The following is a 72,089-nucleotide window of genomic DNA, read 5'->3' as shown; positions in this document are numbered from 1 at the left end:
AACGACAACAGGTACAGGGGTAACGGACGAAAGCCCGTCGACATCAGCATCAACATGGTCCATGGTAAGGTCAGAGGAAGAAAGAGACCGATGACCGAGCCATGCGCATGGAAGGAAGCAGAAGTGCGCTTCCCGCGAGTGCCGGGAGGCCCAAACAAAGAAGGCCCCATTGTCATTAAAAGCCAGCTGGGGCACTACATCACCTCCCGCACACTCGTTGACAATGGCGCATCGTCGACAGTGATGTACAGGCAGTTCTTCGACAAGCTCGACGATGAAGACAAGGAACGCCTGGAGACGGTCTACGCTTCAATGGAGGGGTTTGACGGCAGCATGAACACTCCCTTGGGCATCCTATCTTTCCCCGTCACTCTCACCGATGGGAATTATTCACGCACGGAGGATGTGGATTTTGTTGTAATGAAAAAACCACATCATACGTATGACATCCTATTCGGGAGAGACGGGATGGCAAGATTCAACGCCGTGGTATCCTCAGTCCACGGCATGATGGGATGGCCAACAACTGACGGCGTAGCGATGATCACGGGCATTCCCCAGGTATGCATCGCATCTGTCTCTTCTAAACCCAAACCGAAGATGGCCAAACAAACCATCACTGAACCTGAACAGTGGGCATTCAATGGGAAATATCCTGATCAGGCCGTTACCATTGGCCCGACAATTGTTGATCCAACACGCACCTTACTCAAGCGCTTACTGCAGCGAAACGCAGACATCTTCGCGTGGACACCAGCCGACATGACTGGTGTACCCCGGAGTAAGGCAGAGCATAAGCTCAAATGCGATCCGGCCGTTACGCCGATCGTACAAAAGCGCAGAGTAATGGGGCCCGAGCAAACCAACGCGTGCAGAACCCAAGTCAAGGAACTCCTTGATGCGGGCATCGTGCGCGTTAGCAAATATCAAACGTGGGTTGCAAATCCCGTAATGGTACCGAAGAATAACAAACAATGGCGCATGTGCATAGATTTCAAAGATTTGAACAAAGCATGCCCCAAAGATTGTTATCCGTTACCAGAAATTGATCTCAAGGTGGATTCGGTGGCACCATTTCGCCTTAAATGCTTCTTGGATGCGTATAAGGGGTACCATCAAATCCACATGGCTGTAGATGACCAGGACAAAACCGCCTTTCGGACGCCCGATGGCACATTTTGTTATAAAATGATGCCATTCGGACTTAAGAACGCCGGGTCCACGTACCAACGACTAATGGACAAAGAGTTTCACGCCCAAATTGGGAGAAACTTGGAAGTCTATATGGATGATTTGGTCATCAAAAGCCCCGAGCCAGAGGCGATGTTGAAAGACATTGAGGAAACTTTCAACACGCTCAGAAAGATAAACATGAAGCTCAACCCGAGCAAGTGTTCATTTGGGGTGGAAGAAGGGAAGTTCTTGGGAGTCATTATTACTAAAGATGGCTTCAGAGCGAACCCTGAAAAAGTCGAAGCCATTGTCAAAATGGAATCACCTACCACCATAAAACAGGCTCAAACACTGAACGGACGACTAGTCGCGCTTAACCGCTTTTTGGCAAACCATGCGGATAGGTCGTTCCCATTTGTGTCAACACTAAGAAATTGTTTAAAGAAAACGCACTTCCGCTGGACACCAGAAGCGGAAGCAGCTTTCCAGGAGATTCGATCACGCCTGATCGAACTCCCAACACTCACAGCACCACAAGCGGGAGAGGAGTTAATCCTATACCTCTCCGCAACAGATAGAGCAACCGGGGCAGTCCTGCTTGTAGAACGAAAAGGCATCCAGATGCCAATCTATTATGTTAGCCGCGTGCTGGCAGACGCGGAAACCCGGTACTCTACCCTGGAAAAACTGGTCTTGGCACTTATACACGCTTCACGCAGGTTGAGACGATATTTCCAGGGTCACCCAATCACTATTCTCACCAACTTCAAACTCTCAAATGTTCTAGGCAAACCCGAGTTATCGGGACGCCTAGCCAAATGGGCAATTGAATTGGGAGAATATGCGATTCAATACAAGCCGAGACCAGCCATTAAAGGCCAGGTCCTGGCTGATTTTATTGCAGAAGTCCCCGCTGCGCGGGAGAAAGAGTGCCAGGAGGAGGTTCAACCCTCCCCAGCACACGAAATCGATGAGGTCTGGCGACTCTACACTGATGGAGCAGCTAGTAACGAGGGTTCAGGCGCAGGGTTAAAATTAACAAACCCAGCAGGCCAGGAATATACTTATGCTATTCGGCTGGATTTCCCAAGTACGAATAACGAAGCTGAATATGAAGCATTCCTGGCCGGATTGAGGATTGCGCGTAAAATGGGTGTAAAAAATTTGGAAGCCCATGTAGATTCCATGCTAGTGGCAAACCAAATAAACGGGACGTACACGGCTGTAAATGACACAATGGCCCTGTACCTCGCCCAGGCCAAAGCCATCATGCGCGATTTTAATGATTGTAAAGTGATACATGTCAAGCGCAGCGAAAACAAATCTGCGGATGCGTTAAGTAAGCTTGCATCACTGGCCTTCACCCACTTGGGAAAGGACATCCGCGTGGAACTCCTCGAAACACCATCAGTCCCGCACAAGGAAATTTGTGTCATCCAAACCGGTACAGAAACATGGATGACCCCAATAATAAAATACCTTGAAGCAGGAACGTTACCAGAGTCGAAGTCACAGGCAAGAAAACTACGCTGTAAAGCACTGAATTATCAGCTGGTCAATGACACCCTTTACAGACGTAACTTTCTTGGCCCATTGTTAAGATGCGTAGACAACCAAGATGCTGACTACCTCCTAAGGGAGGTTCACGAAGGCATCTGTGGAGTACACGCAGGCCCCCGCGCTGTGGTAGCCAAGCTAAACAACGCGGGATACTTCTGGCCGGGTATGCATATGGACGCGTTGGCATACATCAGAAAATGCAGATCTTGTCAGCTTTACGCACCCAACACGCATCGCCCGAAAAATGAACTTGTTCCTGTCACTTCCTCGTGGCCATTTCAGAAGTGGGCCATTGACGTGACAGGCCCATTTCCAACAGCAGCTGGGAATGTTCAGTTCCTAGTGGTAGCCATTGACTACTTCACCAAATGGATAGAAGCGAAACCTTTAGCCCAAACAACTGCAAAGCATATCAAAAAATTTATTTGGGAATTTATTATTTGTCGTTTTGGACTTCCACAGAATTTGGTAAGCGACAATGGCACCAACTTTGCTGACAAGAAGCTACAGCAGTGGCTGAAAGAACTTCAAATCACCCACACCTTTACCTCAGTGGCACACCCGCAAGGTAACGGTGAGGTAGAAAGAGCAAACAAGAGCATCGTCGAAGGCATCAAGAAAAGACTCTTGGAACACAGATCCGGCTGGGTGGACGAGCTTCCGCACGTCCTTTGGGCAAACAGAACGCTGAAGAAGACCAGTACGGGAGAAACCCCGTTCAGTCTCACTTATGGCACTGAAGCCATGATCCCAGTCGAAATCGGTTTACCCTCACCAAGGGTCTTAATCCAACCAGAAGACAATGATGCGGAAAGACGGTTAGACCTTATGCTAACCGAAGAGCGCAGAGACTTAGCCGCCGTGCGTGAAGAAAACTACAAACGACAAATGCAAAAGTACTACAACACGCGGGTAAAACTCTGCAACTTCAAGGAAGGAGACTACATACTGCGTAACAACGAGGCTTCGAACCAACAACGCCCAGGAAAGTTGGCCCCGATTTGGGAAGGGCCATACATTATCAAAGAAGTTCTGGGAAAGGGCGCGTACCGGCTCGAAAGGCTCGATGGCACTCCCATCCCTAGAACATGGAATGGAGCTCAATTACGCAAATGTTATATGTAGATCAATTCCAACTTGTAAAGAAAAGGCCTAGAGCCACTTCTAATGGAAATGATTCTCCTTTCATGATGTATTGATAGCTTGTAACCTATGAACTTCCCTTACGAGAAGAAGTAGTTGCGTGTGGAAGGCGGCAATACCCGCATAAACACAACGCCAAAATGTTAAAAAGTTCTAAGGAAAACCTACACGCAGGTCAGATGAAGGTAAAGTTTAGCCATCCTTGTAAGTGCAAGTGACGGTCTTACCCGCACAATCACGAACAAGGAAGCCAAACTTAACTTACCATCTACCACGTTAAAAGGTTAACTTATGAACACTTAAAAAAGGAGAAGAAAAACCTACACGCAGGTCAGATATAGGTCTAAAGTTAAAGCCATCCTACTAAGTGCAAGTGACGGTTACACCCGCACAATCACGAAAGAGGAAGCGAAAACTTTAGTCCATTATCAACCACGTTCAAAGGTTTAACTTAATGCCTTAGAAATTTCGAAAAGGAAACCTACACGCAGGTCAGATAGAGGGTAAAGATTAGCCATCCTACCAAGTGCAAGTGACGGTTTTACCCGCACAATCACGAAGGAGGAGGCGAAACTTTAACCCATCATCAACCACGTTCAAAGGTTCTTATTCTAAACACTTGGAAAATTGCTAAATCAAACTAAGTATGCAAGTCATAAGTTTATAAAGCAAGGAACCCAAGGAAGGAAATAACAATCTTATACGCAAAGAGATTAATATTTCACAATCAATTACAAGAATGGCTGGGTAACTACCCGCCTAAAAGAAATCTATACAAAGCTAAGTCTATCCTAGCAGCGGGAAGGGATCTTCAGGATCAGGCTTCAGGGCCACCTCCGCTTGGGCCAGCACCATCAGAGCGCGGCTGCCCAAGGAAAGCCTTAAGGATGTTTAGCCCATCATCAGCAGCAGCAGCTTCATTCACCTTCTCCACCACTGGATGCGGGAAGGCAGCGTACTGGTTCACAGCTTGGTCATAAGCAGCTTCAGTGTTAACATTGAATAAAGGGAAGTTGGAGGGCGGAAAGCCTCTCTCAGCAAACCCTAGACCAAGCAGGAAGCCAGTCTTCTGCCCATCCTCATGAGAAGCGTTGAGGGCTGCGCTCATCGCATCGTCATAAGAGGTCTCTGAAAGGACCTGACGCACAACCTACAAAAGAATTAAAGTTAGAACATTTTCTAATTACGAGCAGAAAGCGTAAAGAAAAAGAGGATACCTGAGGCAACGCTTCTCGAAGCAGCCATTGGAGGGTAGCTTGACTTTCTTTGTAAGCACGTTCGGCTCCGCTTTTATCAAGGTTGGCAAGTTGAATTTCCTTGGCGGCAGCTTCTTCGACGCTTTGAAGTTTCCTCTCAGTGCGGTCAAGCACCCCCCTCTGGTCAAGGATCTCTTGCAGCTTCTTGGCATCTTCCATTGCCAAGGCGTCATGAGCATGTTGAAGAGCTTTTAATTTGCATTTAAGCTGCTCATTCTCTTCGCGAAGCGGCTCAGCAACAGCTTCAGCCTTGGCAGCCCTCTCAGTTGAGTTTCGCGCAGTCTCCTTAGCCAGCCGAAGCTGTTCATTCACAGCTTGGGCAGCCTTGGAGCGGGCCTCGAGTCGCGCCTGGACTTCAACCTCGAGGGCCTTGAATGCCTTCTCCTTCTCGGCTGCGGCAGCGGCCAACTGCCGGTTCTCCTCCCGAAGAGCCCGCGCTTCAGATACATCTTTGGCGCGAGCTGCTTTTAACTTGTCGTTTTCACGACAAAGCAGCTCGACGCGGGGCTGCGTTCGGGCCTGGAGAACCCGAAGCTCATTGGTTAGCCTACCCTCTTGGTAGCTAGCCATGGCTTCCCCCAACGCACCATGAGGAGCAGCGTGGCGAGCCCAGTCCACGCACTCCACAGGGGTGCGAAGGGTTGTTCCTCGGCGTATGTTCCATCTTGGAACATACACTTCATTGGAATCCGACACTGCAAAAGAAACAAAGGCAGTTAGGAAAAGATGACAAAAATATACAAAGAAAAAAGAACCCTACGTACCTGTAGGGTCAATAACAGGCCGATAGCCGCCAAACCCATCACCTGAACCTAAAGGAAATCCATCCAACAGGTCAGGCAGACGGGAAGGTGGCATAGATCGGCGGGAAGCCCGGCGCGTACCTGATGGTCCGGCCGTCGGTGCCGTTGGCGCAGGTATAGTGGCAGCCGCCGTGGTAGCCATTGTTGGCGCCGACTGCTCAGCAACAGTGACCGCCGGCTCCGTGAAAGATGCTGTAAAAACTGCACTCACGGCCGGCGGAGACACCTTCGCAGCTGGAACAGCCTCAGGAAGGCTGGAACCAGCGGAAGCAAGCGTAGACGCTTGGGTCGACGCCTCGGGAAGGCTGACCGAGCCTACCGTCATTGGCGGGGGAATACTTACTCCAACTCCACCCTGGAATGCGTCAACATCCGCACCTGCACGAGCAAAAGTGTTAGAAAAATTATTCGAAACAAATCTAGACAAGAATTATGGGGGTACTTACGGGGTCTCTTGAGCTTGAACGCACGGACGAGCGGGGGCGAACCCGATGGAGCCGGCCTCTTAACACCGGTAACCGTCGTCGTCGCTGCCTCCCCGGAGGTAACACCTGCAGCCTCCGGAACGGTGGTCTCTTCACCACCGGGCTTCCCCGCCACCTCTGCATTATCTGACTCCGAGTCAGATAGGACTACCGGGTCGGCCGTAGAGGCCACCTTCTCCTTGCCTTTCCCGACGGCAGCCTTTTTCTTCCGCACCAGCGGAGGACCTTCTGCGGATTCCTCAGAAGAAGAAATGTCATGAACTCCAGCAGCAGGCACAGCATTGAGAGGATCAGGGTAGAAGATAGGCTTACCTGGCCGTCGGTGGCTCAGGATCTCTTGGCCTGGCGGGTAAACCTCCACGAACCGACCCGCAGTCTGCTCTAAGATGGGCAACTCGTTCTCGTCCAGAGCACGAGTACCCATCCGCGCAGGACCATCTTCCTCCCGCGGATTCAGGAGCGATTGAAGATCGTTACCCTCTGAAATCAACAAGAAAGTTAGAAAAAATCGTAGTCAGCAAAAAGAAACAAGACATACCATAAGGGGTAGAGTTCGAACCATATTCAAGGACGATCGGAACCTTATCCGCATTCGCCGCCTTCCACACCCGGCTCATCCCCAGCATCACCATCGCCGACTCTGGAAAACGGAAAACCGGGGACTGGACCCGGGATATCTTCGCGAACCATTCCGCCTCCTCGTAGTTGATGGCGGGAAGGTTCGGAAGCGGCTGGCCATTCTTGAACTTCATGGCAATGGGGATGGCTCGAGCGGATATGAAGAAGAACTCTCTCCTCCATGAGCGAAGACTCCGCTCGGTGGCACAAATCTTTAAACCCTTGATACGGGTTGTAAGAGTGTACCACCCTTGGATGCACCTCCAAGTATAGAAGGTCATCAGGCGGTCAACGAGGGGCTCAAGGCCCAGTATCCGGCACACCCACTCAAAGTGCCGGACCTTGGCAATAGCCATGGGGTGCACCTCTGTCAAGTGCACACCGTGCCTCTCTAGGACACGGTACACAAACTTTGTCAACGGAAACCTAAGGTTCCCATAGACAAAGAATGCAGCATAAACCCCGATCTTGCCACTTGGGGCATCGTACACAGTATGGTGGGGCTCAGGAAACTCAGGCTCGAGAGACTCGAGCATGAACTTCCTGACGATATACTGGTACAGCTCGGCAGGAAGAGAACACTGGCATTCACCAGCAGTCTTCTGGTCATCAGCATCGTGAGAAGACATGGTGGAAGAAAGAAGAGATTTCGGAATAATGCTTTACTGAAAAAGAAATTCGCCGGAAATTACTTGAGAAGAAGAGATGAAAGTGGAAAGTGTGAATTGCAAATAACCTTCTCCCCCTTTATATAGTAATCGCAATTAATGCGATGCATTTAATACGGAAGAAAGAGAAAGCAAAGGTGCAATGACACTATGACGCGTGGCAAAAACAAACTGGCAACAGCTGTCAAAAGGACGTGTGCCAGAGATTTCGCGGCCACGCGCCCGAAATCCCGTGCCCACGCGCCTGAAAAAGCAACTGGAATGACCACATAATGTCATGTCGCCATAACTTCTGGCACGTCCTGACACAGTCAGAAGAAACCGTCGCACGACGTTTGAGGTATTGGGTTGTTATCCATCCACCAACCCTTCAAATTTCAAAATTTAAAAATTTGAAGACTTAAGGTTCAAAAAATAAGCGGGAAAATACCCCTTACCTTGGCAAACAAGTAACCATAAGCCGGGTGTGGGTACAGTGTAAAGGCAAAACCCTTCACATACCTAACACCCGCAGGGAATTGAAGCCAAAATATTTGGCAACCAAGTAACCATAAGACGGGTGCGGGTACAGTGTAAAGGCAAAACCCTTCACATACCTAGCACCCGCAGGGAATGGACGCCAGGAATACCTTGGAAGTAAAGTAACCGTAAGACGGGTGCGGGTACAGTGTAAAGGCAAAACCCTTCACATACCTAGCACCCGCTGAGAATTGAAACCAAGAAGGATCTTCTGGGCAATGCTTGCGGAAGCGGAAATAACATCCCCGCATAGCGGGAACATCGAGTACTACGTTGTTTGAGGCTCCAAGATGGAATTGGTGGTTTAAACATAATTGATCACTATGTTCAAAACCTACCAGAACCACAGGGAGAATCCGCACAACTAAGACTCAGTGCTCCTGACTTGCGAGGAGGTTACAGACCTACCCGCATCATACCCAAAGACCAAGCAGGAAACTCGGGAATTTCTGCAAGTGACAAGGACTTCCGCGGGAAGAACCCCCATGGAAAACCTTACAAAAACCCCTTTTCAAAACCCTTTGCTTAAGTCCAAAAGTTCACCTCACTTTATTAGACATTCATGAGAAGAACATTGGACTGGGGGGACTTGAAGAGGTAGGTCCCAGCAGGGCTCAGTTGGTCCCGCATGACTCACCTTGAACAGGGATGTCTGCGCAAAGACCATCTACTCCCGCAGGACCCACCATGCTCAGAGAAGCCTACGCGCAGTATGCAAGCTGCATACGCAGGGAAAAGCCTCCCAATGGTAAAGTAACCCGCCTGTTCCCGCAGTTGCGGATACAAGCCATCAGGGAAGGCTACCCGCACAGCATAGCTACACGCATAAGGCTTAACACTTACAAATATTCAGTGTCACCTGAAAGAATGAGCAAAGGCGGGAGGGGGAAAACTCCCGCCAAAATGGGCCAGTCCGTATGATGGAGGATCTTTTGCGTGATACCTGGCGAGGTAAAGACAAAAGATCTGACCAAGAATGCGACAGCTCACTGACAGCAGCGTGGCAGACAGCACGCCACTGCACTGTGACCAATAGCCGCCGCCTGCTCACCAACTCCTGCCAGAGCACGTGCCTAGCCTGCAGTTGGTAGAAGACGAAGAGTGCACGGCACGCCTGCTCTATGTCAGACGCTACCTGTCCACCACTCACAGGCAAGGCACGTGCATAGGTTACAGTTGGTAGCGTGTTGGGCCGGCTAAACCCCTTGGATACCCACCTTCGGCTATAAAAGACAGCAAATGGTATTATCATTTCATCATCTACTATCTCGTATAACTTACTTGATAACTGCTCTAATAGTATTCATATACTTTTATATTCAAAGAGCAATATAGACTGATTCTCACGCCGGAGGGTGGTCACAAGGAGGAACCCCCCCCTTCTCAGTGACGAGCTTACGGTGTCTGTTTTGCAGGTTCCCTGAAGTACAACTTACTCTGCTGGACCTAACCTTCGTGGGAAACATTACTTAGCCCCCAGATTACCTATAATCTGCCCGGGGTCACTTAGTGTTTCTTCAGCTACCAAGATTGAAGCGGTTAAGAATAAGTTCCACCGAAGCAAAAGAACATTCCCCACAACCTTCTATTTTTCCTTGAGAAGGAGGCTGTTGGAATTTCAGGTTGTTCGGTGTTGAAGATCCATTGCCGAAACTTTAATATTAATTAAGGTTGGCTGGCGATGATGGTGGCTGGAAAGAGATTAACTGTAAAGAATATCTAAAATGACAAATGTGCCCTCACACAGAATGCAAGTGCGGTTACTTAACTATAAAAACTGGCGGCAGTATCGTTGAAGGCTAAACGCGCAACCCACTCATAAACGTTTGGACTAAATTTGCAATTTTTCATTCACGGGGGCGATTACATGTAATATGATCCAACCACATGGGCCATTAGTTAATTAACTTTAGTCTTTGGACTAAATTTGCAAATTTTCTTTTCTATGGGCCAAACATGAAACATGATCGAACCTTAGGGGTCATCTGTGCATTCAACTCCTTTTTAATTTACATCAATTCAACACGTATGTTGTGTATGTGGTCCAAAAGTAAACCTTTTCTTTATTTTTTTAATTATTTTCTTTTATAACGGAGGGGGGAAAGGAGTTGAGTTTGGTACGAGGTAAGCTATGGTAAAAGTGAGTAACGGGTTGTGTCACATCTCGATTTAGAGCCGACATTTGATACTGGTTTTGTAAATATATAAGACTTAAGTGTTTATTAACGAAAGTCTTTGATTAAAATATTTATATAAAATATTTATTTATATAAATATCAGGATTTAAACACCCATTTAATATTGCAAAAGTTTTGTTTGGGTTTTACAAAATACAAGGATTTATGTATATTAAAATCTGAACCATTTGAGTAAACTTGTCTTTTATCACCAATCGTCATGACTTCTATCGCTGCAATTACCTTCTAATCTTGATTACCTGAAAACACTTTCGTAAACATGTCAATTATGTGTTGGTGAAATGTTGACCGACTCAAAACTATTTTAGAAATTCGTTAAAACACATATTTAGTTTTCTGATAGCTTAGCAGGATGTTTTCGCAATCCCTCGGGTGTATCCACTAACATACACCCACAAGTACTTATTCCAGGACCCTTTCATCATAAGAAATATATTGAGAATGTGCTATTTTGTTATATATTCATGGATCCATACACATGTGCATTTAGTCTAAATGTTTTATTTTATATTATGTGTTATAACGTTTTAGGAATTTCATTATCATATGTAAACGTTTTCTAACTATTTTAAGACAGATAATCTATCCGTCTTGTAAGAGAAAATCTTGATAAAAGAAGTTTTAAGGTTCAAGGTATTCAACTTTTTGTTTCTGTTGGTAAGCTTGGTCTAGTAACCTTCGATTTTTTTTTTATGCTTGACCTATAACAATAGGTTTACATAAATGTCTAGACTTTCGTAGAATCTAGTTGTATACCTTATTGACATGGTATTATTGTTTCAAACCTTGTTACGGATTAAAGTTCAATTGTAGGTTTCAAAGCTGTTAAAATAATAAAAATTTTCTTTAGACGAACAGTCACATGTTTAGACGGTCTACCAAACACCTTGTTTGACTTTATGACCAAAATAGCTTTAGACGGGCCGTATGTGTTAGACGATCAACGATCTAGTTAGACGGGCCATCTAACCATTTGTGTGAAATCTCTTCCAAAGAAATCATTAGACGAGATGACAATTAGACGGTCCGTTTGACTATTTAAGAAACTGTTATTTGAAGAAACCTTTAGACGGGCCGTCAGATTGGTTAGACGGTTTGTCAAACCATTTGAATAAATATGTTATAGTTAAAGGAACGCTCTTAGCACCAATGAAACCTTAGTTTGTTCATTTTGAACTTACAAAAACGTTGACAAACCATCCTGAAGTATTTTAACTTGTTCTAATGAGGTTTGAATCACTTAACCAACGTGACATCCGTCAATTTTTAGTTCATTATTTGTACTTGTTTACCCAACCCGGGCTTGTATTCGGATCTCTATCATTAATAAAACAAGTGTTTGTTATTATTTTATCTTGTTTGATTCATTTTATGTTGTTATGACACCTAAACATGTTAAACAATCCTTAAAATCACTTATTTTAGGCTAAACATGAAGCCTAATTCCGAGTTCTATGTAAACAAAAGTTTATTATTATTCTTCCCTGCTACTCAACTCATCAATTTCACTTTCTCTTACGAATTCAAGCTTATTCAAGGTGTTCTTTAAGGTTTGACTTCAAAAAGTCAAATGGGTCTTCTAATCCTAAATCATCTAGCTCCTCATTCAATTCTCAAGTAAGTTTTGGTTTTTATTGTTAGTTATCAACCCTTGAACAAAAGCCCCCGTCTAATTTCAATAGATTGGGGGATTTCATGTTCAATTGGATCAAATTCAAATTAGGGTTTGTATTATGAACTAACTTGGGGCATTTCAGCTAGACCATGAATTTACCCGAATTACCTTATGTTCCTTCAATGTTTTATGTTTGTATTTGTGTTTTGGCCATGTTGGACCCAAAATTGACCTCAATTCAGCATTCAGGTCGGACATAAACCAAACACTCGCTTAAAACGAACCTTTTGTTTTTCGCTTAAAGGTTCCACATCTATTTTATTTGGTACTTGTTATATATCATTATTGTTGTAATTGTTCATAATCATATACGACTTGTTTAGTTTTACAATATAACTATATACCTAAACTTTTGTATTGCTCACTCAACATTATGCTAACCAAACTCTATTTTTACACATGTTATAGGTTTGCTAGTTGAAAAATTGGATGTTGAGAAGAAATTTAGTTTGACTTTAGGTTATCAAATAAACAACTAGTTTGTATGATGGATTGTTTTGTTTGTATTGTGATGTACTTCGATTTATGAAAAAATTAATTAGTTAATAGTGTCTTATGAGATACTGTTCAATCAGTCGTGCCCCGACATATTACGTCGTAGGTTGGGGTGTGACAACCAAAAATTAAGCTTAGTTCTTTAATAAATTTACTAATATTAATATTAAAAACCTAACCTCAAAGGTAAGCTTAATAGTTAATACTAGCTTATAATCTTTATTAATAACTTCAAACACCTTAGATGAGTGTGGACAGAACCTCCACTTGCTTGTTGATTAGATTGGAAGAAAGAGCACCTTCAAAGTCTTACTTAATGGTCAATAAACACTAAAAACAAGACATAATACTTGGATTTTGGGTATGAAATGGTGTAGGGATGTGTTTGAGTTTGAGGATGATAATAACACTTCTGACAAATTAATAAACATCTAACAACACCACCTTTTGGTGCTACATCATTTGGATGTGAAGAATTAAGCTTCAATGTGTTGATTCGACAAGTGCCACGATTTAGATGAGCAGCCCACTAAAACATATGGGGTATGTTTGGGTAGGGAGTTTTTAGAAGCTTCTAGCTTCAAGTTTTTAATAAACAGTTCCCACTCAATAAAAAAAATCTTGTTTGGTTGAAAGAGTTTGAAGCTTTTAGGTTAGGAGAAAAAGCTTCGTATGGGAAAACTCCTACCATTAGCGTTTAAAAAAAGTTACAAGCTTTTAGTATTTAAAATTACTTAAATAACATTCCAAAATATATATTCAGTATTATGTTTTTTTAGTTATGCTTATTTTAGTCATTTTATATGTTTTATTAAAAGTTTTAGCTACTTTGTCAAACACTTAAATATATATAAAAAGCTATAGCTACCAGCTTCCAGCCAACACCTAGTTTTGCCAAACATACCCATAGACTTTGTTAAACTAGTTATCTTGCCCGACCCGAGGACCGGATTTTATGAAAATCCGAGACCGAAGACTGGATCTGTATGGGATGCTCGGGTATCGGTCATTCCGGGCGTCGGTCCCTCGATGCTTCACAATATACCAAACCCAAAGAATTAGAAGTTCAATCTTCAATCGATTATGGTTTCAATCAAGCAAATCGATTCAATTGCATATTGTAATGGATTAATGGATGACTCCTCAAGCATCTCGTTCTTCATCAGGTGATTTTTGTTCAGTTTTTCTTCATGCTAGATTACATATTTTTTTTTTATTTTGAAATTCGTGCAACTATTTAATTGATTAATACAGTATGATGCTTCAATTTGATGTGTTATGCCTTCCAACTGTTTGATGAATTGTGCCAATGAACATGTGATGGCAGGGCTGAATGGTTAATCGAAGCTAACAATTGATTGAATACGTAATGAATGAATGGTATCATAATTTCATGAAGTTCATATTTGTATTTGTGAAATTAGTTGTTTTTGAGTTGATTTTAGTTATGAACTTATGATTATTATAAGTATGTGATTTAGGTTTAATTGGAAGTAGATTAGGAATTTTAAACATATACTGTGATCTTGACATGAATGCCCTTATATTCATGAATGCTTATTGACGTATGGTTTCATTTCGGAATGTATTTATTTATTTATTTATTTATTTATTATTATTATTATTATTATTATTATTATTATTTTGTGAAATTAGATGTTCCTGACTTGATTCTAGATATGATTCTTGTTATTAAGTATGCAATTTATGTTTAACTGAAAGTAGATTGGGAATTTCACACATATACTATGAGTTTACTTGTAAGTGATAGAAAATCACACATTACCATTAAGATCATTATTTCACCAGTTTATTGCTTATTCAGATATGAGAATTAGATGAATAACTAAGATGTTTTTGATAGTACTCATAAGTTCATGACCTGTAAACAAGTAAAAGTGAAATGTGAATGGCACTATTCTGTTAGCTTATGTGATCCCACACCCACCAAATCTATTCTTCGTGGTTGGGCACTTTTCGCTTTCTTCCTCACTTAGGATTTGCAGATGCTATGTGATAGAAACTAGGGGTGCAAACGAGCCGAGCCCGAGCTTGACTAGGCTCGAGCTCGGCTCGTTTAACTTATGCAGAGCTCGAGCTCGTTTCAAGCTCCATTTTCAAAGCTCGAGCTCGGCTCGGGGTCGGCTCGTTTACTATTTATTAGTTATTGTTTATATAATTATAATTTTATGTATAAAATAATATATATTATTTAGTTATTTTATTTATTTTTTATAACATTATATATATTAATTAATAATTATTAAATACATGACAGGCTCGTTTAGGCTCACGAGCCGGCTCAAGCTCGTTAGGTGAAGCTCGGGCTCGGTCTCGTTTATTAAACGAGCTTGCTTTTAGGCTCGAGCTCGGGATCGGGCTCGATTAAGCTTGGCTCGATCGAGCTTTTTAACGAGCTGGTCTCGAGTAGCTCGGGAGTAGCTCGGCTCGTTTGCACCCCTAAATTAGAAACATGAAAAAGAAAATTTGTGTGTCCATATACATAATTACCATACTGCTGGTGCCTTGCATAAATAAGATGCTTTATCAAGGTTAAAGATGTAATTCAAGTTTATCTATTTTTTCCATTCCTTAGCTTTATGTCAATTACTGTTTTCTTTTTGGTACCGGTAACGAAATGTTTAGTTTGGTACGGTACCGGTACTGAGAACTCAAAACGTTGGTAACGATTCGATACCGATTTCAGTACCGGTACCGGTTCGGTAAAGGTAACAATCGGTACTAATACCGAATTTGCTCATCCCTGGTGCTACAAACACGAGAATGATTGCCGGCTTCTTTTAATATGACAATAGTTTTTATTTAACGGACTAGATAAGTTTTTTATTCTTTTATTAACATGGTTTTACAAAAAATATTTGAATATGGTAATTTCTTTTTAGTTATGTGTGTTTTATTGTTGTAAAAAAACTTTTTGGAAAAGTTAGTATGCCATATATATATATATATATATAGTTAATAAAGAGAAATATATAGAAAGTATAATTATATAGAAAAAAATGTTTTAAACGTTTTGTAAGAACTAATGTATCTGGTTAAATAATAAACAAATAGTTAAAATTGTTTTTAACTTAAGTTTATTTAACACTTTAATTAATTATATATCAGGTTGTGAGTTAGACTTATTGGACTTCGGTTAAATTAAAAGCCCACCAAACTTCAATACTAGGTTATCTTACAAGTTCTACATATAACTCCTCGCCTCCTCCTAGCAGAGCCTCTTCAGCTGCTGCATCACCATCCAAAGAAGTTGAAAGCTGGTCTCATGTTCACTCATCTCTTTTCATCTCAAAGATTCTCCAACTAGAAAAAAGAGACAGTTTTATATGTGTATCAAAGGAAAATTTAACCCTTTTTTCCTTATGCAAATCGGTCTTCGGGATTTTCTTCACATTTTCACGGGCTTATACCCGAACCCGACCCAAAACTGAATTTCCCAGGAACTAAGGACCGAAACTAACTTGTATAATATAGGGTCGGTCTGGGTTCGGGTAAATTCGGGTCGGTTTTTCGGTTATTTTCGGGCCGACCCTAAATCTGTGCACCCCTACATAGGATCATCATGTATATTCCATCACTTCCCTATGTACCTCCTTTTGGTCCATACAAAATTAGTCAGTCCTAGACTCGATCGCCCATGGGGTCTGATTATAGGATCTTTTGGGTTGGAACATTAAAAATGATCATAATACTTAGCAACAAATGAGGTAATCAATTAATAATATTTTGGGAAAATTCTCAAAATAAGTATTTATGAAAACAAATTTCTAGTTTTAGGTATCATTTGTAAAAAATTCCAGAAATAGGTACTATAAACTAGTCGTGACGAGTAGTTTGTAGAACCATTTAAAACTTGTCGCATGTCCTTAAACTAACCGTAACGAGCACGTTCACTAATCATTTACTCGTCACGACTAAATAAGTTTTATATACTTCGTAATCAATACCTACGAGTAATTCATAAGTCCTTTAGTCGTGACGACTAGTTTACCCGGTTTACATTCCCTACATGAGTAGTTTATTAGTAGTTAACTCGTCGCGACTAGTTTAACCTTATAATTTACTCGTCACGACTAAATGACTTATGAATTACTCATGGCGTTGATTATGAGACATGAAACTTATTTAGTCGTGACGAGTAAATGATTAGTGAACTTGCTCGTTATGGTTAGTTTAAGGACACGTGGCAATTTTAAATTGGTTTCTACAAACTACTCGTCACGAGTAGTTTATAATACCTATTTCTAGAATTTTTTACAAATAATACCTAAAACTAGAAATTTATTTTCATAAATGCTTATTTCTAGAATTTTCCCTAATTTTAGCACAAGTTGTTAACATATGGGATTAATAATTGAATATATATTCCTAGTACAACCTAGGAATTTGAGAAGGTGCATGAACGATAAGTGCAGTGGGCCATCTTATTTCAATCTATAGCCAAAATGGTGGGGTAGATCAATATTATATACTAAGCTTGTACGATAAGTTTGACAACATTCTAATATTTAATTTGGTCATATATGGATTGTGATACATGCAATGCATATAATCATCTTTATTCTACTGCAATTAGACATAAAATCTTGGCCAGTCTTAATCAGAATTTCTCGCTTATGGCTTTGTGGTGACCCCAACAATATTTTTTATTTTGAAAAATTATGTGATATGATGTTACTGATTAATTAATTAATGAAACTCATCTAGAATTTGATACGAGTGTTGTTAAATACGTACACCTAGATGATTTCTCTAAAAGAATTTTGGCACATGTGTGTGCTTGGAGAGTGTTGATTAATAGACTTAATTCCTACTAGCACAAACTTGAATTGTATATGCATGTATTGATATTTAAAGTACTCTGTTCTATTAATTGTAAGGATAGCCCAGTGTCGAATTGTCATCTCTTCGAAAGTTATAGGGTGGCCGATAGTTTATGGTCCTTAATTAATTGTGTCTTAGATGGGGTTTCCCATGCCTTGGGAAAGCGATACATACGCTCTATGATTAACTAAGTGGAAGATTCGAAGATTAACTAAGTATGAGGAAAAATAACATGCGAGAGCGATAATTTTTGTGATCATCTAGAGACATGAAAACGAAATGGTCTTCTTAAGAAATTGTGAGAAAAATCGACTCTTGTTTATGATGAGCATGACAAGTCATTAAAAAGAGTGTATGCATGCTATTTGTCAACTTGCATACGACCGTGGCGTGTGTGTTTTGGCTCCAGACACCATGTAGATGGTGCTTGGCGTGTGTTTTTGGTCAAATATGTGTAATGATTGCATGGGGCCCATGGGGGTTAAACCACCACAGAATTTTTTATTTTTTTTTTGAGAAAATTCTAAAAGTAGTCCTTTTTAAAGAAAGAAGGCCCAAAATAGCATCTTTTTCCTAAGAATTTTTTAGAATTTAAACTTGAGGGACGCATTGAGAAAAGATAATTATTATTAGGGAGCAGGCCAAATTTTTAAAGAAAGGTAGGGAGCCGACCAAATTTGGGAAAATATTTAAGGTAAAGTCCAAATTATTTTGAAATATTGAAGGAAAAGTTTAAATTTTTTCTAAACTTTTTTTCTCAAAATACAGTCTCCCAAGATTGTTTTTTTATGTTTCCTACCTGTCCCATTCATATTTTCTGTGACATTTGTCAATTTCGGATTATTTTATACTTGTATTCTTAATGTAAACCCGACCAGTTTTGTATCTCGAACCTTTCGATATTATCAAAATGATGAATTTTATGTTACATATTTTTTTTATAGTTGTTGGATCTAAAAAAACACCCTTTTCGGTTCTTAAAATGCCCCGAAAACGCTCAAAACGAACTCCAGGGACTAAAACTACCAAAATGGAGACTTAAAGGACCCATTTGTAGTTTGTGCTTTCTTGGGTCTATAACCAACCCATTTTCATGCAACACCCTTTATGAAAGACCCATTCAACTTACCCTATATATACACACCCATCTTCTTCATTTGTGTTTGCTCATTTCCTCATTTCTCTCTCAAATTCTTGAATTCTAAGGTTGTTCTTCATAAGCTAATCTTTCATTTTAACTAACTTCTCAATACTTAAAGCTTGATGGTACAACATATATATAATATACACTCCTTGTTTACCTTCGGTCTTTCATTTCTCCAGTCTCGGCCAGTTGAAATGTCGGGCTAGTAAGGCAAGGTTACATGGAGGACTTTGTAGTCCTTGTTTATATATTTAACAAATCTAACCATATAACTTGTTATACTTGCTTAACTTCTGCATATTTTAGTTTATTGTTCATATTTGTCAAGTTCCATGCTATTGGGTATGTGATGACTAGCCTCGGTTTCATCCCGAGTTGAGAACCGAACAAAAAACCGAACTTTTGTTTAAAAGCTTTATTGTTAACTTTTTGAATGTAAAACTTGAGTATTATTATTTATAAGTTATTTTACAAGTTCCATGGTAATTGGGTATGTGGCAACCATCCTCAGTCTTATTCCGAGTCAAGGACCGAACCAAAAAAACCGAACTAAACCGAGTTCACTCGCTTAAGACACACAAGTGTGTTTTTAGCCACAAAAACTCATATTTTTCTTCAAGATTATATTTTAAATCAATTTTAGTTAATTTCTAAACATACTTGGCATGTCGGTAACCAACTTGATCTTATAACAAGTTCGGACCGATAAAGTCGTATACTCGCTTAACGAACGTTAAGGTTCTTCACAATAGAACTACATACTTGGTTAAGTCTATTTTGATTTTATTGAGTTATCTCATAACATTTATTATTTTGGGATGTTAACTTTGAGCTTGGTCAATTATCAAGTCTCGAACCGACAAACCCAAACACTCGTTTAAACCTCGTTTTGGTATTCTTATAACCAAGGGTTTTGCAATATTGCTTTTTAACCCACATTATTAGTCAACATTGGTTGAGTAAAAAAAAAGAAAAAAAACTAATGAATAGAATACCGAGACCCGGTTTCGAGTAAACGTATTTTACAAAACTCGTTTCTTTAATTTCTCAAGTATTTACATTTTAAATCATAAACTTTATTTATTTACTTTATTTGTCATGTATTTTATTTTAAACCCTTCCAAGACTACCTACTAACACAAGACCCGTTTAATATAGGTCTTGCTCGTTAAACCAATCTCTCCGATTATTCACGACACTATCTTTCAAGTTACTTGTTAATGTGAGTACTTTTTCATCCCCCGTTTTCCATCTTTCGTTTTGGGGGTGGCATTGCATACTTACTCAAATTCAAATGATTTATACTTGAGTCTTAAACCCCAGCACTTATTGTATATGTTTACTTAAATAAATGCTCGATTTGGTATTATATACTTTACATGATTATGTGCAAATTCTTGAATGCTAAGGCGGGTAGCCTCTTGAATGCTAAGGCGGGTAGCCTCATCAAAGTATGGTCATACGTTAATTCCGAGTATATATGGTATCCCTATAAAGAAATGTGTCGTCAATGTATTCTTATTGACGATTTCATTATTGTCGTCAATGTATTCTTATTGACGGTTCGTCAATGTATTCTTATTGACGGTTTTATTATCTAAATTGTTGCTATTATTTATTGTTTTCATATACTAGTTGTGGATTTCATACTATATACTTATTATCCAAAACTATGAAAATTGCTCACCAACCTTTGTGTTGACAAACTCTATTTTATCCAATGTTACAGGTTTGATGTTAGCTTAATTGGATTCCTTAAATAAACTTATCATCTTGGCTTTAGTTTATTAGAAAATAAAAGAACAAGTTATTTGTTTATCTATCCATTTGGCATTTTGTATGAACAATTATTGTGTTATTTATGATGATATGGATTTAAATGAGTTGTTTAAATATTGTAACTTTATAGTGTCTTTGTGCAATGAGCAATCATGTCGCGCCTCGACGTTTCCGTCTTCATTGGTCGGGGTGTGACATTTTCAAATTCTAGGAAAAAGAGATTTTTAAAACTCGTCTTGAGAGACGCATTTCGGATGCATTTGTTCTTAAAAAACGAGATTCCTGAGTGTCCTTCCTTGTGTGTCCAGATTATATAATTTAATAGGGTATTTTGTTCTTCATCAATTATTAAATAGTGCTTCATTATACACACACACACACATATATATATACACATGCATGCATATGTATGTATATACATATATGTATATATGTATGCATATATATATATATAGGGAGAGGATCAAGAGAGAACTCCTTTTTAAAGAGAGAACTAGAGAACTAATAAAAAATATTTTTAATTTAATTAAAAAAATATTTTTAAATTTCGTTTTTGCCATTATTCTTATATTATGTTACAATTTACTCAAAAAATATAAAAAAAAATAAAAAAAAACTCAGTGTAGTGTACATATGCAATACATCGACTTTTTTTATTGCATATGTGCACTAGTGTGTATTTTGATATGTGCAATAATGTTGAATAGCATATATGCAATTTTTTGTATTGTATTAGTGCAATAGTGTTATATTATATACAAAAATACCAAAAAAACAATATAGTGCATATGTGCATTAGTGTTGTATTACGTATATGCGATAGTTTGTTTCGAGTACAATCATTAGTGTTTGTATTTACATATATTTAATAGTGTGTATTGTATAATGCAATTGTGTTGTATTATATGCAATAAAACACTATCGTATATATGCAATACACATTAGTGCACATATGCACTACATCGCGGGGTTTTTTTTTAGGAACAATATCATCTTATTCAAAGAAGGAAAGAAAAAAAAATCACAAAATATTTTTTAAAAAAAAGTTAAAAATAGTTTTTATTAGTTCTCTAGTTCTCTTTTTAAAAGGAGTTCTTTCTAGATCTCACCCCTATATATATATATATGTATGTATGTATGTATATACATTTGTATGCATATATGTATGTATATATACATATATATATTTATGTGTGTGTGTGTGTATAATGAAGCACTATTTAATAATTGATGAAGAACAAAATACCCTATTAAATTATATAATCTGGACATACAAGGAATGAAACTCTGGAATCTCGTTTTTTAATAACAAATGCATATATGTATATAATCTGCATAGGGTTAGGTTAGAATAAAAACTCACTTGAGTTGTGAAAACTCTAGAAACTCATTCTCAACCACATGTTTTAATTAAAGATTAAATCTTGTGGTTCACAATTAAAGTTAATAAAAAATGTTAAAGTTTTCTTACACTTTCTCTCTCCTGAAAACATATATATAAATTACTAAAAAAATGTAAAAAAAAAATAGCAAAATATTTTTTTTTATGTTTTCGATATTTTGTATTAAATGTTACCACATATATTACATGTTACAAAAAAAAAAACGATGTTACATAGGGTTTTCACGGGTTTTCTCAACTCAAGAGGGTTTTCAAACTATACTTCTCCTGTATGCATATATATATGTATATATATATAGACACACACACATATGTGTATGTATATACATACATGCATATATACATATATATTATATATATACACATATGTGTGTGTATATATATATATATGTATGTATGGAAAATGGTTCAAATAATAATAAAGAGTTTCCTAGGAATGGTAATAATTAATAGATTTTTGACATTTGGCATTAAAATCTATGGTAAAAGAATAATTTTAGGAAACTATGTTGGTTATAATGGTGAAAGAGTAATTATAGGAAACTATGTCTGTTTTTGGTAATTTTAAATCTCAATCATTGATTAACATGATCCAATGGCTATAATTTATCTTTAGTCTTCCTAGGAAACTACTTCTTTTTACTATAACCCTCCCCTACATGTATGTATATACATATATATATGCGGAATATATATACAGGGTTAGGTTAGAATAAAAACCCATTTGGGTTGTGAAAACTCTAGAAACTCATTCTAACCACATGTTTTTAATTAAAGATTAAATCTTGTGGTCCACAATTAAAGTTAATAAAAAAATATAAAAGTTAATTTACACTTTCTCTCTTCTGAAAACATATATAAAAATTAATAAAAAAATGTAAAAAAATAGCAAAACATTTTTTTTGATGTTTTCGATGTTTTGTATTAAATGTAACAGCATATATTACATGTAACAAAAAAACGATGTTACATAGGGTTTTCACGGGTTTTCACAACTCAAGTGAGTTTTCATTCTATACTTTGCCTATATATACATATATATATTTATGCAAACATATATATATATATGTATGTATATATATATATGTATGTATGTATAAGTGTATTTGTGTGTGTGTGTCTGTAACATGAAGGTTTGAAGAAGAAGAAGAAGAAGATTATTTTGAAGAACGATAAAAATCTCATCTCCTAAGAACAAATTCTTCTAAAATACGTTTCTCAAGACGAGTTTTAAAAATCTCTTTTTCATAGAATTTGAAAATATAGACGGGCCAGGTAGAAAACATAAAAAACAGTCTTGAGAGACTGTATTTTGAGAAAAAAAAAATTTAGAAAAAATTTGAACGTTTCATTCAATATTTCAAAATAATTTAGACTCTACCTCCAATATCTTTCTAAATTTGGTCTGCTCCATACCTTTCTTTAAAAATTTGGCCTGCTCCCTCATAATAATTATCTTTTTCCAATACGTCTCTCAAGTTCAAATTCTAAAAAATTATCAGGAAAAAAGGGCTATTTTGCGATTTCTCTCTCTAAAAGGGACTATTTTAGGAATCCCCCCCCCCTTTTTTTGTCATAAACCCTCTTACTGCTATGGCGGACACGTACTACATAACGTCCCACAAGAGGGTTACGATCACTGCACATGCTTTGAGATGCATGAAGAAGTACATGGTTTTCCAAGAAATTTTTGAAAGTATTAATTGCACACATTATAAGTGTTAAAAATGACTTGCAATTTTAAACCTACGTAAAAGTTTATCCATGCTTAGCATCAGGCAAGCCCTGTGTGTAATTTAGAAGCATAGTACCACACTGGTTATCCCGATCTATAAGAGCATTCCCAGCTTGTTCTCTTATATAATATATCCATATATATTATATAATTAAATTAAAAAAGACGCTCTATTTTCTCTCATGTTTAATTAAATAATATTTTTTATACCTTTATTATCATATTTTCCCTCTCTTTCACTCACAACTACTTTATTAAAATATTAAAAAAATATGCAGTATCTACACTGAAAACCCAAATTTAACTTTCACATATAACTTTTCTCTCTCCTCTACTCACAATCACTCATAACCATACCATATAATTTGCAAACCCCTCTCACATAATAAGAGAACGGATTGAGAATGCCATAACAAATTAATTATAAAGGTTATATTTTTTTTTTGTGAACCATATGAAGCATTTGTAATATAATTTACTCCTTTATTTATATCACATGACCAAATATTGTAAAAGGGCCCCGATACAAAGATTCTTACCATGCATCATGATGATTTTGGGGGTTACTTGCTTTTAAAAGTATTTTTGGTTATTTGATGTTTATTGATTATTTAATAACACTTGTGTTTATCTCATTAGGTTGCGAATCCTAAGAGAACTTTTTAAAATTGAGAATTTTAAGAATTATTTTAGACCAAAAAGATCGTTAAAAAATTATAAAATAAAAAAAGAAAGTTTTAAAAAGGTAAAAAACCAAAACGTTTATCCAGCATTACGGTTTCATAAAAAATAATAATAATAATCTTAGCTTTTCGAAATTATACATATATGTATATTATCATTTAATCTACAGTTACATAATATACACATATTTATATTATCATGTATCTTAGCAGTATATATGTGTATAAAAATAACATGTATATATACATAGTAGGATTAATTTTATATATACCCTTACAAATATTATAAAATATCATATATACCCAAGCAAAAGTTAAAATATATGATATTCTCGGTTTTGCTAAATTATACATATATGTATAATATTTATGAGGTAATTTTATATATACCCTTACAAATATTAAAATATCATGCTAATTTGAAGAATTCGTTGACCGTTAAAAAAATAATAGTAGTCGTAGGCTTTTTTAATGAATAATAATAATAATAAAGTAAACTAAACAGTAAGGTTTGAAGAGGCTTTGGTAGCTACAAATGACAACTTCAATTAATACTTCATTATAAGCCTACTGCATTTCCTCATTTCTCTCTCTAGCATCAACGAATATGTGCGGTGGAGCAGTCATCTCCGACGATGATACTGCCCTTAAGCTTGGCCGGAAGCTGACGGCCAACTATCTGTTCTCTGAGTTTGATACCTTCGATCTCTTCGGCTGGGATTTCAAACTACAAATCCAACGTTCCACTACTGATCAGGTTATTGCTAACTCAAACTCCAAAAGATTCACCAACAAAGGTAACTGCCCTAACAATATTTCGATATTCTGCAGTTATTGCATGGTTTTGATTTTTATTTTCGTTCAAGTCTCTTCAAGAAAAAGAGTAAAGCTAGGCACAGTTTAAGCATATTAAAGCCTTTTTGTGGACCACTGGTTTTCGAATTTTGGACGAGTTATTAGTTCCTTTTCTAGTTTATGTTAGTCTAATTTTAGATGTAAAGCGTGTACATTGGGTGGCTCGCGTTGTGTCGTGTCGTGTCCTTCTAAGATATGTTGTGTTAGTGTCGACCAATTTGATATTACTTATAACTACAAGTAATATCCACTGATCACTTGATGAACCAAAACTTTTTTTTCTTTTGGCGTAATTGGTGTTTTTTTAATCATTTTTGAAAATCCTTATTTCTCATTCCTAGTTAACAAACTAGATTATATATATTTATCTCCAAAATTATAAGAAGCAAATGGAAAAGCTTGGAGAATGAGCAGTTAATTCTAATAAAAAAAGTTTTGTGAAAATGAATAGGCAATTATATAAAAAAGTAATTTCACTTATAAAAATTATTGTTTATAAAAAAAACAAAAAAAATAGAAAACCCCAAATTTAAATTTTCAACACTTTTTAAATAAGAAATTTTAAAAAAAAAAAGTAATTTGATGATATTATAATAATACGTGTGTCATTTAACTAAAGTTTTGAAAACTGTCCTACTATGGACACCCACACCCCCTATACGGGGGTTTATGAGACCCAATACGCTCCGTATAATCATATACGGGACGTATTAGTGACGTTTTTTTAGCAAAATAAGGGTGATGTCCCGGGGTATTCCCTTTTGAAAATAAGACCAGACATAGAAAACAACCAAATAAATTAATTTATGAAATCGCAGATCCACATGAAGAACCTCCGAAAGTGAGTGAGAAAAAAGCTAAAGCCAGAAAGAACAAGTTTAGAGGGATCAGGCAACGACCATGGGGCAAATGGGCAGCCGAGATCCGGGACCCGCATAAGGGTGCTCGAGTTTGGCTTGGCACATTCAATACAGCTGAAGAAGCGGCTCAAGCCTATGATGAAGCCGCCAAACGTATCCGAGGCGACAAGGCTAAGCTCAACTTTCATCCACCATTGGCCAAGAAGCTGCGTGTGGAGACCCCCAGCGAGTCAAGTCAGCCAACTGTGAATGACTCACTGTCACCACCAGCATTGCTGAGTTATGATCAGTTGCAATACCAGTCTTTCGACTCCAAAAATGTGGTCGCGGATTATGAGTTCAAGGAACAGATATCGAATTTGGAGACCTTCTTAGGACTCGATGACGAGTCAACTCAGTTTGGCGAGCCAGGTGTCGAGCCGAGCCACCTTTGGATGATGGATGACCTCCCGGTTATCATTTGAGTTGTAAAACCGACTGAACCCAGTGCGTAATGATACGAGTTTGAAAATAAGTTGTGTTGCCGGTGGCACAGAAACTATGTGTGTACGTGCTTTCGAGACTGCTTGTGTGTGAGGCGTGTGTTTATAATATGTTTTCTAATATGTGTTTATAGGCATATGGTATTGGACTTGTATAATTACTTATGTCCTTAGCATCATAATAACTAATAATTTTTTTTTTAAATATAAAGTTAACCTTGTTTAAACGTTTAGATTGCATCGAAACAGAAGGCAAGCGGGCAACAAGCTGCGTCGCTACCCCTTTTAAGTTGCAAAACTCAATATTTTAAAAACTACATTTGCTAATCTTTAAGTTATAACATTATTATACATGACTCGCTGAACATGAGTAGGTAACTCCACTAACAATTAAAAATTAGATATAGATAAGACTAAATGAGCCATAAAAGTCATGTTCATGAAACGTATGGTAAAATAAATATACCTAACTTTTATACTTTTGCTACAAAGATCCATCGAGATAACAATAAATATAAATGATTAGACCCAGAGTGAAGAGGAAATCCTAGAGGTGTAATTCTTTTTTAATCAAAATAGGGTTATAGGAAAAAATATTTACTGATATGAGGATTTTCAAAACTATTTACCAAAATAGATAGATATTTTTGTATAAAGTTACTCTTTTTCATTTCTAATCTTATTGGGTCATTATTAAATTTTTTAATTTAAGAAATATAGATAAAAAAAGTCAATTAAAAAAATAATAAAACTTATATTTCTATATTCTTTTATCATTTTCCTTATAATAATTCAATTATTTTTCTAGAAAAATCTCCACGTATAGCTAAAAAGAATTAAAGTTTGAATTGTGCTTTAACATTAAAATAACCATCATCATCGTCATCGTACTCAGTATATCTCACTAATAGCAATGCTATGGTAGGTTCTGAGGAGGTTAATATGTAGACAGCCTTACCTCTACCCCGTAGAAATAGAGAGGCTGCTTTCGGTGAGACCCTCGGCTCGATAGTAGCTTTGCATCAAGCCTTGGACATAAGGCACACAACACTCAACCATCGGCACACCGGTGGATTGGTGCATGTACCCTTATCTTTCGGCTGTCAACGCCACCACATTATGCCTGATTAACCTTCCGCCAATTTTAACATTATTTTCATGATATTAGTAAAATAACGTCAAAATTAATGTAATTTCACCATATTAAAATAACCAAATTCTAATTTTTTTTCTTCGTAACATTTCGGCATAATATGTATTATTTAAAATGGTTAGTATGAATGAAAAGCAAAAAAAGTTATCACTTTTTCCTTCGTAATGTTTTAGCATAATTGTTGTGGAAAACCAAAAAGATTCCTACCGAACAACATGTTATCGATTTTATCGGAGTCGGTACCCACGTTCATTTTTATAATTTTTGCATTTATGCTTAATTAATTTGTTTTATAGACATTCCATCATATATTTTGTTAAAACAGAGTTGCTATTGAAATAAATTTTTTATACAAGTGCTGGTACTGTACTAATATTGATGGCAAACCGAACTGGTGCTGGCTTAACAACATAGATACCATATCAATATTAAATCCAGTTCAAAATTTTAACCACCCTTAATATAAAAACCTTGTAAAACAATAATAAGCAATAATAAAAACAACAAAAATAAACAAAAAGCTTAAATAGTAATGTAGCACTTTTACTTTTGTTTAAAAATAATTTAAACTAAAAAAACATTTTTCAAAAACACTTTTTTTGAAGTATTTTGGGGAAGAAAATGGGACGGAAAACAAATATGTAAACTTTGTTATTTTTTAATTCATTATTTATTATCTTATTTGAATTAAATAAAAAATAATAGAAACTATCTTGACCCAATAAAATTAAGAGTGAGAAATGTAGGTATATACTAAAAAGCTTACTTTATAAATACTTTTCCTTATTTTGATAAATACTTTTCCCAAAACCCTATTTTGGTAAAAAAAAATAAAACTCGAAATCAAATCTGAAAGTAATCATAAACAATCCTTCCTACTCCTCCATAATGATATTTAGCCCCTTATACATATATAAAAGATAGGATGGGCTAAGGCCTTTAATATATATATTTGGATGGGCTACCGTCATATATATGTTGATTCGTATTTGTGTTGGCTCAAACTCGTCATATATTTTTCAACCAAACTTGGTATATGAAAACAGTTAAAGCCGTCTTTCAGTTTGCATTTTCTTAAAGTTATATGATTCATGAATATGTAAATACATATATTTTTTTAAGCAAACATCTCATTCTATTAAATAGAATTTAAACCGAAATAGATAATTGCAAGTTTGAATAACTTTTTACAAATGAGGATCTACTATTAGTTTATATAAACATGTCGTAGACCAGTGATATATGAGATTTGTGCCTTAGAGAACTAATTAACAAGATGTTTCTGTTAATTGATAAGATTCATGCAATCAATCTTATAAAAATCACTCTAACTCTCAATAAAATTTGTAAAGGTTTGCAATGAACAGTACCAGTAAAAATAAGAACACAATGGAATCACTTTAGGCGCCAATGCATATATATTACTCTCAAAGTTGCAAAAGATTAAAAGAAAATACAATCAAGCACAAGGCACTTACATCCACACTTTAAATTTTCTCTGAGAGACTATATGTACTATTTGAACTCTACTGGACATGATCTAGGGTCAACACTAATTGTTGATCGTAATGTTTAAAATCAACTCAGACCGATTCGAAGAATATGTTAGGACTAAAACTAATTGGATGGTTATGCAACCCACGATCTCATGCATCTTGCATTGTGGGCCGGCGTATGATGGGTCAAACCTGGACCCAAGTAGGTAGGATGTGTCACTATATATGTCAGTTTATATTTTTATATAAAATAATGGTATCATATTTCTTTAATAACAGTACGTTTATAAACTTTTAACTCAAAACATACAAGTCACCAGTTCATAAAAAAGCATCATTTATTTATCTTCATTGAAGTGTTTGTTAAAATATTAGAGCATTTTTTCTTTAAAAAATAAAATAAAATAACAGTTGTGTCAACAAGAATTTTGGCCCATCTAGACAACGATTTTTGAACTTTTCCCGAAAACATGTAGTTGGTACAAATCAAAAATACTTATCTCGACAACATGTTGTCGGGAATAGTGTAGTTGGTATAGCTTCGCCCCGAAAAATAACATAAATACTTATCCCGACTACATGTCGTCGATCGGGATAAATATTACAAAAACTTTTTTAAGAAAATGTTTTATTTTTAATAAAAAACATAAAAAATATTTTATAATTATAATAAAATAATATTCATTTATCTGTGCCGACGACATGTTGTCGGGATAGAATTTAAATATTATTTTATTTATTTATCTATACCGACGACATGTTGTCGGGATAGAATATAAATATTATTTTATTTCTTTATCTATGCCGACGACATGTTGTCGGGATAGATTTTAAATACTATATTATTTCTTTATCTGTACCGACGACATCTAGTTCGTATAAATAAATGAAGAAAATAATATTTAAACTTTATCCCGACAACATGTCGTTAGGAAAAATTACATAAAATATTTAAAAAAAAATCATTTATTTGTTTATAAAACGAAAAGGATTAATAATAAAAAAATAAAAAACCTATACCGACGACATGTCGTCGGTGTCGTCGGTATAGGTAAATAGCATCATTAAAGTTTGCTGTTAGTGCCTCACCGGAGATTTTGCCGGAAAACTTTCGGGGGACAAGTTTCGAGACTTAAAGCGTAACAAACGCGAGATACAACGCAATGTCAAACGTAATATCCAAACAAAAAAGTTATTAACAACAACAAAACAATTTATTTCTCATTAAATCGGTATTACAAATTACATACAAACACAAGATACGAACAACTTCAAAAATGAAATATAAAAACTAAGGAGATCTTGATGGTGGTAGTTTGAAGGAGTTCTTAATGGTGGCAAGACGGAGGCGGAGATGTTGACGGTGGCGTTTGACAGAGGTGGTGGCGTTTGATGGTGGTCGTTGAAGGTGACGGTGGTGGTTGAAGACGGCCTAGATTTAATTGTTGTAAGTTGAAGGTGATGGTTGATGGAGAGTTTGGTGTTAATGAAGTAAATGGATGGATGATGGAGATTTATTATTGAAATGGAGAAGATGGTAAAAGAATGAATGTTGCTAGCCATTGGATCAAAATTAATCAAGGGCTATAAAGCATTTTCAATTGATCACACGGATCGTGACTTTTCCAGACGACATGTCATCGGGATAGCACTCCACAAAAATAAAAGCGGGTAAATTTCATTTAGGCGTATAAGTTAAATTATTTTCAAAATATTTCAGGAAACTTATCCCGACGACATGTCGTCGGGATTAGTTAGCATATTTTTAATTTTTATTTGCTTTTTATATATATGTATAATGCTTTTAAAAAAAATAAAAAAAAAATTTAATTTTCTATCCCGACAACATGTTGTTGGGATTAGTTTGTATTTATTTAATTTTTATATGTTTTATTATTTCTTGTGTATTATGTTTTTTTAAAAAAAAGTAAAAATAAAATTTTTTTCTATCCCGACGACGTCGGGATAGGACGACAGTTATAATTTTTTTCTTTTTAATTTATATCTCAAATAATTATTTTTATATTTCTCAACTAATTATTTTGTATTTGTAATACATACAATGATGGCTATATGCATACATACATACATACATACATACATATATTGATGATTACATGTCATTGGTATATAGGCTTTGTCACGAAACGTTTACATACATACATACGTACGTACGTACATACATACATTCATACATAACTACTTACATACATGCAAATACACATACATATATACATACACACATACATACATTCATACATAACTACTTACAAGCATACATTCACATACATTATACACATACATACACACACACATACATACATACACACAAATACATGTCGTCAGGATTTGATAGTTAATTTTTTATTATTTATTAAAATATTATTTATCTATGTCGACGACATGTTGTCGGTATAGAATTTAAATATTATGTATGTATGTATGTATGAATGTATGTATGTACGTATGTATGTATTTATGTATGTAACCATGTATGTATATATGTACGTATCTAACCATCTATATATGTATGTATGTATGCATGCATGAATGTATGTAACCATCTATGTATGAAGTGTATGTAACCATCTATCTATGTATGTAACCATGCATGCATGTATGTATGTATGTAACCGTGTGTGTATGTATGTATGTATGTACGTATCTAACCATCTATGTAATTGTATGTATGCATGTATGTATGTAACCATCTATGTATGTTTGTATGTATGTATCTAACCATCTATATATGTATGTATGTAACCATCTATGTATGTCCTCAAACGTTTTGAAAAAACCCAAGATACCGATGGGAAATAAAATATAAAACTTCTATCTCGACGACATGTCGTCGGTATTGGGTAGTTAATTTTTTATTATTTATTTCTAATTTAACATAATTTTAAAGAAAATGAAAATTATAATAAAAAAACTATATCCCGACAACATATCGTTGGGATTGGGTAGTTAATTTTTTAATATTTATTTTTAATTTATTATGATTTTATAGAAAATAAAAATAAAATATAAAAAACTCTATCCCGACAACAAGTCGTCGGGATTGGATAGTTAATATTTATTTTTTATTTCTAATTTAAGATGATTTAAAGAAAAGAAAAAATAAAATATAAAAAAATCTATCCCGACAACAAGTCGTCGGGATTGGATAGTTAATTTTTTATTATTTATTTCTAATTTAAGATGATTAAAAGAAAAGAAAAAATAAAATATAAAAAAATCTATCCCGACAACAAGTCGTCGGGATTGGATAGTTAATTTTTTATTAATTTATTTCTAATTTAAGATGATTTAAAGAAAAGGAAAAATAAAATATAAAAATTCTATCCTGAGAACATGTCGTCGGGATTGGTTAGTTCTTTTTTTATTATTTATTTCTAATTTAAGATGATTTAAAGAAAAGGAAAATTATAATATAAAAATTCTATCCCGACAACAAGTCGTCGGGATTGGTTAGTTCTTATTTTATTATTTATTTCTAATTTACGATGATTTAATGAAAAGGGAAAATAAAATTTAAAAAACTCTATCCCGACAACAAGTCGTCGGGATTAGACAGTTCATTTTTTGTTATTTGTTTTTAATCTACAATGATTTTAAAAAAAAGGAAAAATAAAATATAAAAACTCTATCCCGACAACATGTCGTCGAGAGAAGTGTCAAGTCAAATGTATGATTTAGTCAAACATTCTCTAACGTATTAACAATTGACACGTGTGTTGACAAGTTAAAAAATTTGTGATTTTCTATCCTGACGACATGTTGTCAGGATAGGGTTTGATATAGCGACAACTTCCTGTTGTCGGGATAGGCTAATATTCTTGTAGTCTCACATGCACATAATAGTTGCATTATATGCACAAATAAAAAAAATGTTAATTCGTCTACTTAGATTTAATATATAGTCACACACTTTAATGAAAATATATAAAATATAAATTTTACGAATATATTTATTTATATATTCCAGTTTAATAATTTAATTTATTATTACAATTTTTACCAATATTTTTAATTACGTGAATGCGTGATATGAAGGGAAATGCAAACCTCAATTCATGCTAAACACGTTTTCTGCTTCTAATATGTTCACGCAAAGTTCGTGGAGCCTTACCTTAACTTTATGTTGATAGATGTTGTAGATTGTAGTCTAGTGTTAGTATTTGTTGCCTGAAGAATTTTGGCATGAAGAATTATCGTGTGATTACTCTTCTTGTTCTTCTTCTAGTCTGCATGGCTGAAGGTATATTAACAACCTTTTTGTTATATGTATACACACATATGATTTTGGTGAATGTCTATATGATATTTGTCTGGTTGGTGATTACAAAGTCGGTTATATATGGTTATGAGTTTGACCCAAAAACGACCCATGCACACCCCAATCTGATAGTGTAGGTGTGCCATTGATGAGAAGTGGAAAAGAGAGATGGTGTGATAGGGGGTTGGTGGCGAAGATTGGTGGCCAGTGTTCATCGACTGGGTTTCATGCAGTTGGGATGGTTTTTAGGTCAAACCATTGGTAACATGTTTTAATCACTGCGAACCAAAATCAAACTGTTAAAAATAAAACTGAGATAAATTGAACAAAATTGTTATTAACGATTGGGTTCATTGGGCCGAAAAAGGTTATTAGAAAGATATAAAGTTTTGTATGAGCATAATTAACCATTATATAAACAATATACTAGTATGAGTTTATGTGCATATCATCAAGTACAAACATGGTTGCAAATATGCATGTCGATGTTGGCTTAATTACTCTTAGAGTCTTAGGTTTCCGTTTTTGTCCCAAGTATCATGCATTTCTTCAAAGCATAAGGTATAATAATTGATAGTATAGTTTTTTGTGTTTAGGAAGCAGAAATGGTATCAAAGAGCCACAGCAACTAGCAATTCAAAACAGTGGCGATATTCATGCCAAGACGTATTGTTGCAATGAAGACGCAGGTATCAAGTGTTACGATTCAGAGAAAGAATGCAAGAAAGACTGCATGGGCTATAGCTAGGTTGACGAGATTCCAACAAGAATAAAAGGAATAAAGCAAATTGTTCGTCTCTTATGTTCTATTATCTTTATTGAAATTTCATGTCTTTGTTTAAGTATAATGTCTTAATTCTGTCATATATTTATTTGTCACATAAATCAAACATAATTATTTGAGCACATTTAAAACTATGTAACATGAACGTATTCTATGTAACTGACGCATATCTGAAATATACAAATATTATATATAAACTCCTGACTGAAAATTTTTATAATATTAAGTCTAATACTAATATATCAGCCTCCCTTTTAAAGTAAAATCTAAATTTAACATGTAGTGTCAAATCTTGAAATTTAAAATATACAACCTTAAAACGAGATTAAAACAATACATAAGCATGTAAGTTATACAATCGATTATTTGGATGTTTTACAATAAAAACATGATTATCAAAAGTTGCTAAAAGTGGAAAATTCTTGAACTTCGAAGCCCAAGCTCCATGAACTTGGAACAGAGAGACTGGTAAACCATCAATAGTGTTTGTCCAATAGTCAAGGTCTTTGAGAAGTTTTCATCAATTACTTATGGGTAATGTATAAATAGTCTGTTTATCTAGACATGAGATTTAAGCCATGTCCTAACATAGTATATATTTATATCTAGACATGAGATTTAAATGATCATGATCCAACCACATGTCTTTCGGTGATTAATGCCAACCATTTGTAAGCTCACGTACATCGGTTAGATCCTAGCATGCCGGTTGCAATGATAGAAATATCAAATATAATTAAACACACGTGTCATTCGTAGTGTTTAATTTGCGGTTATGACTTATGATGATAGAAATATCAAATATAATTAAGCACGCATGTTGTTCGTAATATTTAGTCATATTGTTTGATTCTTTAATAAAACTAGTGTTTCACCCGGCGCGTTGCGCCGGGACAGGTCGGTAAAACTCGGACGGTGGTAAAACCCAAGCATTGTCGTTCGTCGGATGTTGAGGCGGTAATGGATGTTGAGGCGGTAAGTCAACACGAATTCGGTCGGTTTCAGTTGTGTGCATTATGGTATCGGAAGTCAAGCTCTAGCGTGGGTAAAACCCAAACGTTGTCAATCCCGGGTGTTGAGGCGATGAGATTACGTAAATTTGGTCGGTCTAAGTTACGTTTGTAACGTTACCAAAACTAAAACAAAACAAAAACAAAGTAAATACAAAAACAAATTTGGCATTCGGTTGTTTTTTGTTACGTTCATTAAGATACTGGAACTAAAACAAAATACGGTGAGTCCACGCGAATTCAGTCAGTTTCTCTCATATTCGTTACGGTAGCGGAACTAAAACAAAAAAGTAAAAATCAAAATTGTCATTTGATAGATTTACGTTATGTTCATTACGGTGATAGAACAAAAAAAACAAAAACTAAAAAAAACACAAAGTGTTGTCGACCACTAAGATGTCGCCAAGTGGCCAAATCAGGCACTTGCGACACAAAAGTTGTCTTTTGTTATATATAATAATAAATAAAAAAATCTATGTATTAAAAAAAACACCAAACCCAAAAAATCAACAAAACGGGCTACTACTATTAGTTGTGTTTAAAAACACCATAATCAGTTGTCTTCCCAAACACCCTCTATGTGTGGCCTTTATATCAAACACAATTAAGGTTAATCACCAAAGTTTGCCTTTATATCAAACACAATTAAGGTTAATCACCAAAGTTTGCAACCCACCTGGATAAAAAAAAGCAACAAAACTGGGTAAATGGAGATTCAAACTCTAGTTTAGAGGCTACAAGAACAAAGCATTACCATCACACTATCTTCCACTTTTATTACTTTCGTTAGTTTCAATTCAATAAATAGTAAAAGAGATTCCGAAATATTAAAAAAAAAAGAAACTTAATGACTGCCACACGGCAGCCACTGATTAGACCCATTTGCTTTACTGTAGCTATATGTTTGGCTTTATATATAGTATAATTGGGTCATAGACAAACATACAACATAATATGCTCCTTGATCAAAAATATATAAAACTTGATTAGGGTTCCAAAAAGTGACGAACCTTATTATAACAAAATAATAAATTGATTAAGTTTGTTAATAATCTAATATATACCAAAGTAAAAACAGGGTTTAAGATCAAGAATAAAACAAACAACCCATTCTAAAGTCTTTTCAAAATCCAGCATCAAGACGGATGGTAAACTTGAGGAGATGGAATGCATTGGGGAGTAAGCGGGCAGGAGCCCATATGATACGACGCCAATGGGAACTTTGGTCTGCACGTCTCAATACCATGCCAAAGCCTCCTTGAGTTGGGGTTCCATCCCAAAGACCAAGGAGCGTGTATTTGACGCTTTTTTATATCTTTTTTAGACATGTAACTTTTTTAAATCCTTTGATTCGTTTTCAATCGGGTAAACATCTTTATGCATTCTAATCGTCTTCATTCCCTGATAAAAACCCTATGTTAGTTTTAATTGACAGAGGCTTTTGATCCATCGATTTTGGGTTTGAATGATTAGGGTTTATATTAGTGTTTTAAAAACCGGTTCAAACCGGATTTTGCAGAGCAGGCCGGTATTTTGAGCCCGGTATTTTTGGCCGGTTTTCAAAAACATCGTACTGGCGGTTTTTTCTAAAATACCGGGTTTTTACCGGCAAACCGGTTTTATGTCCAAGAAATTTTTGATATTTGCGGTCCATATTTTATCAAAATTACTTTTAACCCAACAATTAATATTCAAACATGTAAATTTTAGGACTGCTTTTTTAAAATTGAGTGTTTTTGTATTAATTTTTTAATACGGATTAACTTTTAGATTATTTTTTGTTATGAAATCTACATTTGGGTTATTTTTGGAGTTAAAATTGTATTTATAGGAAATTATAAGGTAAACTATTCAACCCCGGTTCAACCGGTTGTACCATTTTTTAGCTCAATCCGGTACGAGTAAAAAATCGGTTTTTAAAACATTGGTTTATATTGATTTGCGATTGTTGACAAATGCATGAAAATGATGTGCCTACTCATCATCAGACGTGAAGTAAGCTGCCTTGCAATCAAGTTTTGATAACTAGGCATGCCACGTAAGCATCATACTAACGGAGTTAACTTCCGTTAGTCGTGGTTCATTAAAAACAAATACCCTTTTAGTTGGTACCGCCACAAGCCAACTTTGAAGTTGAGACCGTTATTTACAAATAGGACATTGTTAGGATTATCTAAAGGGAATATCTTATAGAATAGTAGTCAACTTTCAAAAGTGTTTCAATTAGGTCATTCACGCATAGTTTCCCCAAATCGGGTCACTAACTCTTCAAATTGAGTGTCACCGATTTTTTTGTGCATCAAGAAAGAAATGGAGGATAAGATGTGGGGGCCGGAATTTGCAATATATGTAGTTAAATTTAAAAAAAACATAAATTATATTAAAATTTAAAAATAAAAAATAAAATTCACGTCACTACTCAACGTCAACTTCAAAAAAAGATAAAAATGATTTCCTATGTGAAACAAAAAAAAAGAAAAAGGCTAAAAAAACATGTTAAAACATTTAATTTAATAAAATATGAGAGTTGAGTTACTTAATTGCAACACTTTTTAAAGTTGAGTGACCTAGTTGAAACACTTTTAACACTTGGTTACTATTTTATGAAGTTACCCCGTATTTAAAACCAATAATCCATACAAGAATGAAACATGAATGATTTAAGCTTCTCAAAATAAACCTTTTCAATAAACCACTCAAACGACTAATAAGCATCATTTAATTTGGTCATCACACATGGATGCGAACTACTAACACGTCTCAAACCTAGCACAAAACTCACAAGTTTGAGCTTATTCTAAAAATGAGCTTATTTTAAATGCGTTCGCATCGTACTTGTGTCGATCGCACAAACCCATTTAATTAAACGAGTCATGTTCGTGCCAACCTGACAAATCCACGGCTTGACTCGTTTATCTATCTATTTATTTATTTTGCTAGTTTGAGACCCGTGTATTATACGGATAACTGATTAAAATTTTTTTACTTTAAACATTAAGAAATATACAATCAATAACAAAATTATCATATATTTTTAATACAATTACAAATTACATGAATTACAAAAGAAACATTACACAAATATTTTATAAATAAGAAAAAATTTTCTTATACAATGCATTTGTGATTGTATTGGTCAGATTATCTTATTTATCAAAAATCAAAATCTTTAAAACATATTAATAAATATAATTTATGAATCGTTATTTCTTAGAATGATCGAATTGGTGAAATTTTACATGTAGTGTTCTTTTTGGTGGTGGCTGCCGTCGGGTTGTGGAGGTGGTCGTTGGCGGTTGGTCGGTTTGTTTATAAAAGTTTATCGTTAAAAAAAATTATATATATGCAATCAGGTAATTTAAATATGCAAACACAAAGAAAGATAAATAATAAGTATATAAAGATGTTTTAAAAATGTTACAACATATTCAAATGAGAGTCAACTTCTTAGTATGAAAATGGTGATTTTTGTCGGTCGTACTCACAAACGAAACAGGGTATTCGCTAAAATGGCATTAGAAATTATCATAATGTTTTTCATTATTAGTTTGCAGCCTGATAATTCAGGAACTATAAAGGGACTTTAAAAAAAAGCATCTTTCAAGTTTCAAGAATGTGGTTCAATACAGCTACAATGACTGGTCTATTCCTGAAGCCAGGATTCAACATCTTTTGCATTTAATCAAGATAAATATAAATAATTGTAACATAATCCATATGTGATAAATAAAAACCCAAATTCATAAAGATTTAATCCTTTTTTATTACTTTATGGTCGACTGAAACTTTCAAATCATGTTATGTATATACAACTCATATTCGAGTCTTCTAACTTTAGTGTAGTTGTCATGAGTTGAATAATTGTAGCAAAAAAAAAAAAAACAGAAAATAATAGTCTTTTGTGAACCACGTTAATAAAAATATACAATTGGGTTGTGAAGGATTCATGAAAATCTTCAACAATGTCAAGAGTAAAACAGGATACACATTATATAGAAATAGTAAGATTAAATATAAGTCAAAAGGCTATTATTTCAGTAAAGCGATATTTTAATCTTTCAATCCTAATATGTTAATTACATAATACATATAAACACATAGGTAGGTAAAAAGGAAACACATCAGAATGCTATGCTTTTTGAGACACGGATGGTCTAAAGTCAGTTGATCATAAATAATGACACGGTCTATAATATCCATCCGGACTCTGTCAACGAATTCACAAAAAAACATAAAGCATTCCTAAATTAGAAAATTACACAACAATCTATTGCTTGGACACCAAAGTGACACAGTTAAAAGAAATCAATGTGTATGATTTAGGAAATTACACAGCAATTTAAATCTGACCTAAAACTAATCAACCATCAAAACAAATTCAAGATAATGAAACATGCAAATTGATGGATCTAAAGCAGGAAATTGTAAAGTTACCTAAAAATAAGAAACAGTGGAAAGCAGGAGTGGTAAGAAAAGGATTGACCAGAATATATAGTCATATTATTAACCATGATGAACAGTCTGAATTGATAATAATGGTGGAGATGAACGATGGCAGCGCTGGAGATGAATGATAACAGCGGTGGGGATGAACAGTCTCGTAGGTTTAATCGGATAAGGGAGAAGGCAGCGTTGGGTATCTAGGTCTCGTATGTTTAATCAAGAAGGGAGAAAGCAGCGAGTAATCAAGTTTGCAATCTAGGGTTCGTTATTGGGGAGGGGTGTGTGTTTAATAAAAACAAATGGATCTTTAATAATATATGGATCCGAAAAACATTATTTAGGCGGTTTGATCAAAAAAATAAATACCATTTATTGAATATGAGTTAAAAAAGATGAGGAGTGGCGAGAGCATAACAAGTGGCAAAAAAGAGTATCCTTTTATTAGAGTAGTAAGATAAGATGATTTACTATAATATATTTGCAAAAAAATGTTTTAGGATCTTTAATAATATATGGATCCGAAAATCATTATTTGGGCGGGTTGATAAGAAATAAATACCATTTATTGAATATGGGTCAAAAAAGATGAGGAGTGACGAGAGCTTGATAAGTGGCAAAAAAGAGCATCATTTTATTAGAGTAGTAAGATAAGATGATTTACTATAATATACTTGTAAAAAAATGTTTTTAAAGGATCTTTAATAATATATGGATCCGAAAAACATTATTTGTGCGGGTTGATAAGAAATAAATATCATCTATTGAATATGGGTTAAAAAAGATGAGGACTGACGAGTGCTTGACAAGTGGCAAAAAAGATATCCTTTTCTTAGAGTAGTAAGATAGGTAATTTGTAAATTTTCAAAGTAAAATAAATATGGTAATCGTAGATAATTTGGGAATTTGAAATTCAAACTTTGAAATAAAATATATGAATTTTGAGTCAAATTACGGTTTATTGAGGTAAAAATTATATAAACTTTTGAATATTAATTATTAAGATTACCGTAAAATAGGTCAAAAATATGGAATGAGGAAAACAAAATCAGAAGATTTTGCTTATTTCAAAAATGATTTCAATTTCCAATTTAAAATCACAATGAGTTAGGAATAGATAATTGTAAATTTCGAGAATCTCTTAATAGTAGGAGTAGGTAACTACCTATTTAAACATTTTGAAATTCAAATGGTAATTGTTGATTTATTTAAAAAAGATAATATTTTTGAAGTTTGGAAATATACTAAATCTAAATATTTAATTCGAACCGTATGATGGTAAAATGTATTTATTATACCCATATTATCGGTATTTCAAAATTAAGTCACTCTAATATTTATTTACTGTAATATAGTTACAACGGTTAAGGATTTAAAATTCAGTTCCCATTTTGAAAATCCGTTTATTATATTTGAATATGAATTTATAGCTACATAAATTAAAGAATGTAATTTGTATATTATAAATAGGTAATTTGTAAATTTTGAAAGTAAAATAAATATGGTAAGTAGATAATTTGGGAATTTGAAATTCAAAATTTGAAATTAAATATATGAATTTTGAGTAAAATTACTTATAAAATTACGGTTTATTGAGGTAAGAATTATAGAAACTTTTGAATATGGAAGAAAAAGCACGGTGGCATTTTATGAAGATTACTGTAAAATAGGTTAAAATTTATGGAATGAGAAAAACAAAATTAGAAGATTTTGTTTATGGAATGAGGAAACCAAAATCAGAAGATTTTGCTTATTTTAAAAATGATTTCAATTTCCAATTTAAAATCACAATGATTAGGAATAAATAATTTGTAAATTTTGAGAATCTCTCAATAGCAGGAGTAGGTAACTACCTATTTAACCATTTTGAAATTCAAATGGTAATTGTTGATTTATTTAAAAAAGATAATATTTTTGAATGGAAATATATTAAATCTAAATATTTAATTAGAATCGTATGATGGTAAAATGTATTGATTATACCCATATTATCGGTATTCCAAAATTAAGTCACTCTAATATTTATTTTCTATAACATAGTTACAACAGTTAAGGATTTAAAATTCGGTTCCAATTTTGAAAATCCGTTCATTATATTTGAATACGAATTTATAGCTACATAAATTAAAGATTTAAGATTTCTTACATACGTATTGTATTTTTCGCTGTCATTAATTTTTGTTGTTTATTGTGTGCAGACATGCTTATTGGATTGTTGCAAGGGCAACAGAAAATGTAAAACTTATACATCTTCTGCCATCTTTTTGATAGATGATGAGTTATAATTTGGTCTGCATAATGTATTTTGGTTGTATCTTATTAATTTTGGTTGCATCATGAGAGGTGATATGGGCTATGTCCTTTATATTGGTTAATCATATTGAGGTGTAAAGTGGTGGTATGGTTGCTTCTCTTTTCATAATTCTTAGTTCATGTTTTTTTTTAGATTTCTAGATGTTTGAATGCTGAATATGAGCTGATAATCATGTCTTTCATTAACAAATGGTACCATTTAGGAGTTTTATGCAAGTTTTTTGATCACTACAACAATTGTTTTATAGCTATTAAGTTTTTTTAGAATGTCTACATTTTTGGCAATTAACTTAAAATATGACGTTTTTTTATGTGATCTTTATTGATTTTGGTTTTTTATTATATGATTTTGTTGAACCGTGTGTTTTTTATATGATATATGTTGGTGTTTTCGGAGAAAAAAAAAGTTTTGTAAAAACGTTTGTTACTGTTATAAAATACTAATGTTTAATTTTACAAAGTTAATACTAATGTTGAAGTTTATTAAGACACAAGATTGATTGGTCAAAAGTCAAAATTTAGAATTAGGTAAGTTGTTAACAAAGAACTTTTCAAATTTGGATAATGAAAGAGTCTTGTGCCTTAATTTAGAATCGTTAAATCAAGGGTTAAAATGTATTCAAAATTTTAATTGCAACAAAAAAGAAGGGTTCTTTCCAAATTTGAATGATAAAAGTCTTTGCCTCAGTTTAGAATGGTAAAATCAAGGGTTAAAATGCATCCAAAATTTCAATTGCTAAAAAAAAAAAAGTTAAGTGACCTGTGAATAGTTTTTTTTTTTTTTTTTCATGTTTCACATTTTGTAATTATTTATATTATTTTTTTTGCTATTTTATTATATTACAAACCTGTGTATTATACGGGTTATAACATAGCGTGTGATTAAACTAATAGTTGTAAATGTTATGAAAGAACTAAGATGATACCTTTGGTAGGCTCAATAGGAAAGTTAGCTTCAAATTTGAGCTTGAAGACGTAAGTTATTCCCTCTATTGACATGGCTAAAGAAAAATAAATTAATCAGTAAACTTAATAACAAAATATAATAACAAAACTGAAAGTAAAGCACACATTTGTATTTTGAAAAAAACTTAAACACAAACGATTGAATGGATAGATTGAATACATTATTGTTGACAACCGCATCTGTGAAAAAAATGTGTAAGGCAAAGGAAAAATTAATAAAATTAGTAGCAGAATTTTACATGTTAAATGGAGCACAAAAGTTAAAGCTAAGAAAATTGATTTACTGTGTTTTAAAAAACCATTTTGACCCGAACTCACATTCACCTAACTTAATTTTTTAAGAATCAATACTGATGTGAACCAAAAATGAGCTATTATAAAACGATTCCTTTTGATTTATCATGTTTTTCAAATGACTTGACCTGGAACCATTTTCTATGTGTCCTTTACTCTAGGCCTAAGTAACAAAATGATTTCAACCGAGAGGCATTACATATCTCTAATTCATAATACCAATATTTTTTATCTTTGTGAATTAAAAACAAATCAATTTGAATAATCAAATCATGCACATCTTCAAGTATAATCTACTAAAAGGAAAAATTTAGTTGTAGTATATCAGGTTTAGCATTAACATTTCCATAGACTATGTTACCCCTAATATATTTTTTATCTGCATTTAACCAGTTGGATCAAAATTGTATAAAACTTTATTGGAAATCGATATTTAAAAAATAGTAATACATATAAACTTGCAATCATATATAATACCTTTGAACGTGAAAGACGCCGTACACGTATATTTAGCACACGCTACTGCTGTTCGGGCCACGCCGCAATCGCCATGTCACCCCTTTGTTCGAAAGCCTTGCGTTTTTTCATTAACCACTCCATCCATGCTTGAGATGCCTGCCAACACAGACAAGCAACAATAATAAAAAAATATCCATCTTTAATAAAAAAAAGATTCAATTAAATCATTAAATAATACCTTCATTGGATTAACTCGGTTTTTCATATCGTATTTCCTCCTTTCGTCACAATCGATCAACAATTCATAAGCTGCTTGAATTTTAATAAACCGAGCCTCGGCTGTTTCTTCTTCTTCTAGAGTCCATCTGCCATCATAAACTACAAACATAAAACCATATAAGTGAGATTAAAAACACAATTGAAGTACACTACTTGTAATAGAATAATCGAGCACATAACCATTTGAGAAACTATAAGAAAAGTAGTTAAGAACAAACCTGCTTGGTTATAAAACTTTGCTAAACGTCTATACGCCAACATTATTTCCTCTTCATCAGCATCTCCCTCGAGTTCTGCATAATTGCATTTCAAATAAATTAAACATATTAGTTTCAAGTCAAAACTCAAAATATAGAGATGCAAATATTTGTAGGGATATGTCACCTACATTGTAAACCTTGCAGAAAGCTCAATATCAACTCGCCAAGAATGACATATCAAAAAGCTCAATATCAACTCCAAGTGTCTCAAACAACTTCAAGTGTCTCAAACAATTCCATCATGTTGGGATATGTCACCTGCATTGTAAAATTAAAAAAACTTAATATAACCAAGCAGTTTATTATATATTGATGACATAATCAGGTGTTGGGTTATATGCATTCTATAACATTCTACCAATTTAAAATCACACACATCTAATCATTAACCAATTATATTCAACATATACCAACAACTTTATCAAGTATTTTACATTCCATAATTTCAATTACATAGTTAAGGAGTATACCTTTAACAGAGAGTGAACGACGGAAGAGAGGCGTAGGTGGCGACGAGCGCGTACAAAATACGTGGCTACGGAGGAGAGGCGGCGACGGCGGTGGCGATGAAGGAGGCGACGGCGGTGGCGATGAAGGAGGCGACGGCAGTGGCGATGAAGGAGGATACAACGGTGGCGATGGCGTAGGTGCTAGTGGAACAGAGGAACGACGGTTGCGATGGCGATGAAGGAGGCGACGGCTGTGGCAAGGAAGGAGGCGACGACGGTGGTGATGAAGGAGGATACGACGGTGGTGATTGTGTAGGTGCTAGCGGAACAGAGGAACGGCGATTGCGATGGCGATGGCGTAGTTGATGGCGTAGATGCTAGCGAGAGAGAGGAACTGGAATTAGGGTTGATGAAAACAAAAAAAGAATGAAAAAACTGGATCCGGTTATTACTATTGGAGCGGGTTAAACCGAATGAGATACCATTTTATAAAAATAGGTTAAAATTTGTGAGAGCGTTTAAGAAGATGACAAGTGACATCACCTGGTACTTATTTATTAGAACAGTAAGATAATGATAATTTTCTATATGAACCTTCGGTTAGGTATGGGTTTAACCCACCCACCCGTAACACAAACAAAACCCTAACACCAAATTGAAGCCCAAAAAGGTTCCACGGTACCCTGTTCTCTTCTCAGGCAGTATGCAACGAATCATTGATTTATCTCAATTACCCTCTATCAAAATCACACATTTTAAATGGCAATTTTGATCCGAATCAAATTCCAGAAGTATGACTTCAAAGACTGCAGCTTTGAGTAAGGCTATTTTTTTTTCATCTGTGAGTATTATTATTATTATTATTATTATTATCATCATTGATGACGATGATGATGATGATGCTTGATAGAATAATATATTTTCTAAGTTCTGTTTCTATCTTACAATGTTCAATGATGCCAATCAAGAATCACAATTAGGATTTTTTTTTTTTATTTTTTTAAAAATTTCTTTGAATGAATATCTGTGAACAAACTTTTCAGTTAGACTCAACCTTGACACATATGAAAGTCTTTCATTAGTTTGAATATTTGGATTTGTGTAGTGTACATTAACTTGATATAGTTGAATTCTAAAAATTTAGGAGAATTTACTGCCAATTGAACTCAGAGTGTTATAGTTAGGTGAAAATTCTCAGTTCTATACGAAGTTCTTACACGGGTATCAAATCAAATTGGGATTTTGGAAAGACACATATTACCCATATGGAGGGTTAGTAATTTATAAATGATGGACTTGCATTCTAATTGATGTAAGTATTTGTAACATGCAAGTACGCTTGATCTTGAATAAAAAATGGGGTTTGTGGGCGTTGCTAAGCGTAACCCCCCCCCCTCCCTCTGTGGGTGTTTCTACTGAATATACTTCCCCCTTGAACCTATAAAATCGATTTGTCATTTTCTCTTAACATTACTTGTACACATATTAATCCCTTCAACATATTTTTGACTTTATAGTCTCCACTCAATATATTAAACTAAAAACTATAAAGCCATTATTTTATTATCAATATTGTAAAAATTATTAATATTTTTTTAATTTTTAATTGTATCAATCTTAGTACCAATATATATAGTTTTATAAATATAATAAGTGTCGACACTGATAATAAAATATATTATTATTATTATGATCAAGAACAATAAACACACAACGAGAAAAATAAAACTATTTTTTGATTTAATATTTTAAAGGAAGACTATAAAATGAAAAAGAACAAAAATGTTAAGAGGGGAGTAATATGTCAAATAAAATTGTAATTGAAAGTATAGTATAGGCAAGGTGGTATGACAAGTAGAAGATGGGGTTGTGTTTAGCCTAACCCTAAAAAACTAGTACTTTACCTGTCCGGTGGACGGGAATATCAATGCAGGAATATGACGCTACACAGTTCACTAACATGAACGATAGCTATACTTACTAAAATCCCATAAAGATACTTGGCAAAAAAATAACTATATATCATATAATTGAAAGTGGTTCAATACACCACAAGAAAGTAGATTACAAGTTTGTATGAGAACTAAACATTTAAAAAAAAATAATAACCTATTAACCGTATGTCACCATTGGATCTTCATATACATCAACCAAAACCTGCAAGAAAGTAGGTTAACATATTATTTAAAACTTGCATCACCAAGTCAACCAAGTAGTTTTTTGTGGATATTAAAGAACTTTTATGTGTTTAACAGACGTACAGTGGTCATGATGTAAACTGGTCCAACCCGACCCCTTTTTAGATTTCCAATTTCCCATTTTTTTTGTTTATAGTTAAAAAAACACTAAAAAATAATTGCTAGACTTTCAGTAGCAAATTGTAAAAAAATGGGGGCCTTAGCAAAGAATTTCTAACCTTATGAAATAAGCCGACATGTTGTTCACCTGCATAACATTTGAGCTTTGTAGTCTTCACAACCATTCACTGAAAATAGTTAATTTTGACTCGTTCATGAAAATCGACAAGTTTGACATGTTTCATGTCATGAGAAGTTTGGCCTGTTTATTAAAAACAACAATTTTATCTCGTTTAAAAAATGGTAATTTTGACACGTTCACTTAATATGATAGTCTTGACCCGTTTGCTAATTAAAAATAATATGCTGGCCCTGTTTACTAAAATCGAAAGTTTTGGCCCGCTTACTAAAATTATATTTTTTACCCGTTCACTAAAAATGGTATTTTTTTTACCTTCGCGGTCAACATCTACACAAATTCCCTTATACGCTTCACACGCAATAAAACATATATCAAAGTTCCTAAAACTTGCAATGAACAAAAAACATCCAACACTAGTTAAATATACCGACATCAGCTGCAGCTACAACATTCATGTTGTTTGGTCCACCGCTGACAATTGAAACCTTGGTCACAATGCAAGGAACCGAAGACATTACTTTGTGTAATTAAACATTAATATGAAAATGTTATCTTTAATGGTAAAAGCTACAAACACAATTAAAAAATCATTTTCAAAGTGACCCATTTTGACTTGCACCCATTTTGTTCAAAACTTGTTTTGACCCGTAACTCACCCAACCAAATCCTCCTGTTTTGCCAGCCAGCCTTACATTTGTCTATTGGGTTAAATGTCTAAACTAACTTTTTTAAGGTTTAGTAATACATTTTTGTTTTTGGTTTTTTGGTTTATTTAATTTATTAGTAAAAAGAGTGGGGGCCATGAGATTTTAATAACTCTTTTTTTCATTTTTAAACTTAGGGGTATTTTGGTCATTTCAGGTGCACTTTAAGGAGAAAAAATAACCTCCATTTATTTTAGGGGCCAATGGTGATATGTTTGTGCCAACATTTGGTCTAAAGTTATAACTTTGAACCTGTTTTGAGTCCTTTGACCCGTTTTTACCAAACTTACATTTGACTACTAGGTTAAAAGTCCAAAACACTCTTGAAGGTATATACCTTTCTTTGTGCTTCTTAAGAAACTGAGCCAAAGTTGCCTTGCTTGCGCTTGGGGAACAGCTGAATACCTGATTTCATAACTTCTTCAAGTGAACTAATAACTCTTGAGCTATCCATTTTGCTAACATGTAAACATGAGCTGCCAAACGTTGTAGCACCTTCATCTTTGTAAGTGGGTCCAAGAGGGTGTGAGGACACTGACATCGGGCTCGAGATGGCTAAGCAAGGCTGCGGGTTAACTGGTTGGGTCACATAAACCACGTTTCCTACGGGTGTTCCTGACACCGGCACCTGGGCTTGAACCCTAGCCTGAGGTGTGCTTGTGGATGCACCATTTCCCATCAACAACATGATAGGTTGAGCCTAAATAAAATAGTCTAGAAGATAATAAACACTAAAAGTTTTTATCATCAAGATTTAATTTTTGACAATAAAGATTTAATTTATATACCTCTAAGGGAGATATCATCATACACATTCACCATCCTGCCATAAAAGATGGTTAGTTGAGCGGGAGCACAAGAAACCTTGGAATTATCATACCTTCAATTGACCCAAAAATAATAATTAAAAAACCATCATCTCAAAATGGAATAAAAGTATAAAACAACACAAAATTCATACCAAGGTTCGGTGGTTCCAGCAAGAAAGAAACTAGTAGATGGAACCGTAACTCCATGTTGCTTAAAGGATGCACTGTCAAACTTTGACAGAGCCCGGTAGAACGGGTGGCTCACGAATATAGGAACCACTTGCTTACCAATGGTTTTCAGAAAATAGTAAAATAAAAACGTAAGCAATAAGTATATATTAATTCTTAATATATCCAATAATGCTGTACTAATTATTTTGTGACTTATAATACAATTCAAGAAAATCTTTTAACGAAAGATCAAAAACTAAGCTGAAGTTTACTGGTTTAACGGTTTTTTCATGCCTTCAGAACCATCTGCACCTGATACATCAATCAACCAAAAAAAAGTTAGCTTCAACTGTTCATAAGGTTCATCAACAACCTTAAAATACATTCAACTATTTGAGAATGTTTTTACAGTTTAGACAAAGATCTTTGCCTGACAGAGACCAGTTGACTGCAGAGTTCTTTGAGTATGGAGTATGGACTTGGAAAGCCTGTGTAAGGACATGGAAAAGTTGAATAGCTGCAGCTTCATCAATCACCAAACACGACCCAAATCAACCAAACAAAGATAGAACCATTTGACTCACTTTAGCACACGTTTGAGATCGAACACAACCCAAATCAACTCAAATTCCAATAGCTCAATATTGGTTGATAACTTGTATCAGATGGTGAATACCTTGCAATGCCTTTTAGCTCTGAAACCCGTAAAATAATACATAGAATCATATTTCTATAAATTTTTATGGAACTTTGAAATGTGTCACATAAACAAAGAATTATATCATTCAAATGATAATCTAACTTTGAAAATAAAAAACCATCTAAGTAGAGTATTCTATGCGATAAAAATAGACTTTTGACAAGTTTATCATTGTAGTGATTCATTTTATCTTTTTATATTATTTGGTTTTTATGTTAATCTAATTTAGAAAAAAAAAAAAGAAAGAAAGAAGATTTATGAGTTTTTATGCATTAAAAATAAACTTTTCCGCAGCGTTCGACCCATTTGACCCAATTCCTTTTAAGCTAATATTTCTGATTTTCCTGGTAAACATAAGTCAATATTGCCACCACAAAACTAATTCTTAACATCAGGTGGCATCTATAAATTGATTCAAGGAGCACATAAGTACTTTACTTTCTTCGCACCTAACTTCCCCTGCTGCAAAAACTTTAGGACAAATGGCACTTCTGAGTTACTTGCAGAAAGGGTACAAAAAAAGAAAACAGCCACCAATACTTACCTCCAAATCTGAGTGTATTTTCCATAAAAAGCCGTTGGCAGCATCACATATAAGATCTGGTACAAGAAAAGTTCTGTCATCACCATTTAAATTAACTGTTGCGCAATTTGTCAGTGTTGATTCTGAACTTTGTGTGTTTCTTTTAGTTGGTGAGCCCCTTATCAAAAAAGAAAGTGGAGCAAACCAAGGTGCTTGTGAATCAACAAATATATCGCATAACAGAATAACTTTAAAATAAAAATGGTTAAAGAAGTATCATAAACATGAAGTTAATGTGTATTCTTTAGAGAAAAAGAAACCATGAAGTCATGACTCACTCATGCAATTAGTGTCAAACGGTTATAGTTAATGTGTATTCTTAAACGACTTTAACCGAAACCAAACCGAATCTTTGAATCTCAAATGCAGACAAGTTTATTACGATTTGGGCAGTTGAATTTAACACCCCTGCCTGTTAAAATGGGGAAAAAAAGTAATGTTACTAATCCTAGTGAAATAAATGCACCATTTTACTTCTGCCATTTTCTTAATTAGCTTTTAAACTTCCGCCCAGTTGAACACTCTAATCCTCTCTATATTCAAACTGAGCTTTGGTGCACAAAATTTAAATAGCCATGATCATACAAGTTGAAAATAAAGATAATTAAATAGATTTTAGTTGTTGACGTCACATGGCTCCTTGAGTTTAGTTCGCTAGAATCACTTTTATTTGGAACAAAGAAAATATATATATTCGATAATTAACCGAACTTAACCAAACCGACCCATAACTGATGGTTAACTCATCATTTATGACTATGGTTAAGCAAACTTCTATAACCGAAGCTTGGTTATGGTTAATCCTCCATAACATAACCGAACCGACTTTGCATGCTCTTAATATAGATGCTCAATGCATCACTATATATGGTTTAACTGGTAGTGTATTTTTAATGAATTTTCAGTATGCATACCCTTTTTGTTCTGTGAGTGATTGCCGAAGCTTCTAGAATGAGCTATCCTTTTATATTAGTCGGTTAGAAAGGAGCACGGTTTACTCACAACATGCATTCTTCACACAGATTTTGAGACAATAATTGGAAGAAATTAAATAGGAGATGGCAAGATAAGGTAGGAACATCAAACATCTGTTATGAATGAAGGATTGCAAATGATGATGATAAACATACTACAAATTAATGAATACAATATGGATTAAATTAGTAAAACAAACCTTTTTAATGTCTTCATTTCTTCCTATCATTTTCACATGGGTGGGGTAGTTGATAAATTTGGTTGAGGTCCCCCTGGCCTATTGAAATTAAAACCATTAGTCAGCTAATTGCAATACAAAATAATGATTATGAACACCCAAAGTAATGATACCTGAAAGTTTGAGAACTGAGAACATAATTAGAATTACAACTTTCATTTCATGCTCCTCCTCTTTGGCATCATCAATCAAAGTATATCACACAGGAGGATTCGAAAAACCTTTAAAGACCGATGTGTACAAAATTAATCCAAAATTAAATATCAGAATCATCAAACAAACAAACACCAAGCCCTAAATCAAATGGTTGTTTCCGATTGTCGGCGGTTAAAGCGATATCCTTCCGGCCGCAATTTGGGTTAGCTATGGAATTGAAGGACCGACGGTGGGTGTAGCAAAACTGAATTTGAAAGATGAATGAATGTGATTGTACGTCGATTAGGATTCTGAGATATGAATATGCCATGGATGCCGGAGCAAAATAGGGGGGTGGGGTGGGGGAAAACCGCTGGTAACTGCAGTAAACCTGATAACACGTAGAGGGAAAAAAACTGTTTTTGTATCTTATCGGAGGGCTGAGAATCAATCTTGGTTCTTATCGGACGGTCAGATTTAAACTTCATTATAGGCTTATCGAAGGGCTAAGAATCAATCTTGGTTCTTATCCAACGGTCAGTTTTAAATCAAATTAGTATAATTTGATTTAAAACTGACATAATATTGCAACTTGAGGATCTTTCCGCTACATTTTTCATGTTCTACCAGATTATTTGCCTTTTTATATTGTGGTAAGTGGTACACTGCTTGAACTCAAATCAAATTAGTCTATCAGACTTCTCAATTACCACCTGTTAAATGTTGTTGGTTTCTAACAAAATTACAGATTTGATTCTTTTAAATCCTAGGTCGTGATTAGCGGTCTTTAGCAGATATGTCACCCGATAAAGCAAAATGACAATTTGGATCGAAGTTTCATCAAATTTATTGGAAGATTTGGGTAAGTTCTTCACAGTAAGCCTTGTCTTTTTTTCCAGCTCTACTTATGATTATTATTGATCATGATGTTTTATAGAATAATATTTTTGTTAATTTCTGTTTCTATCTTACAATGTTCAATGATGCCAATCAAGAATCACAATTAGGATTTTTTTTTTATTTTTTATTTTTTGTTTCTTTGAATGAATATCTGTGAACAAACTGTTCAATTAGACTCAACCTCGATACATATGAAAACCTTTAATGAGTTTGAATACAGATGTCTATAAAAGAGGAATCATGTTTATGTTGATTTGTGTAGTGTGCATTAACTTGATATTGTTAAATTTTGAGTTCAAGCAGTGTACCACTTGATATATTTAAATTTTGTCTTTTGAGTTTAAGCAGTTTAGGAAAATTTACTGCGTATTGAACCCAAAGTGTTAAGGTTGGATAAAAATTCTATGTTCAATACAAAATTCTTACATGGGCGTAAGTTCAGATTGGAATTTTGGAAAGACATATATTATCCATATGGAGCGGATGGATACTTGGTAACTTGTAGATGATGGAATTGCATTCTTATTGCTGTAAATATTTGTAACATGCAAGTATGTTTGATCTTGAATAAAGAATATTGCAACTTGAGGGTCTTTCCAGTTACATTTTTCATGTTCTACCAGATTATTTGCCTTTTATTTTGTGGGGTTATAATTTTGACAACCTTCAGATAAATATATATGCTGTTTTTGACACACAAAGGAAATGACTCTCGCAAACTTTGTAGTTAAGTAATGACTCCAATGATGCTGGTGGTAATAGCTATGTGCAAACAGTTTTATGGCACACAGATAGTATAATTTTACTTTTGTAGAAACCATCTTGAGATACTGTAATTGGATTCTTGAATTGTGGTATAAAGTAAGTTCACCAAATTAGCAAATATTTTGGATCCAACTTTTGGTCGCGGCCCAAACTAGAATTTGCGTGAAATCCAAAGTTATCCGGCCCAATGCATATCACATTAGGGTTTGTCATTCATATTTATACCGGCCGCCGTTTGTGTTAGAATTTGAGATTTTGTGTAGAATTTGGTTGGAGTGTTTCTGCATTTCTTGTGCCCGTTTACAATCTATTTGAGGTAAGATCTTTCTGTTATGCTTCCATTCTGTGTATATATCATAAAGAGATGCTGTGTTACACATGAGGACTGTATGCTAGATTTAATACAACGTCTGGTGTCCATGATGCTCGTTAAGAGATCCGAATTGATTTTATCATCGTTAAGTTTGCCATTTTTGTTTAATGTTGATCTCCTTAAAAATCTTTTAACTGTTTGTTTTATGGTATATGTGCATGCTTCCATGATGCCTACTAATCTAAGATATCTTCACGGGCAGTTAATCTTATTTGATGTAATGTGTTGGTTTATATATCTACCTTAATTGCTATCGTTTTTACATGTGGTATCAACTTATATAGATTCACATTGCCAATAGGACACCTGGCAGTTTTACTGCATTTAATAATGAGGATTTAAAGGAAGTAGAATAGTTGACATTTGGTTTTCGCCATCGGTGACGAGATTCCTAGTTTTACAAGTATCAAACTCATACAAACAAACAAAAATACCCGGTGAAATTTCACTCATAGCAAAATATCGGTAGGGTCTGATGGGGACAAACCTTTCCTCCATCCCGAAAAATAGAGAGGCTCCATCCCGAAAAATAGAGAGGCTGCTCCCACTGAGACCTCGACCTCCAAATCTTTTGTGTTGACATTTTCCATGATCATATAATATATGAATATACATGTACATAACTCAGTCAAGGTGGCTTTTCTAGAGCTATTTACTATTAAGCAAATATTTTCTAGAGTAAATTGTGGTATTCGTCCTTGTGGTTTGTTCAAATATGCGGTTTTGGTCCAGTAGTTTCAAATTTGCGATTTTCGTCCCTGTGGTTGCATTTCACTTGCTTAAGCCAGTCCCCACTAACCTCGTTAAGTGTGTGAGGGGCATTTTTGTCCTCTCTCTTTTTTTCAAATGCACCCCAGCCCCTCATGTGAGGGGGGCTTGTGAATTAGGGCTTGGGTTTCGTTGGGAGAAAAAGGACAAAACTGCCCCTCTCATGAGGGGCATGCTGATGGATTTAACGACCAGACTTTACGGGGTTAGTGGAGTCGATTTATTTGCAAGTGAAATGAAACCACGGGGATGAAAATCGCAAATTTGAAACTATTGGACTAAATCTGCAAATTTGAACAGACCATAGGGACGAAAACCGAAGTTTACTCTAGTTTTTACTTCAGTAAACATAATAACTCTCATGTGTTTGTGCCTCAAGAAACAATAAAGTTATTGGAAGAATCTTCAAACTATTTTATGTTAGCAAGTGAGGAATGTTGGTGTGAGATTAGTTCTACAGATGAATTCAGAAGCCGAATAGTTTCTTTAAGTTATTAAACTCATACCTATAACCTATACCCTTCCCTCAAACCAAATGCCTTAGTAGTTTGCTTGATGCGCATATTAACTAGATTAAACTCTCCCCACAGAAAACACTAAGGCACTGTTTGTTATTAGAACTCTAGATTTGCACCTAGCAAAATTTGCAAGGCTGCAAGGGCCCAGGCCAGGAGAAGGCCCGAAATGGACACTAACAAGCTGATGCTTTTGTGTTGCAATGCGTTTATCACAAAATTTTTGAAACTTTGAAAAGTTTTACAACTTTGTAATGCTATGGAAAGAATGCTTTTGAAAAGGTATGCGTATGCTGCTTGTCTAAGCATAATAACATACACCCGGGCACGCACGCACGCACACACTCACACACAGAGAGTACACACACAGTGTGTGTGTGTGTTTAATGTTCGACAAGCCGGTTTTGACGCACGCACTCCCAGCTTTTTTATATGTATGGATGTGTACATTGCTTGGGGATAAAACGATGTTTTAATTAAGTTCGTATTAGTTTAGGAAGGATCTCGGTAAATTTTAATTAGTTTATTTAGTTTTCTTGTTTCAGTCTAATTAGGAGTCTTGGTGAGCAATTTAGTGTAAATAGATTGCTAAATTGTTTTCGTGTGGTTTTCGATTATTAATAAAATAAGAGTTGTAGGAGGAGTTCTTCCGCAGTAATCACTATGTTGTGTTTCTTTATTTCCTGTTCATGGATCCATAAAATTGTGTCTGATTCTGGGTCAACAAAACGTTTGCATTTTTAAACTCGTTTAAGATCATATCCAACTCTTATAAAAGGGTTTGTCAATTTTTGGGCACTTTATAATATTTAAAGTTCAAACCACTCAGTGCAACACTGCAACAAAATAAAATGTTCAAAATTTGAAGAAAATGTAAAATACATAGCAGTTATTCACATTACTTGGTTTGATGTCTCCAGGTGTTTGTTGGAACTTGGAAGTTATGAACCCAGGTGAAGAAAAACTCCCCTGTGTTAAGTGGAACAAACCACCTTTAACTCTGGTATCCTCACTCTTTCCTTTTGGTCATTATATTAATTAAAAAAAAACGATAATTAGTTATCATGTATTTTGCAGGAGGAAAGAATAAAGAAAAGAGAGAAGCGTAAGCAATCTAATAGAGACTCTGCCAAAAGATCACGATTGAGAAAGGAGGTAACACGCATTTTCTTCATGCTTATTAATTAATATATTTATTTATTATTTTCTTATGTATTCGCTTATGTCTGTTTTAGTCTGAGCGACGTATTCTTGAGGTAAAGGTAGAGGGACTCACGAATGAGAATAACTTTATGACAAATGTCAGAAGCTTGAATCTGAAAATGTTTCATTGAAGGTATATATATACATATATATGCCAACTTTTATATATTTATTTTATAGTAATGTATCACTAGCTTGGTTTTAAGATTCACTAGTTAGTTTTGACTTTGAGATTTGTTGTTTTCGTCAGCTGCGTGAATCAATCAAGTTTCTTGACCTTGAGAAAGTCCCAGAAGACGATGACGCTGTGATGGATGGAGGCAATGATGGAAAACATGACATATAGTCGAATAAGTTATTTTCTAAGATTCTAAAAATTGGACCGAAATTCTTCGTTTTCATATGCTGTTATCCAGTTTTGTTACTTAGTAATGCCTAAAACCTTGTTGAGAAGAACTTGAAGAATTGTTGGCCTTTTCAGTAATTTGTTTTTGGTGAAGGTTACCTGTCATAGTTATGAATGGGTTTGCATTGGATTATTATTTCATCTCATGTGATATATGCAAACCCATGAATAACTTGTTAGAAGGGAACATAAACCTGAGTCTTTGAACGGTACCGGTACCTGAAGAGGTAGTTCCCAGCAGAGCCCAGTTGGACCCGCAGGACTCACCTTGAAGAGAGACGTCTGCGCAGAAACCAACTGGATCCGCAGGACCCACCATTCTCAGAGACGTGACGTCCTTACGCGCAGTACGCAAGCTGTTCCCGCAGGAAATGCCTCCCAATGGTGAAGTACTCCGCCTGTTCCCGCAGCTGCGGATACAAGCCATCAGGGAAGGCCACCCGCGCAGCAAGGCTACACGCACAAGGCACTTAGCTCTCAAAATAATTCAGTAATGTCACCTGAAGGAATGAGCAAAGCCGGGAACAATCCCGCACAAAGGCGGGAGGGGGAATACTCCCGCCCAAATGAGTCAGTCCGTACGATACTGGAGGATCTTTTGTACTGTACCTGACGAGGTATGGACAAAAGATCTGACCAGAGATACGACAGCTCATTGACAATAGTATGGCGAGCAGCATGCTCTTGTACTGTATGTCACTATTAGCCGCTGCCTACTCACCAACTCCTGTCATACCACGTGCATAGCCTGCAGTTGGTGGAAAAGGAATAGTACACAGCAGGCCTGGTCACTGTCAGCCGCTGCCTACCCACCAACTACCAGCATGGCACGTGCGTAGGCTACAGTTGGTAGAACAGGAATACTATTCAGCCGGCTATACCTTCTTGGAAACCTACCTTCGGCTATAAATACCCCAAATGGTATGATCATCTCATCTTATCTTGTATCTTATATCTTATACCTGATATCTGCTCTAGCAATCTCTTAATATACACTTATATTCAAGAGTAATCTAGTCTGATTCTCACGCCGTAGGGTGGTCACAAGGAGGTACCCCCCATTCTCAGTGACGAGCTCACGGTGTCTGTTTTGCAGGTTATCAGAAGAACCAACTTTGCTGGATCTAACCCCTCGTGGGAAACATCTATTTAACCCCCAGATTATCCGTAATCTGCCCGGGGTCGATTAGTGTTTCTTCATTGGCGCCATCCGTGCATAAAAGCTAGAACTTAATTCTTTTTCAGTTCTCAAAACTTCTGGAAAGATGGTTAAAGAAACTCCGGTAACCACAACCCCAGCTACTGGGGGGAATACCGACGACTACACAGTTTTTACGAACACTACCCCGGTTACCCAAGCCGGGGTAAGTGCAGTAAATTTTACGAACACTACCCCAGTTACCCAAGCTGGGGCAAGTGCAGTAAATAATCTCTCACTGGGATTCACCGATACCCAGTTAGAGAGACAAAGAACAAGGCTCCCCCGCCAAACACTCGATAAAGTTAAAGCGTAGGCGGAAGCACGTCAAAAAGAATTCCAAGCTGAGTTGGATGAACGCTTACGTTCACTCCAACAGCCTGAGGAATTCATAGAGTACTTGGATGATGATTCGGAGGAATCCGATAGTGACCAAACCCTCGTCATAAGGCGAAAGGGAAGCGTAAGGAAACGGACTCCCAACCGAAAAGGCATTTTGGAGAAACCTTCAAACCAAAAAACGCGGGTGGAAACCCACGTGACTTCTCCAAAGCATTTAGACCAACTGCGGCAAATGCGGGAACGTCCAAATTTGCAAGGGACATTGCGGAAGCAATCGCCCCGAAAAGTGCCAAACAGATGTCCAACATCGGCACTTACGATGGTATATCTGATCCAGACGATCATTTAAACAGATTCATAGCGGGGGCAACCGTCAGTAATTGGACGGAACCTACGTGGTGTTACATGTTCCAAATGACGCTTGTTGGGCCAGCTAGAGCGTGGTTCGATCGTCTACCGGTTATCCACATCTACGATTGGGCAGACTTCCAACAGAAGTTTAGCCAACACTTCAGCCAACAAAGAAAGTATACCGAAGAGCAATGGACAATCCTCAAATGCATTCGAGAGGAAGATGAATCTTTGCCAGACTTCATCACTCGCTTCAACTCAAAGAAGCTAAGTCTGGGCAATATTAGCGAAGATCTTGTTCGCGCTGCTTTTATCCAGGGCGCGAACGACCCAGAGCTCATCCTCACCTTAACGGGTAAAGATGGCTTGCCATCCACATGGGATGCCATCATGACAGCAGCTAAACGCTTTGCGGAAACGGAGAAGCAACTGGGTAGAGATCTCCCCAGAGCACAAACCTCTACACCCAGAAAACAAGAGAAGACAACGTCCTTACAGCCCGACTAAACAAAAAGCGGAAGCTAGGCATTTGGCAGTCAAGGGTAAACTTTGACACCTCATTCGGCTTGCAACATCGGTTAGGCGGAAGGGATAACGTACAGTCGAACCAGAACTCCAGATGTACGCCACTCACCAAAAGCGTAACCGAGATATTCGCCACTGAGGAGCTCCCATGGCCAAAGGCTCCAATAATCCGACATCGTCACAATGCTGATCGGAGCAAATACTGTGACTTTCACAGGACAAAAGGCCAAACACTGAAGAATGCACAGACGTGAAGGACATTGTCGAAGCATTTGTTAGAGATGGGACGCTCGCGCACCTCGTGGCGTAACGAACGCTGAGCAGGCTGATGCGTGTAGAACCCCAGTTGGGGAAAACACGAATAAAACTGCAGCTTCAATGTTGGAGACTACATACTGATTAAACAACGAGATCCCGAACCAGGTGCATATCGGCTCGATGGCACTCCCATCCCAACAACATGGAAGGGAGCTCAATTACACAGTTTGCATGTAGATCAATTCCAAATTTGTAAAGAAAAGGCCCAGAGCCACTTCTAATGGAAATGATTCTCCTTAGAACATTGATGCTGATGATCTTACGTTTATACTTATGAACTTTCCACACTGATATGCCGGTTTTCACCACATACATAAGTGGGGAAGTCGTTGCTTGTGGAAGGCGGCAAAACCCGCATAAACACAAAAAACGGCAAACCTTCACGCAGGTCAGTCATAGGTAAAGTTGGGTCATCCCACTAAATGAAAGTGCCGGTCCTAACCGCACAAATCATGATGGAGGAAACCGAACTAACCTATTGACAACCGCGCGTCGAACGGTTAATTTATTCAAAACACTGATGCCGGTTTTCACCGCATAAATAAGTGTAAAGAAATCGTTGCTTGTGGAAGGCGGCAAAACCCGCATAAACACAAAAAACGGCAAACCTTCACGCAGGTCAGTCATAGGTAAAGTTTGGTGATCCCACTAAATGAAAGTGCCGGCTTTAACCGCACAAATCATGATAGAAGAAACCGAACTAACCTATTGACAACCACGCGTCGAACGGTTACCCTATTCAAAATACTTAGAAAATTTCTAACAGAAGGATGAGGAAAACCTCCACGCAGGTCAGATATAGGTGAAGTTTAGCCATCCTACCAAGTGCAAGTGACGGTTTTACCCGCACAATCACGAAGGGGGAAGCAAAACTTCAACCTATTATCTACCACGTTCAAAGGTTAACTTATTCTAAACACTTAGAAAATTTCTAACAAAAAGATGAGGAAAACCTCTACGCAGGTCAGATATAGGTAAAGTTTAGCCATCCTACTAAGTGCAAGTGACGGTCCTACCCGCGCAATCACGAAGGAGGAAGCAAAAATTCAACCTATTATCTACCACGTTCAAAGGTTAACTTATTCTAAACACTTGGAAAATTGCTAATTTAAACTAAAGTGTGCATGAGCAAGTCATATAACGTTTATAAAGCAAGTCATCCAGTGAAAGTAGCGGTCTTACCCGCACAAAGATTTATATTTCATAATTCATTACAAGAATGGCCGGGTAACTACCCGCCTACAAGAATATAAATCTATACAAGCTAAACCTATCCTAACAGTGGGAAGGGATCTTAAGGTTCAAGCTTCAGGACCACTCCCTCCAAACTCACTTGTACCCGCACCATCAGTTGGCCGTGGCGGTTCAAGGAAGGTCTTTAGAATGGCTAGCCCATCATCAGCAGCAGCAACTTCGTTCACCTTCTCCACCACCGGATGCGGGAAGGCGGCATACTGATTCACTGCTTGGTCATATACAGCTTCAGTATCAACATCATATAAAGGGAAGTTGGAAGGCGGGATGCCTTTCTCAACGAACCCTAGACCAAGCAGGAAGCCGGCCTTTTCCCCATCCTCGTGAGAAGCGTTGAGGGCTGCGCTCATGGCATCGTCGTATGATGTGTCCGTGAAGACTCGATGCACAACCTACAAGAAAAAAATACAAGTATCAAAACCTTTTCTATTTACAAAGAAAAGCGTGAAGACATTATGAAGCTAAGCTTACCTGCGACAACGCTTCTCGAAGAAGCCATTCCTTGGTAACCAGAGCTTCCTGGAGGGCAGCTTGAGCTTGGTTACGGGCGCGTTCGGCTTCACTTTTGTTGAGGTTGGCAAGCAACACTTCTTTAGCCGCAGCCTTTTCAACGCCCTTTAGCTTCCGCTCAGTGTGGTCAAGCACCCCCCTCTGGTCCAAGATCTCTTGGAGCTTCTTGGCGTCTTCCATCGCCAAGGCATCATGAGCCTGTTGGAGAGCCTCTAGTTTGGCTTTAAGTTCCTCATTCTCGAGGCGTAGAGGCTCAGCAACAGCTTCAGCCTTGGTGGCCCTCTCAGTTGCGTTCCGTGCAGTTTCCTTAGCCAGCCGAAGCTATTCGTTAACAACTTGGGCAGCCTTGGAACGGGCCTCGAGCCGGGCCTGAACTTCAACCTCGAGGGCCTTGAAGGCCTTCTCCTTTTCCGCAGCCACTGCGGTAAGCCTCTTGTTTTCCTCCCGGACAGCCCGCGCCTGAGCTACTTCTTGAATACGAGCTGCTTTTAACTTGTCGTTTTCACGACAGAGCAGCTCGACGCGCGGCTGCATCCGGGCCAGGAGAATCCGAAGCTCGTTGGTTAGCCTACCCTCCTGGTAGCTAGCCATTGCTTCCCCCAACGCACCACTGGGAGCTGCGTGACGAGCCCACTCCACGCACTCCACAGGCGTGCGAAGGGTTGTTCCTCGGCGGATGTTCCATCGTGGAACATACACTTCATTGGAATCCGACACTGCAAAAAACAAAAAGCAGTTAGGAAAAGATGATAAAAAAAGGCCAAAAGAACCCTACGCACCTGTAGGGTCGACAACAGGCCGATAGCCGCCAAACCCATCACCTGAACCCAAGGGAAATCCATCCAAGAGGTCAGGCAGATGGGAAGGAGTCAGAGGTTGGCGAGAAGGCCCAAGCATACCTGAAGGATCAGCCGTAGCTGCCGACGTCGGAGGAGGCATGGAGGCCGCCGCGGTAGAAACCAACGGAGGTGAACTCACCGGAGGTGAACTCACAACCGTGGTCGCCGCTGCGGAAGTACCCGCAGAAATAGTCACCGCCGGCTCAGTGAAAGATTCAGTAAATATGGCACTGACAGCCGGCGGAAATGTCATCACAGTTGGAACAGTTGGCTCAACTGGGTGAGCAACTGAACCAACTGAAGCAGGCGCAGCCGCCTGGGTCATCGCCTCAGGTAGGTTGACCAAGCCTACCGTCATGGGTCCGGAGGTGCTCCTCCCCGCTCCACCCTGGAATGCGGTAGCATCCACGCCTGCACAAAGAAGATATAAGTATAATGGCGGAAAGATATGAAGTTAAAAAGTAAAGTTTGTACTTACGGGTTTTCTTGAGCCTAAAAGTGCGAACAGGCGGGGACGAACCCGATGGAGCCGGCCTCTTCACGCCGCTCACCGTCGTTGTCCTGGGCTGCTCGGAGGTGACGGTCATCTCAGCCTCCGGACCAGTGGTCTTATCACCACCAGGGTTCCCCGCCACCTCCTCGCTTTCGGTCTCTGAATCAGACCGATGCACCGGATCGGCAGTGGAGGCAACCTTCGCCTTCCCCTTCCCGCCGGCAGCCTTCTTTTTCCGCACCAACGGAGGACCATCTGCGGATTCCTCATCAGAACACAAGATTAGAGGAATTCCAGCAGAGGTTTCAGCATTGAGAGGTCGAGGGTTGAATAACTCCTTACCTGGCCGCCTGGCGCTCAGGATCTCGTGGCCTGGCGGGTAGACCTCCACGAACCGATCCGCCGTCTGTTCAAGGATGGGCAACTAGTTTTCATCTAGAGCACGAGTACCCATCCGAGCGGGACCATCACTCTCCCGCGGCTGCAGGAGAGACTGCAAGTCGTTCCCCTCTGAAATAAAAAAGAAACAGTTAGAAGAAAAACCTATATTAACAAAGACAGAGCATACCGTAAGGGACGGAGTTCAAACCGTATTCGAGGACGATGGGAATCTGGGACGCCTCCTTCCACACCCGGCTCATCCCAAGCATCACCATCCCAGACTCCGCAAAGCAGTACACCGGAGTCTGGATCCGGGAGATCTTGGCGAACCATTCCGCCTCTTGGTAGTTGAGGGCGTGAAGGGCTGGGAGTGCTCTCCCATTCTTAAACGTCATCGCAAGGGGGACGACGCGAGCGGAGATATAAAAAAACTCACGCTTCCACGACCGAAGACTGCGCTCGGTAGCGCAGATCTTCAACCCCTTGATACGATTGACTAAGGTGTACCACCCCTGGATGCACCTACAAGAATAGAAGGTCATCAACCGGTCAACATGGGGCTCCACGCCCAGAATGAGGCACACCCACTCAAAGTGGCGGATCTTGGCGATCGCCATCGGGTGTACCTCCGTCAAATGCACCCCGTGCCTCTCCAAGACATGGTATACAAACTTCGTCAATGGGAACCTGAGATTCCCATAAACGAAGAATGCAGCGTACACCCCTATCTTGCCCTCGGGGGCATCGTACACCGTCTGGTGTGGCTCCGGAATCTCAGGCTCGAACGGCTCGAGCATGAACTTCCGGACGACGTACCGATAGAGGTCGGCCGGAAGAGCACACTGGCATTCGCCAGCAGTGCCCTTATCGTCTTTATCAGACGTAGACGTCGGGATCTCGACGTGCACGTCAGATTCTTCGGCGGCAGCTTCAAAATCGTGAGTAGAAGACATGGTTTGGAGATAAAGAAGAGTGATTTCAGGAGAATGCTTGGCAGAAAGTATTCGCCGGAAATCGTTTACAAGAAGAGAAGAGTGAAAGTGTGAATTAAGGACTCTCTCCCCCTTTATATACTCATCGCAATTAATGCGATGAATTTAATGCAGAAGAAAGAGAAATCGCAGGTGCAATGAAACTATGACACGTGGCAAAGTGCAAGCTGGCAACAGCTGTTGAAAGGACGCGTGCCATTAATTTCGCGGCCACGCGCCCGAAAAATCGCGCCCACGCGCCTGAAAAAGCGTCTGGAATGACCTTGTACTGTCACGTCGCCATAACTTCTTGCACGTCCTGACACAGTCAGAAGAAACCGTCGGACGACGTTTCAACAGTTTCGACTGTTCTTATCCTTTCACCAACTCTTCGAATTTCAAAATTTTCAAAAAGATTCAAAAGTAAGCGGGAAAATACCCCTTACCTTGGCAACCAAGAAACTATAAGACAGGTGCGAGTACAGTGTTAAGGCAAAACCCTTCACATACTTAGCACATGCAGGGAATTGAAGCCAAGAATACCTAGGCAATCAAGTAACCATAAGACGGGTGCGAGTACAGTGTCAAGGCAAAACCCTTCACATACTTAGCACCCGCAGGGAATTGAAGCCAGGAATACCTTGGAAGTAAAGTAACTATAAGACGAGTGCGGGTACAGTGTCAAGGCAAAACCCTTCACATACCTAGCACTCCGCAGGAATTTGAAACCAAGAAGGATCTTCTGGGCAGTGCTTGCGGAAACGGGAATAACATCCCCGCATAGCGGGAACGTCGAGAACTAGATTGTTTGAACCTCCAAGATGGAATTGGTTGTTTAAATATAATTGATCACTATGTTCAAAACAACCAAAACCTCATGGAGAATCTACACAAGTGGAATTCGACGCTCCTGACTTGCGAGGAGGTTACACACCTACCCACATCACACCCAAAGATCAAGCAGAAAAGTCGGGAATTTCTGCACGTGACATTAGGACTTCCGTGGGAAGAATCCCCATGGAAAACCTTAAAACTAAAAACCCTTTTCAAAACCCTTTGCTTAAGTCCAAAAGTTCACCTCACTTATTAAACATTCATGAGAAGAACATTGGACTGGGGGGACTTGAAGAGGTAGGTCCCAGCAGAGCCCAGTTGGACCCGCAGGACTCACCTTGAAGAGAGACGTCTGCGCAGAAACCAACTGGATCCGCAGGACCCACCATGCTCAGAGACGTGACGTCCTTACGCGCAGTACGCAAGCTGTTCCCGCAGGAAATGCCTCCCAATGGTGAAGTACTCCGCCTGTTCCCGCAGCTGCGGATACAAGCCATCAGGGAAGGCCACCCGCGCAGCAAGGCTACACGCACAAGGCACTTAGCTCTCAAAATAATTCAGTAATGTCACCTGAAGGAATGAGCAAAGCCGGGAACAATCCCGCACAAAGGCGGGAGGGGGAATACTCCCGCCCAAATGAGTCAGTCCGTACGATACTGGAGGATCTTTTGTACTGTACCTGACGAGGTATGGACAAAAGATCTGACCAGAGATACGACAGCTCATTGACAACAGTATGGCGAGCAGCATGCTCTTGTACTGTATGTCACTATTAGCCGCTGCCTACTCACCAACTCCTGTCATACCACGTGCATAGCCTGCAGTTGGTGGAAAAGGAATAGTACACAGCAGGCCTGGTCACTGTCAGCCGCTGCCTACCCACCAACTACCAGCATGGCACGTGCGTAGGCTACAGTTGGTAGAACAGGAATACTATTCAGCCGGCTATACCTTCTTGGAAACCTACATTCGGCTATAAATACCCCAAATGGTATGATCATCTCATCTTATCTTGTATCTTATATCTTATACCTGATATCTGCTCTAGCAATCTCTTAATATACACTTATATTCAAGAGCAATCTAGTCTGATTCTCACGCCGTAGGGTGGTCACAAGGAGGTACCCCCCCTTCTCAGTGACGAGCTCACGGTGTCTGTTTTGCAGGTTATCAGAAGAACCATCTTTGCCGGATCTAACCCCTCGCGGGAAACATCTATTTAACCCCCAGATTATCCGTAATCTGCCCGGGGTCGATTAGTGTTTCTTCAGTACCGAAAATACCGATCCCGAAAATCACAAATTCTTGGTACCTGTATCGGTACCGGTACGGCACCGGCATTAAAGGTTAAATTTCGGGAAATACCGGTACTGAAAATACCGATCCCGAAAATCACAAATTCTTGGTACCGGTATTGGTCCCGGGACGGTACCGATATTGAAGGTTAAATTTTGGGAAATACAGGTACCGAAAATACCGATCCCGAAAATCTCAAATTCTTGGTACCGGTACCACACGGTACGGGTATTGTCAATTTTGGTACCGACCGTACCAAATACTGGTACCGGTACCGAATTTGGTCATCCTACTTTGAACCACTCTTTATGCCAGTCAACGGTGGAAGTTTCATATATATTAGGGAACATATGGGCCTCAAAGCTCTTATATGTCGAGCCCAAAACTGTTGGGCCGGGCCCATATATCTACAATAAACAATATAATTAAGTAAAATATTAAGGAGATTAATTTTTGAAGCTTGAACTTTAATTTAGAAAATCAAATTAAATTATTACATTTTTTTACAAAGCTTAGTTAAGCTTTTGCTTTTGGCCTTACACAATATAAGCTTCAAACAAAGTAAGATACTTGATAGATTGTTTAAAGTTTTGGTCGACCCAAAGGTTGTTAAACAATGGTAGCTATCATTCTATCTGCATGTGTAGGTACCACTGCACAGGCAAACATATATTTTTTTTAATAGATATACAATTATCAACTTCTTTTAAGCTTGTATATTGTGCATAAAATTTTTTTTCAACCTTTTATTACTTTTAGTATTTTACTTTTTAACCCTTATACTTTTCATCGTTTTTCAAGTTTGTCATAAACTTTTTTTATTTTTAACCACTACACCTTTTCACTTTCAACTTTGGTTCCTAATACTTTTCATCTTTTACATACTTTTTGTTTAACGTTTCGGTCTAAATTTAGCGAGTTAACACGCTACAACGTGCGTGTGTGGTTTAACATTTTTAGGCAGTTTTTCCATATTCAACGTTTTAGTCCTAAGTTATTCTTTTCTATGGTCTATGTTTCAGTCTAATTTTTGTGTGTTAACACACCACAACGAGTGGGCGTAGTTAAACGAATTTTTCTCTACTTTTGATAAGTTTAACAGTCCTGCCGCAAAGTGCGGGTCCAACGCCTCCATCAACATACGAGTTAGATAAAAAGTTTTAGCATTACTTTTCTAGGTTCCAAAATTTTATTTTTAAAATATTTTGAGTAAATATAAAACCAAAAGTAGACATGTGTAGGTAACTGCATAGATAATGATTTAGGAGAGGGTAGAGAAGATTAAGAAACAAAATAAATTTATAATACAAGTATCACTTTTGTTTACTATAATAAATTTATGATAAAACTATTTCTTTTTCTTTCTTTTATGTATAAAAGAGATGCATGAGATAAAATGATGGTGCAAGGAAGAGAAGAGGATCACAAACTAGTTAACTACTATTACAATATGGTAATTGATCATTCCCGTAATCCTGGCACACCCACATAAATCCTATTTGTGGCAAGGGATGGGTTCCATGTAACATACACCATCTATTGAAAAACATAGGATACATATATTAGCATATTAATTTACTAACTAGTAAAAGAAACGTTTACGAGCACTGGTCTTCCTTTTAGGATATTCCACAGCTAGAGCACCGCCATACCTGGTGACCGCGTCATAGCAGTTAATCACCTTGACGGTCCTTGGGGCTTGATGAACAACGTAAGACTGTTAGGGTTTATGTTGATATGGGAACATCTGTGGTTGTGTTCTACTCGGTGGAGTAGTTGTTGCTGAGAAGCTACCGTCCAAGAGCGCAAAAGCTTCTGCCCCAATCATTGAAAGATCGGTTTCGGTTTTTGAGTAATAAGACATTTTAGAATGAAGTGATACTAGGAAGAACTGGCAATTCTATTTTTCTTGTTGTTGTTGTTAGTTATGGTGAGTATACCACAGAGCATATGCCTTTATATATGGAAAACCAAATGCAGGTGCCTAGTGTTAAAGATATTCCTTTTAAGTTATTTAATTTATATTATTAGTTGCTTTATGAAACTTCGTAGTTTTGGGTGAACTTGGAATCTTATATTGTTTTTAAGTTATTCCATCCAGACTATACGTTCCTAACGCCCGGTTTTGAAAGAGTATTATCTATTATAGTTTTTTTTCCGCATATATGAAATAATTGAGGAGAAAGGGGAAATTATAATAATTACTATCATTATTAGTATTATTTAATTTATCATTTGAGTTTGTTTGTTTGTCATTATATAATATATACTTTGAATGTAGGACAGTTAATAGCGTTTTTTCTGTCATAAGTTGATTATTTCTCTAGCAGAAAAGCGAACTTCACCTATTAACTATTGTTGACGGTAAATATGTGTCAGTATGTAACGACTGATTCATGATGAAGGTTAAAAGAAGTAAGCTAGGAATCTTTGTCAGTATTTTGTTGGTAATCACTAACGGATTACTGCTGAAATCGATGCAAACGGATTATCTGACATCTACTGACGGTGAGTTTTGAAGGAACCACCATTTTTCATCATCTTTTGGAGGGAACAATTAATCAACATGCAATCTTGTAGATAATTTGTAACTGTGAGTATCAAACGAAATGCAGGTGCCTAGTGTTAACTTCGTAGTTTTGGGTGAACTTGGAATCTTATATTGTTTTTAAGTTATTCCATCCAGACTATACGTTCCTAACGCCCGGTTTTGAAAGAGTATTATCTATTATAGTTTTTTTTCCGCATATATGAAATAATTGAGGAGAAAGGGGAAATTATAATAATTACTATTATTATTAGTATTATTTAATTTATCATTTGAGTTTGTTTGTTTGTCATTATATAATATATACTTTGAATGTAGGACAGTTAATAGCTTTTTTTCTGTCATAAGTTGATTATTTCTCTAGCAGAAAAGCGAACTTCACCTATTAACTATTGTTGACGGTAAATATGTGTCAGTATGTAACGACTGATTCATGATGAAGGTTAAAAGAAGTAAGCTAGGAATCTTTGTCAGTATTTTGTTGGTAATCACTAACGGATTACTGCTGAAATCGATGCAAACGGATTATCTGACATCTACTGACGGTGAGTTTTGAAGGAACCACCATTTTTCATCATCTTTTGGAGGGAACAATTAATCAACATGCAATCTTGTAGATAATTTGTAACTGTGAGTATCAAACGAAATGCAGGTTCCTTTAAAAGTTATTTAATTTATATTATTAGTCGTTTTATGAAACTTTATAGTTTTGATTGAACTTGGAATCATATTTTTGTAAGTTATTCCATTCAAACTATGCATTCCTAACGCCTGATTTTGAAAGGGTATTATCTATTATATTTTTTTTAACCGCGGATGAATTTATATAAATGATTGATGGTCGGGTATAAGTTGTGTATATTATTATATTAATTGTTTAATTTTAGTTTAAATATAGTGGGAGCATCGGTACTTCAAGCGTGTTACGTGTTTCAGGTCATTGAATGCTAAGGACGCTTTTCGGAGTGATTTACGAGTTTGGAATTAGAGGTGCACAAATCGGTTTTTTTGAAAAAACCGGTTCGGTTATTAACCGGACCGGTTTTTTTTATCCAGAAAAAAACCGGTTCGGTTAATAACCGGACCGGTTATTAACCGGTTTTTGTCAATGAAAACTCAAACCGGCCAAACCGGTTTGGACCGGTTTAGAAACCGGTTAGAACCGGTTATTAAACCGGTTTTTTTACAACCGGTTTTTAATAACCGGTCTAACCGGTTAACCGGTTTTTTTTTTTTTTTTTTTTTTTTTTTTTTTTTTTTGCTTTAGGGTTTAGGGTTTAGGGTTTCGTTGTTAGCATTCTTTGCTTGGAAGATTAAAAACACATAACTTTCATTTATAGCTTTTACATTAAAAATACAAACATTAAATCGTTATCGCATATTCGTAACTCAAAAATACAAACATTAAAGAATGCTTAGACACGATTACATTAACAAGTTGATGTTTGTTACTCATTTTCTTCGCTACCCGATCCCGAGCTATTCCTTAGGTAATCGTCGTACGCGGCTTCTTCATCGGTCATTGGTTGAGTGTGTCCTTGATTGACCTCGTCTTCATACAAGGCCGCCTCATACTCCATTTCCCCCTCGAGTGAGCGTTGATGTTGTGCCCTATCTAAAGAGTCCAAGTAATCCTTGTAGCAAATCGACATCTCTACAGCTGGTGGAGTGAGTCGAGTCCTCCTAATCGATATAACCCTGCCAGAAACAGAAAAAGCAGACTCCGAAGCTACCGTGGAAGCTTGGACCGTTAGTAAATCTTTGGCCATGGCGGCGAGGATCGGAAACTCATCCTCCTTACCTCTCCACCAAGCCAGCATATCAAGACTTCTAAATTCATCCGGAGTCATGTGTTTCACAAAGTTGGTACCACCATACCTTCCAAGTTCACTGCTTGGGGTGTTTACCCTTTGACGTTTACCGGCGTCTTCCCAAATCATGTAGTACATCCCCATTTCAAGGTCGGTTTGGGATTGGGATTGGGCAACAGCTCTTAACGAGTCATGAATTTGGGAAGACGACCCGTGTTTTGTAAGGTAAACATCATACATGTTTGCCAAGGTGGTGTTGAAAGCATTCTTTAAAGTTTGGTTATAATGGGGGTTTTGATCGTCGTTTAACTCTAGCTCATCACAAATTTTTTCTATTAAAGCTTCAACACCACCAACATTGATGCAAGGGTTTAACGCAGCCGCACAGGTCAAAACAGCGGGTAGTTGTTGAAAATATTTTCTAAATTTTTCTTTCATTTTTGCACCCATATCAAAATAAGGTGCACCCCTACAATGAATTTCAGTCAACTTTGTGCACATGACAGCAATTTTTGGTAAAGCAATGGGGCTTGTTGGATAGTAAACCCCGGATAAACTAGTTGTGCAAGATTTAAAAATTTGAAGAACCTCCGTAACGATCTCAATCAATAACCAGTTTCTAGGATCGTACGGTGCACATTTACCCCTATTTGACAAAATTTGATGAAACGCAATTAACGATTGTTTTTGTTGGATGGCTTTCTCAAACATTTCACAAGTCGAGTTCCATCTTGTTGGACAATCCCAATTAGGCCCCAACCATTGACAGTTAGCTTCTTCACAAAATTTTTTGTATCTTGAAAATGTTGAATTGTTGCTAAAAACATCTCGTAACATTCTTTTAAAATTGTTTCTTTGCGTTTCGATCACGTTTAACCCATCTTGCACGGCCAAGTTGATAATATGTGCAATGCATCGGCTATGAAAAAACGCTCCATCACAGATAGGTTTATACTTTAATTTTAAATGGCCAACCGCGGCCGTATTGTTGGACGCGTTATCAAACGATATTGAAAAGATTTTATCTTCAATCTTGTATTGTCGAATGACTTTATCCAAGAGTTTAAAAATATTTCTACCCGTGTGCGGGTAATCAAACAATTGAAACGCAACGGTTCGTTTCATCATTTGCCACGACCGGGGGTCAACCCAATGAGCCGTCACACAAATGTATGAGTCGGGCGAGCCATTAGGTACCGACCACACATCCGTTGTTAAGTTCACACCAGTTTGTAAGTTTGAAAAGTATGAAATTAGTTCGGATTTAGCGTTTTTCCATGCTTTAAGACAATCTCTTCTAAGGGTCGAACGACTTACGTGTTGGTAGCGTGGTTGAACATACTTTTGCATCATCTCCGTGAATTGAGGGTTGTCGAAGTGGTTGAAAGGAAGTGATTGTTGAATCACAAAGTTGCCAAACTGTTGACGTACCGCTTCAAGGTCGTACGTAAACACCGTTCCTTGATTCGTCATCTCCGGCTGCGAACTACTTCCGGATTCGTCCTTCAAGACCTTGCAAGAGGGCTTTTCTACATGAGCTCTTAAACTGGAGTTTGCTTCTTTGTTATAAAACTTCAAACAATGTTTGCATCTAGCTTTTTGGGTTCCGTTAGACATTTCGCATAGGTCGAAATGTTGCCAAATATCTTGGTTTCGTTTCGTGGGGATGACCCGAACGACGGTTTCTCCCGTGTTCGAGGCACCCATGTTGACCGATGAAGCAGCACTTTGGGAGGCCATGATAATCGACTACGAATTAAGAGTGGTATACTCGAGTATGAAATAAACGACTACGAAAGAAGAGCGTTTGGAGTTGTATAATCGCGTATGAAATAAACGTTTAGAGCGTTTGGAGTTGTATAATCAAGTGTGATCTAACCAATACCCAACCTAAACTATATATAGATGTTTGTGGGGGTAAAATGGTAAAAAAACAAAAAAAAAACGGCTAAAAAACGGTCAAAAAAAAAAAACGGCTATAAAGCCGTTTGGTAACGTTCGAAAACCGGTTTAACCGGTTAACCGGTTATTAAAAAACCGGTTAACCGGTTTTTTTTATAACGGTAATAAACCGGTTATTTTAAAAACCGGTTAACCGGTTTTTTAATAACCGGTTATTAAAAAAAACCGGTTATAAAAAAAACCGGTTATAAAACCGGTTTTGGCTCCAAAAC

General features: G+C 36.7%; 1 protein-coding gene and 2 pseudogenes across 1 annotated transcript; 1 reads left to right on the top strand and 2 right to left on the bottom strand.

The window, feature by feature from the left end:
* The first annotated feature begins 24,788 nt into the window (after positions 1-24,788).
* Positions 24,789-26,360, top strand: LOC143532522 (ethylene-responsive transcription factor RAP2-3-like). The gene is made up of 2 exons (XM_077027557.1): positions 24,789-24,978; positions 25,855-26,360. Exons 1-2 carry the CDS (start codon positions 24,789-24,791, stop codon positions 26,358-26,360), a joined length of 696 nt encoding a protein of 231 aa, XP_076883672.1.
* A 17,105-nt stretch (positions 26,361-43,465) lies between these two features.
* On the bottom strand, positions 43,466-46,830 carry LOC143532540 (NAD(P)H-quinone oxidoreductase subunit T, chloroplastic-like; annotated as a pseudogene).
* Positions 46,831-47,313: 483 nt separating this feature from the next.
* On the bottom strand, positions 47,314-49,068 carry LOC143532539 (protein TIFY 6B-like; annotated as a pseudogene).
* Positions 49,069-72,089: the final 23,021 nt, after the last annotated feature.

The sequence above is a fragment of the Bidens hawaiensis genome, unplaced genomic scaffold, assembly GCF_021521415.1.
Source record: "Bidens hawaiensis isolate Kalapana, Puna unplaced genomic scaffold, B.hawaiensis_p1.1 tig00009451_1, whole genome shotgun sequence".
In the NCBI taxonomy this organism is placed as follows: Eukaryota; Viridiplantae; Streptophyta; class Magnoliopsida; order Asterales; family Asteraceae; genus Bidens; species Bidens hawaiensis.
The sequence above is the reverse complement of the archived record's forward strand: the minus strand, read 5'-3'. Positions and strand labels throughout refer to the sequence as shown.

Excerpts from the sequence above, each read along its gene's own strand:
- LOC143532522 (XM_077027557.1), top strand. The coding sequence starts at position 24,789 with ATGTGCGGTGGAGCAGTCATCTCCGACGATGATACTGCCCTTAAGCTT. Across the intron at positions 24,979-25,854 it reads CAAAAGATTCACCAACAAAG|ATCCACATGAAGAACCTCCG; the intron begins GTAACTGCCCTA and ends ATGAAATCGCAG.